This window comes from Achroia grisella, unplaced genomic scaffold (assembly GCF_030625045.1).
Source record: "Achroia grisella isolate CSIRO2021 unplaced genomic scaffold, CSIRO_AGI_Agris_v1 utg4223, whole genome shotgun sequence".
In the NCBI taxonomy this organism is placed as follows: domain Eukaryota; kingdom Metazoa; phylum Arthropoda; class Insecta; order Lepidoptera; family Pyralidae; genus Achroia; species Achroia grisella.
In genome coordinates, this window is record NW_026712852.1 from 1 (window position 1) to 57,689 (window position 57,689).

At 32.0% G+C, this 57,689-nt stretch overlaps 4 protein-coding genes and 2 pseudogenes across 4 annotated transcripts; 4 read left to right on the forward strand and 2 right to left on the reverse strand.

Moving 5' to 3' along the window:
* Window positions 1-1,639: 1,639 nt before the first annotated feature.
* On the forward strand, window positions 1,640-11,431 carry LOC131844890 (venom serine carboxypeptidase-like; annotated as a pseudogene).
* Window positions 11,432-12,114: 683 nt separating this feature from the next.
* LOC131844860 (venom serine carboxypeptidase-like) lies at window positions 12,115-14,831 on the reverse strand (annotated as a pseudogene).
* Window positions 14,832-18,958: 4,127 nt separating this feature from the next.
* LOC131844878 (venom serine carboxypeptidase-like) lies at window positions 18,959-25,526 on the forward strand. Its single transcript, XM_059193860.1, has 9 exons — window positions 18,959-19,095; window positions 19,838-20,093; window positions 20,820-20,994; window positions 21,193-21,305; window positions 21,799-21,966; window positions 22,339-22,506; window positions 23,018-23,277; window positions 23,432-23,560; window positions 23,792-25,526. Exons 1-9 carry the CDS (start codon window positions 19,070-19,072, stop codon window positions 23,985-23,987), a joined length of 1,491 nt encoding a protein of 496 aa, XP_059049843.1. The 5' UTR covers window positions 18,959-19,069; the 3' UTR covers window positions 23,988-25,526.
* A 5,897-nt stretch (window positions 25,527-31,423) lies between these two features.
* LOC131844876 (transmembrane 9 superfamily member 2) lies at window positions 31,424-39,776 on the forward strand. Its single transcript, XM_059193858.1, has 9 exons — window positions 31,424-31,743; window positions 32,141-32,536; window positions 33,232-33,387; window positions 33,959-34,288; window positions 34,588-34,680; window positions 35,135-35,340; window positions 35,809-35,968; window positions 36,957-37,118; window positions 37,474-39,776. Exons 1-9 carry the CDS (start codon window positions 31,621-31,623, stop codon window positions 37,813-37,815), a joined length of 1,968 nt encoding a protein of 655 aa, XP_059049841.1. The 5' UTR covers window positions 31,424-31,620; the 3' UTR covers window positions 37,816-39,776.
* On the reverse strand, window positions 39,777-44,720 carry LOC131844875 (DNA excision repair protein ERCC-5). Its single transcript, XM_059193857.1, has 7 exons — window positions 44,616-44,720; window positions 44,353-44,528; window positions 44,051-44,259; window positions 43,783-43,975; window positions 42,010-43,711; window positions 40,904-41,190; window positions 39,777-40,553 (listed from the first exon to the last, which is right to left on the reverse strand). The coding sequence occupies exons 1-7, from the start codon at window positions 44,701-44,703 to the stop codon at window positions 39,855-39,857; spliced, it is 3,354 nt and encodes a 1,117-aa protein (XP_059049840.1). The 5' UTR covers window positions 44,704-44,720; the 3' UTR covers window positions 39,777-39,854.
* A 974-nt stretch (window positions 44,721-45,694) lies between these two features.
* On the forward strand, window positions 45,695-55,773 carry LOC131844877 (suppressor of hairless protein). Its single transcript, XM_059193859.1, has 4 exons — window positions 45,695-46,546; window positions 50,089-50,333; window positions 51,008-51,233; window positions 53,239-55,773. Exons 1-4 carry the CDS (start codon window positions 45,695-45,697, stop codon window positions 53,425-53,427), a joined length of 1,512 nt encoding a protein of 503 aa, XP_059049842.1. The 3' UTR covers window positions 53,428-55,773.
* The last annotated feature ends 1,916 nt before the right edge of the window (window positions 55,774-57,689 follow it).

The following is a 57,689-nucleotide window of genomic DNA, read 5'->3' on the forward strand; positions in this document are numbered from 1 at the left end:
ATACACTAGACTGCATTCTGTTCCTAGTAGACTGAATATGAATGTCAGGTTTCTCTCGAAGGTGCACAGAAAATGTAAACGTGTACACTGCAATGCATTATGCGTAGTATAGTAAGTATATTTTAATTTTGCAAAAACCTACTTTTGGCTTAAAAAAATATATATTATTCGCACCCTTCACCCGGGTCAGAGCTACGTATGTCCGTAGTGGTGTGTATATCTAACCATATCTACAAGTATTTGTCTGATGATTTGTCTTTTCGACGCTTAAATGGATTGCATAAAAGGGAACTAATCGTTTATAAACACATTTTTAAATAATCTTACTACGACTACGACTGTTTTCTTTTATTTGTAATATTATGTAAGAGTATTGTAAATGTAGGTTATAATGTAGTATTAAAATTAATACAAATAAATTTTGTTTGATTTAATTAATTTATGAATAACATTAAGTAAATATATAAATACAAACTCTGTTATATTTTATTTTATAGGATCTTCCTTCCTTTTTATTTCGAAACAGGTAATGACGTGACAAAGTATTTTGTCAGCAAATTGGGCTTCATCACTATTGTTCTCGTCTTCCCTTTCTAGTAGTGATTTTTTAATGGGTGATATACAGATCAAGTTCAATGACCTACTTTAAAAGTAAAATTAGAAGCAGTTATTACTGCATAATTAAAAATGACGTGGACTACTGTAAAAGCGGATGTCAATCAATCAATTTTAGGCACAGACATTTTAAGCCCTCACAAGTCGCTGTTTGCAGTATGATTGCTTACGTGGACTAATATCTTCTGAGAACTTATTCATCGGTTGACCAATCGAGATGTTCATGGATCTATGCTCAATTATTGAGAAGCTTTCATTAAAACAATCGTTATCATGAATAATAATGTCATATCTGCACAGGACTACTCACATGAAGACTACGTGAACCCATAAAAATATATAAGTATCTATTTAATTTAAATAAGCAATATCATATTTACAACTCTAATTTAAATTGACAATCTGTTTGTTGTTTGTTACAGATACGTTTTAAATTTAACAAAATCTTGTCGTTTGTTAAATTTGAAATGAAAAAATTTATGTGTGAAATATACTGGTTTTAAAACTGAATTAAATAGTTATGAAATTAAACAAATTTTTTCAGTTCTTGTTGAAAACTAATTTAGTCTTAGATAGGTACCTAGTGATGGGTGAGTGGGTGGGTGATCACTCCTTTCTGTCCTAGCTAACGTCCAAGTGACGGTAAATTTCATGTGGAGCGACATGGGATACTACAAAATAGTTGTAGTGTAATGTCCGATGTATTTGTTATGTATTGCCATTTCTGAGAACTAATGATTTGTACGCCGTGTTGAGCGCCAATCGAACCTGCGACCTTCAGAATGTGAGAAAGTGGATTAAGTCTCTGTAGTTTAGTGGTCTTCAAATTGTGGGTGTTCAGACGGGCAATTGTCTACTCAAATATAACTTTAAGAGAATGGACATGTTCTTGTCATATTTTTGATAGGCTAAAGCATAGGTTATAAGGATAAGTTACATACAAATGCTATGACGTAACCAGTGAACTGAGTCAGAGGTGGCGACGGGTTGCCATGATCGTGCATTCCAACGCAATTCACTTTAGTACGCTGTGCGAACACGACCCCAGACGGCGCGTGGTCGTGTTTACAACACTTGTACTTTTAAATACTCCAACAATATTGACAATGAATCTACAAGCTAACTTTCTATAAACAGCGTCGTTGGTCAGGAACTTTATCCGCATCGTTGTGAAGTGACCAGGTTGTAATTTATACATAGAAAGTACGTAGTTATAAAGTTGTTTATGTTACTACACCGGCGATTTCAATTCAAAGAAAATGGATATATTTGGAGCCACATTTTTCCTATGGTTTAGGTACGTATGCCATATGTTATTGAACAGTTAATTCCGTAACAGAACATAACATAAACAGATTTTTGCTGATATGAAAATATCATAGGTTATTTTTTTATGTGCAATATTGCATATAAAAAATACCTACCTACATGTAACAACTATACCTAAAACGATAAAGCATAACACTTACTTACCAACACATACTATTATAATATAGTTATATAGAAATAGGAAAATTCTTATTTTCCTATATCTCGCTAATAAGTATAACAACATAACATAACGTCACGACTGTTATTCGAGATGGAATAATCAGAGGCATTGTCAATTGTTAAAGTTATATTGAACACAACATATGTTCGCTCGGTAAGTATACCTAGTTTGAATCGTATATTAGTAGTACAAATATTGTTATGTATTAAGATGTAGGTACAAAATAATATTCATACTTATCTATACTTAAGAAAATAGAGAAAATCAAAATATGTTCAATAGTTACGCTATAAAAAGTACTAGATTCAAACTTATTTACCTGTTTAGCGACCTTGGTTTTATAGCGGTTTAACACGTTACTGTTTTTCTTTAGGTATAGGCCTTTAAGTAAAAAGGGATACAATAAAATTAATAATAATTCAAATAAACTAGATATGAGCACTTTTAGAACCATGTGGAGATCGACCTAATATGGTTGTGTTACCAGTTAACTGCCTGGTATTGTCCAAATATATATATCTGCCAAAATACCCCTAAAACTTCAGGTTTTGTGGAAAATTCATTCTTATTGGAATATTTCTTTTTTAAGATATCTATACTTTGACGACCCACTTTTAGGCCGCTTAATTTGCAGCAGTTCTATTTAATTTATAGGAGTTTGAGAAAAATGGTGTTTTAACCAAGAAAAGGCTTTTACGTTCATATTTTTAGAGTTTGTAAAAGTACCTTACACTACCTTTAACTGCCTAATGTTTTTTACACAGCCCCGCACACCTTTGTTCACCCAAAGTTTCCTTATCACGGTAAGGCAATTTGAGGGGAAATCCTGGAGTAGCAATTGGGTCAAATTTCCTAATACAAATAATACCTTCCACACTACTAATACATGGTGTATAGTAAAAGGAATTTAATACAATACTAATATATCAATAGATGCTATAATCACATCAGTCGATCACGCTAGATAGTCTTCTCTTTTTTATAAAAATTAAATGACGTTTGTTAATCTTGCTAAAACTCGAGAACGGCCGGTCCGTACTGGTTAATTTTGGATTTGAAATATTTGTAGAACTCCAACGAAGGTTTACGTGGTGAGAAAATATTAAGAAATTGCATGGAAAGTAGTAATAAGAATTATTTTATTTTGCCATGCCATTTAGTCAAAGAATATTATTCAATTCTGAGGCGGAACGAAGTTCGCGGGGCAGCCAATATTTATATATATACTTGTGTGTTCTATTACACAAGTCAATGATCCACTTAAAAGTACTTGAGTTATCATTTCAATATTTAATCTGAAAATTAATTAATATAATGAGTACAATGGACAATTTGATGCATGCAAATTTCACAATCACACTCCTCCCGCCCTCCGCTTGTAATTCGCTGTCGCTTATAATTCTCATAATGCTTTGATATGCACAAATAGAAACAGATGTAAACAGGAAACTCATGAATATTTGCAGATATATGAACGGCACGTTAACTAGTTGTCTTTGCACTAATTAAGTATTATGCATCTCTGAAAATCATTGAATTATATTTGGCTGTGAAATAAATATTTCATGGCACGTTGCGAATCACAAATCTAATATTATGTTATCTGTGCTAATATTATACGTCTGTGCTAATATATACTATACGTTCTACTGTGTTTCTTATGTTTATTTTAATTCTAATTCTTGACTAAACCGCTGAATAGGTAAAACCTAATTAAAGAGCTAAAGGTAAATTATATTATGAGGACGAACATAGCCTATCTTTTATCTGAATAAAGTAAGATGAAGTCGATGGTAACGGTTAATATTAAAAGTGACAAAATGCCCCTGTCTGTTACCTTATCACGACTAAATGGCTGAACGTCTTAATGGATTTGAAGAGATATTGTATAACGAGGATCTGGAAAGGGTGAATTCAAAGTTAAGGAAAGAGGAATCAATTATTTATCAAAGTAATGATATAAAAGTCACGTAAAAATTAAAATGACTACTGCAATTACTAATCCTAAGCACACGAAATAGCGGGTATCAGTTGAATATTAAAAAAAACGGTTACGGTGCTCTAAAGGAGCAAAATTATGTACTCAGGAGTTTGTTATCTAATCATTATGTAGAATCTGACACCATGCCTATAAATTCACAATGGCTCCGTTGATGTAACGATATCCTTAATTTACAGATAAGGGAATATTACACATTTAAATCTTTATCTAACGAATGGTAAGTACCTAGTTATATGCCTATTTTTGTATATAATACCTTAAAATGCACGTGACGCTGTGTAACTTAGATAACTATTAAAGCAATAAAAATTGTACTAGCAGCTCATATTTTTTTAAACTGATTAAGTTTCGCTGAAGAACGAAAAACATATTGTATTTTTTTACCTGAAATGGCCGTAAAGTTTTTCAGTGGCTCAAATTCTCCCTTTCCCTTCGCTAATGCACACAAGTTTGAGCAATACAGTAGGTACTGACGACTTCTTTAAAGCGAGATCGACTTTATAAAAAGCATAGGTACTTCTGTCTTACTTATTTCTGAAACCAAGCATCGGGAATTATATCATAACATGATGTCCGTGGTATTGTCCATGAATATAGGCGACGCTTACCAGTTACTTTGCCTTTAAGTTTCGTAAAAGAATAGAATATATAATACAACTTTACACACACACACATTGATAGTTAGGACTCATACTAACTTTCAACTTTTATGATAATACAACATAAGACTAAAAAAATTTAAGAAAAGCAGACACAAATCAGATGATGAATAAGATCAGCTGTTTATCCAAATTAATTGCAAATATTCTATATGGCCAATAATGTCAATTATTTTTTTTCGTTTTGTGTAAAATAAAAGTACCTGGATGTAATTCTCAGCTTTGTCAACGGATATGAAATTATAATAAAAAATAAGGAATATTAATCATTATTAAAATTTGAGAATAATATAGGATAGATATAATTTATACAGGATAGATGTTGGACTTTGTTGTTGTTGGATTAGATTGTTGTTACAGGATGATGACCAGTCTCGTAATCTCACTAAATGAATTGCTGATGAACACTAATCTTTGTACTTGTTGTGCGGGGATTGAACCCGTGATTATAGAAAGACTAGACAAACCATTAAATCTACACCACAAAAATAATTATATAATTAAAATTACTAGAATGCAAACTGTTCTGAATTCTTAGCGAAATAATGAGATATGAACTGTATAATAATGAGGAAATTCGCCATTTACTTAGGTATAAGGTTATCAGTAACGCCAGATTGATACGGCCGCAAGTTTACATGAGTAAACTTACGGCCTTATCAATCTGGCATTATTCTATTTCGAGATGGTTTATGCATTATAATGGGATAGGTACCTACTTATTGCATTCTAGTTGATAAACTTGTGGAATATCAATAAACACGGTATAGTTCTCATTACGACTGTGTCTATGTATTATTTTATTAAATACATGAGTAACGTGATTTCCTTGTCAATTCTGGATCATTCAATGCAATCAATATTCAAGTTTACCTACTCCTGTCAGAAAATAAATATAAAATAATATTTTTTTATATTTATTGTTTTCATTTTACGTGGATAAATTTTATAACATTTTTATAAATAATTGGTTGTACCATTAATGTTGTCTGTAATAAAAAGATTATCTATCTACCTAGAAAATGTAGATTTTTTTTATAGAGTAGATATACTCAAGATACTATAGTTTTTACACTATAGATTTTGATAAAACTTTACAGTAATATAGTTTATATATATATATATATAACACATAGGCTACATATTTCATGTTGGTGAAATTGAGAGCACAGCTAGTTAATCATAAACGGTTAAAACGCATAAATTATTGGAAAAATAACAAATATTAAGCAGGAAACATTGTAAGATTCACTTTAATAATATCAATTCATATTATTATACAATATTAAATTTGTACTTTCAGCGTAGCAGTAAATACAGTGATTGTAATCGCCGCTGAATCTCCTGCATTAATACTTACTCCTTACATCAAGAGAAACGAAACAGAAAAAGCTAGAAATTTGTCAGAAGTTGATAAGAGTCTATTTCTGAACGTGTCCAGTTATTCAGGCTTTGTAACGGTAGACGAGCGGTATAACTCCAACATGTTTTTCTGGTACTTTCCTGTAGCAGAAGGAAATGTAACTGAAAGTCCTTGGATAATATGGCTTCAAGGTGGACCTGGGGCCACCAGCCTGGCTGGTGTATTTGACGAGATCGGGCCGTTTGAATACAATAAAGAATTGAAATGTAAGTACCATATTTTATTAGAAATTAATTATATATTTTTGTTGATTATTAAATTAATGATCGGCTCCAGCTTTCTTGGTTGTTTCGAACTTACTTATATGATTAAGTATGTTCTATGTAAGTATCCAAAAATATATAGACTATGATTATGGAAATAGTATGACTAATAAATGGCTACTTATAATACAAATGCCTTGACGATATCTGTATACTCTCAGAGTAAGTATATTATTTTATCCACGGTTCTTTAATATTAATAAAATTTATATGCATGTATGCATTCATATGCATAATAAAGTTTATATGCATACCTATATAGTATACTTATAATGCACAACCTTATTTTCTTTTAATAAAAAAATATGTGAAACTACGATGTTGTGTATTATTTGTTTCGGACTTAGGGACTTCATTGAGAGACTGTCTCCTTTTTTAAGGCAGTAGAAAAACAATAAAATAAAAATATAATCGAATATCCATACAGGTATATAATTTCAGTGCGTGACGCGTCGTGGGGGAAAGGCAATTCTCTTCTATTCATCGATAATCCGGTTGGAACTGGGTTCAGTTTTACCAATAGTGATGACGGTTTCATCAGAGATATGAATAAGGTAAACAAATGGCTTTTAATTTAATTAATATATTTTTTTCATATATAAAAAACAGCAACTCAAAACATTAATTCTAAATATGATTTATCAGTCGTAACACGAATAATTTTAAAGTAAAGTTTTGACTTATTATTTTATACTTTTTCTTGCAGTGCGCAGAGGATTTGTACAGTCTTTTACAACAATTTTTGACTGTATTTCCGGAGTTACGCAAGGCGCCACTATATATTGCAGGAGAATCTTACGCCGGCCGATATGCGCCCGCGTTCGCCTACAAAATATTACAGACTAACAACTTGCAGCGGGACGAACCTGTTAATTTACAGGTATCTATGAAAAAAGTATATACTCGTATACAATGAGATTTAAGTAGGGAAAGAACTTTCATTCATAATTTAAGAGACACGATTTTCCATCAATCTCTTTAGTAGTCGAAATTACACGACTCCAACTTTTCCTTGATCTGCTTGATGCTGTGTCTTGATTTTCCCCTTCCTCTCTTTCCTTCTACTATTCATAAGTTCGTCATGCGGTAACGAGTGCTCCAACATTTTTCTCCGCCTATTATCAATAATTTTAATATCCAAGAAATTCTTACCATCCTTCTCTAATACTACATTTAAAATTCCAGTTTGCCCGTTTCCTTTTGAGTCAATGTCCACGTCTTACAGGTTCACATCTATACTCCGATCCAGGTCTTGATAAGAAACCTAATATATATAAAATAAATCTCAAGTAGATTTGGGTCATTAGAGAAGTTACTCTTACTTACTCTTACTACTTACTACAAACCACTTCACCTCAAAAATAATGTTTCGATCGACTGATCGATATAATACAGATATTTTATAAAAAAAATTGGTATACTGAAATTATTACATTATAATTGTATTTATTCATTAAAACGTATGTAAGTAGTGATTTATTTAAGAGAGATACAGTATCCATAAGTCATACCAATATTTTATTCATATTTATTACACATGATATAAAAATACTTATATAAGTATTATTTCAAATTGACTTACCAGTATCACAGTTAAGATATGCTTGTATTGATATGCACCTATATCTGCGACGACTGCAATGTTGAATATGGCAAGGTGGTTGATATAAATTTTATAAATTTCAGGGTCTGATGTTGGGGAACCCAGTGTTCAATCATAAAGACATAGCCGATTACACCAAATATATTATGAATGGGGTTTGATTGATTCAAACGGTGTTCAAATTGTTAAACCTTTACAAGATGCTTATTTGAAAGCTATAACAGACAACAATTATAAATTAGCAAGCAGTGTAAGTATTATAGTATTATTTTTAGTCATACAATCTTATGAAGGGTAAATTTACGAAATAATGTACTCATAGAATAGACTATATATATTAATATTTAGATATAGACTATAGACTATGTGGAAATAGAACTCAACACACAACACAATAGACTACAATACCTTTAAATTAATGTGACAAATTATTACAAAAGTAATACATAGTTGTTAGCGTCTGAAGGAGAAGTTAGCGTATGAGGAGTGCAAAAAAGTCACTAATCGAGTTTTTTTTGTACTCCAGTCCGATATGGTAGCAAAATGTCTACAAGGTTTATGTACATAAGAAAAATATGTGGCTGTTGGCACTAGTTTACTTCAGTGTTTATACTATTATTATTAACGAAGTTTAATTATTATAATGAAGTAACTTTGATAACATATAAGAAAATATTTTAATTTATGTATGTAATATATATATTTACTATCTATATATTAATTTCAGTTACGTGAGCAGTTGTTGAACGAATTGGAAAATATAACTTTGCAAAAACAAAGTTACAATATTTTGAAAGATGCAATAAATGTGGATCAATTTATATCTTTTGTCGACCGAAACGAAATAAAACAAGCCATACATGTCGGCACCATTAAATTTGCATTTTCAAATGAAACTGTGTTTGAAAAATTAATATCCGATTTCCTAAGCAATAATACGTTAGAAATGGAAACTCTATTGGAGAATTACAGGATTTTAATATACTGGTATGTTGAAGTTTTTAATAATATAAACTAGTAATAGGAGGCCTGGGTAGAATCTGAAAGCGACCGATATAACCTGAAGAGTGACGGGTCTGAAGTAGCAGCGGACGTGCAATAAATAAAGTATTTAAGTCAAAGTATTTTAAGCCCTTTGCAATTTATTTATGGGGTAATAACATGAAATATTACTTTTTGAATGAACAGTCATAAATATATCACATACAAATATAGAGTCAGTATCAAACAGAGGAGTAGGGACTAATCAACTGAAATAAATATACTTATATAAAATAGTCTAATATGAGCAGTCACGCTATATTACGAGTATAACACAAACCCACATACATAATTGCAGTGGTCAGTTGGATGCTGTTGCCCCTTGTGTTCTGAATGCTGAAGGACGCCGTCGCTCATGGGCTTGGAGTCAGCGCGACAAATTCATGAATGCACCGAGAACGCCGGTGTTGTATAACGACAGTGTGGCTGGGTAAGATATATGACATTCACGATCTTTAATCGTATGCTAGAAGCATATAAAGTACCATCGTAATATAAGAAAAAGACAGGATAAAGGCAATAGTTAAAGCAAATCGCCGAATTACAACATGTAAGATCGGTAAGAGGTTAAATTTATCGAATTCAATTGTTTATGATCACTTGAAAGGCCTGGTTTATTCATTTATAATAAATATTTTGACATTCATTTCCGAAATAAAAATGTGTTATTTTCCGAACAAACCAATATATCAAATATCACTTCAAATGACACACAGTCCTTTTCATCTCCAATTCTTTTCCATCTACTTGTTGTAAGAGACCAGAAACGCACTTAGCATCAAAAACGCGAAATAGTGCCAAGTGAACGTGCCCAGTAGCGGGACGACAGTGGGTTGTTGTATTTATCTAATAATGATCTTACAGAGCTTTAGAGTAGAGTATAGCTTAACAATAATAGAGGTAAATTCTACTTATATAATATAATACTTTTAAACATATTCCAAGACAGTAATGAAGGTAGAATTTCGCTGCTATAATAGTTGTGCCTACATGAACTTGTAATATTGTTTACGCTATAGCGGTGAGGGACCTATCACGCTACTTAATAATAAGGGAACAGAGTAACAATGTAAGATAATAACTGTTATCCCTTCTATAATTTATAATTAAAATATATACAATTGATTGGGATATATAAATGTATATTTCTTTTATTACATTGTTTTTAAGTCTATTGGGCTCATAGAATAAAATGCGATATTACAATATTATTGAAACCTTCAAGAAGAGAGCTCAAATGTTCCTAAAATATAGACAATACCTGCAATATTTTGGTTGTAGCAGGTGCCGTAACTTATTGTGACAAACATTTACAATCAGGACTGCATGCTTAATCGCCCTACTTTAGAAAAATTCTTTTATATTATGTTGTGCTATTTATTTTGATAGATAGATATAATCGAAAATGTATGTATAATAATTTACAACTTATTTTGTTTTTATAGTTACGTCAAGAGTGGTGGAGGCTTAACTGAAGTGTTGGTGCGCGGCGCAGGACACCTTGTACCAATTGATAAACCTGAACAAACCCAGAAATTGATTTCCTACTTTGTTAGAAATTTCAATTTGCCTATACCACAAAATTACAATGTTTATAATAGTACATCTACAAAATTACAATCTGGTGAAGTAATAAGTAACGTATCAGACATAAAAACAAATGAAACAGTTACATATGGAAACGCGGCCTTGATAGTCAGTGTTATAATTAATGCCATATTAATGTTGATAATTGCTGGTGGTGTGATATACATTTTGCGATTCAAAAGACGAAGTACATCATATTTTTATGAGGTTGTAGATGATAATTCCTCTATTTCTGATGGCGTACTAACAATGACATAGTATTTACTACGAATCATACATGGAGAAAAATATTGGTAGACTAATTTAAATAGGTGCATATACCAAATAATCTTTTAATAAGTACAATCCCAGTTAGTGTTTTAAGGATAGAAAGAGAGATAATAATACATAACTTTGGACATATCACATAGCGCCGTCTATTTCCAAATTAAGTAGAACTTATAGTCACTCTGAAATATAGTAGATATCAGAAATATAGTATTTTCGAAATATAATATTGTGTGTAACGTGTTTCGTGCTCTGCTTTTTAACTAGTTTTGAAACTGAAGAATTTGGAATAAATCAATATTATAGGCAACAACCATTAGATGGTATGTAAGTACAAACCATAATAGAGTTACTGCACAAACTAGTCATTGGACATCAAAATCCATTACTTCCTAATTTAAATCAAAAATAAAGTAAGAAGTAAGTAATTTTTATAAATATTTTTTTTTGTAATTGAATTGAATAAAGGTCCACAAAAAATATCTCTAGCTCCGAACAAAAAATATTTGAAATATTAAATTGTTGTATGACTTCTAAAGATGTCAATGAAGATTTTCGAAGTTTGGGTTGCTGAAAATCAACGTATTCTAAATTAAACGCAAATCTCATAATAATTATATAAAAATTGATGATATAAATTGTGATAAAATAAACTTGTATTTTTTATAACTATATAAAAATTCGAGGCTTACAATAGAAACTAAGTGTATAACAAAAATACAGGTGTCTTTGTAAATCATAAATGTTTTTTAATAAAAAAAAAAAATAGGTATATTTATTTTTTTTTTCATTGTTTGCATACAGAAGAGCTGACCTATCTATTAACACTCCCAATCAGCTTTTGTTCTGGTTTAAGACAGTATATGACAGTGAAATATCAGATTTCGCAGATAGAACACTTTAATCCCTGAGAATGGCAATGCAAACGGTACTTCGGGCGTCACAATTTTGTTTGTGACGTTCATATTACAGTGTGCTTTATAAGGTTACCACTTTCCATCAGGTGGGATATCAGTATGATAGCTATTCAAGTTTCATAAAAAAAGCAATACCTCCACCGTTATTCTCTATATTTGTATAACGTAGAAAAATATGATAAAAAAAATATTTAATGTAAAATTTTATTTCAATGTAAAATTTTCATTCAATTAAAATGCAACAATTAAGATGTGAATTGACTAATGAAACTGTCCATGATGAATTTCAGAACATCCGGTTGTTCAAGAGGCACCATGTGGCCGGCTCCCCGTATTAGTATTTCCATAAAATTTCCACCGTACTTTTTAAACCTAAAACAATGTATCAATTTGAAATAAATCTAGTTGTAAAATTACATTCATAATATTGTTTCCCCAACTGCAAAAAACAACTTCAATAATCAGAATTTTAATGATATAATAAATCATAATGTTAAATTAATATGCAGTTCCAACAGAGTATAGAATAATATAAATAGAAATATTCTCTATTAATAAAAAAGCATTTCAGAATTGGCGAAGTGGTATCTTCATGTAAAGTAATTAAAAAATAATAATAACAAAATACGGTAGATCTGACGAAGTTTAGGGAAAGATTCCTCAAAAATGTATTTTGTTATTATTCAAAGTTAGTAAAAATGAGTTAAACAGTTTTCCTATCATATTTACCCCACGAGTGCTTGACTCGGGTATTGGCGAAGTCGCTTCCTTGGTGCACTCCTGTATTCTTCTTGGCGAGACCAACTCAGCTCTTGATACGTATATTTAGACAAGCTGTACGGCAAAAGCAAGTCGAGCTGACCACTGTTAAAGAAAAGTATTCTGTACAATAAAACTTTATATATATATACAGGATTTAAATCATTTTATCCGCCATATCTAAATGTTTACAAACGAGACAATTCGCCTTTTTATAGAGCGTATATCGTTAATTAAAGTTAGATTCATAAATAAGATGTGTATATCAATCCTCTATATAGGTTTATATATATATGTCTAGGTATATCTTTTTAAATAAATTTTATCTGGGAACATCAAATCTAAATGTTCTACAAACGAGACAATTCGCCTTGCCTTCGCAGTAGAAGGTAGAGCGAATAAATTTATATCGTTAATTAACATTTACGTACAATTTTGGTACAAACTTTAATACTTCTCAACAGGTGGGAATGAATTAGTAATGGATTAAATAACAACAATAAACTGTTGACAGTACTTCAATACAAGAAAAATATAACAAGTTTCACCTGTAACACAGGAATCCATAGTGTTCCAACAATTCTTCCACGAATGGTTTAGTGCTATTCATAATATCAGGTAACATCTTTTGGTAGACTATTTCATTATTTAGATTATACGTGGCGTTTCCAACATGAATCCAATTCCTAACGTCAGCCCTATTAACGAATCTCTCAAATTGTGTAGTGTTTACATCAGGCTCTTTAAGAAAGTTGTATATATTTACAGCACTCTGTTTCTTGATGTATTCTATAGTTTCGTTAAATTTCTGTAAAGTATGGAAAAGTTATGAATAGTCATTTCGACTATGAATTAGATAGATTAGTAGTTAAAAAAGTTTTGCCATATAAAGACATAATAAAGTTTACATACTTACATTAGAAGCATTAACAATTTTATTTTCATCTATCAACTTTACTATACTTGTTTCCAATTCTTTTACTTTATTGAGTTGTACTGTATCTAGGATACCTAATGCTTTGCATAAGTCACTGTAATGCATCATACTCCGTGGATCTATTAAACCATTACCAACAGCCATACCCTAAAATATAGTTGCATTAGTTACTAGAAGCATAATTCACAAAAGAAATAGATTTCTATATGCATAGCATAAATACATTATAAGTATATATAGCAATTCGGAGAGGTAATGCGGTCTGCGTGCGTTAGAAAATAACAACTATCCATAAAGTTGAAATTTACTTATTTTAGTATACAAATGGTTGGTACTTAATAAAAAAAATACTTATAATTACCCTTAAATTAATGTGATGGTTTTTTTCACGGTGTCTGTGAATTTGTATTCCTAATGCTGGAATGTACTTTCCTGCATACGATTCTCCCGCAATAAACAGTGGTGCATCGTGAAGCTCAGGGAATACTTGGACAAACTGTTGGAGAAACTCGTAAAGTTGCTCCCCAATCTAAAATTATTATATAATTTTAATATTAAATTATTATATATTATTAAACATTTATAGAAAAATTCAGTTAAGTAGTGTAAAATGTAAAGTACTCACAGCATCTTCATCGGAGATATAACCACGATAGTCAGTAGTAAAACTGAAGCCGGCTCCAACTGGGTTATCGATAAATAATAAAGAGTAGTCATTTGCCCAAGTTATATTTCTCAACTGAACTGCAATGTTTATGAAATTCTTTAAATTAATATAATTTTGTTGGATATTGATGTTTCATTCAATCAAACTTTACAAGTGGAGTACCTTTGTCATGTTTTAAGTGTATAGGACCAATAAGAATAAAAAGTCCGAATAAAGATGAGTAACCAGGACCTCCTTGTAGCCAAATGATCCATGGTGTTTCTTTCGATTGTTCAGGATGAGGAAAATACCAGAAAACATGTTCGAATTGTACTGTTCTTTTACGGTAATGAATCCTGAATAACTTACGACTCCTTTAAAATTGTCAGAGTTCACTTGCGATAAATTTCTAGCCAGCTCGACACTGCCGTTCTTTATTAGAGCCGTTAATATGAGACAATTATCACATGTGCTTTCAGCATTTACAATAATATTGTATTGGGATAAACTGTAAAAATTAATAATTTAAAATATATATTTTAAAGATTATTCGTAAAAAATGTAATAATAGACCCCCCGATCGGTATCCCCATTTGGGGCAAGTCTACTGACTTCCCCATATGGGATGTTATGGCGGGGCACCAGTGGAGGATGAAAAGGTGAACAAGAGGTCATGTGAACCCATCGTGACAAATTCAACAGGAATTTATCGTATTATGATGGTTACCAGGGGGCATTGGCGTGGAGATCAACCTGACATGGTACATCGCTAGCAATGGGGTTATATAAGTCCACATTACTAACAATCCATGAGTCTATCCACATTGCGTTGAGTTTAAATATAACGTGACAGAATCTTAAAATCGTGGCAACGACGTATGCCGCTGAGTCTTGTATTACTGGAGCATCATTCAGTCTCGATTTTTCAGTCAGCTTCGAAGCCGTTTTATTATCCACTTCCCAATCTTGGAGCACATAGTAGTCTGGTCTCCGAACGTATACAAATTCACTGGTCGCACATGATTATACTTCGAGAAATCTGTGAAAACCAGCAAGCTTCCGCACTTCTGAGAGGAGCTACATTAGTCTCCGTTCTATACGCATAACGGTCTAAATGCGGAAATAGGAGTCTTTTATACATTCATATTTACTCTGTAGATAAAAACACTGACCATAAATAAAAAAATATGAGTTCGAACAGTTTCAACATGGTTTCCAAAGCTAGCAGATACACTATATGTATCTATACAAAAGTGTTAACAAATGTACAACAGAACAGTAAGTACAAATGCATTTATAACGCGTAACATAATTGGTGTTCGAATAGGTAAATCATTTAACACTACATAATTCTCGCGTTACGTAATTTTGAAAACCTTTTTAACTTTATGCGATAGGTAATTTTGAAATCTGACTCAAATTATATCCCGCATTTCTGTATATATATTATATATCTATGTAAGTACATATGTATATATACAAGGTCATCTTAAATGTACATTGTTAAATAGGAAATCCTAGTTAAACAATGTGTCAACCTATTTGAAACATTGTCATAATTTGTTCTGAACTATAACTATAATAACAAATTACAATAATAATTTCGATAGTGATCTGCGTATACTTGCAGTTTATTATAGTTTAAAGCAAATAATCCTAAATAGTTAATATTATTATAATTTATTGACTAAGAACAGGATTGGGAAAATATCCTTATTGAACTTAAATATACAAGTTCCATCGAGAAATACAATTCAAATAAAGGTGGAGTATATTATTTTATTAGTAATTAGAATCATATACCTAATTAAACGTAATAAGCAAAATAGTTTTACAAGACGGAAGGCTGTGTTAATGCTTAGAAGTCGACCTGACAACCGACTGGCAGAACCGAGCAGCCAAAATCATTGGTAATCAACGTCATGTGACAGACTCGACTCGGCTTTGCGGCGAGATATTGCATCTCTGTACATTTCCTACCATACGGTAGGGGTACCTATATCACGGGGAGTGTTCTGAGGAATTGTTCGGATTAAAACCAGCTGCTGAGTTTCACCACCGTACCACCCGCCAGAAACTGAAATACCATCCTGATCATCTGGATGAATGACGGTCCTCCACAGTGCGGTTTTCTAGAAACTTTTTGCCACGCACAACCACATTGTGGAATCACCTTCCAGCAATGGTATTTCCGAACCGATACGATATGGAAACCTTCAAGAAAAGAGCTTATTCCTTTTTAAAAGGCCGACAACGTACTTGCAATTCCCTTGGTGTTGCTCATGGGCGGCGATAATCACTTACCACCAACTGAGCCGCATGCTCGTTTCTCTTGTCTCGTGTTATATATATAAAAAAAGCTAAAACGTCAGTAGCAATTTTCTTTATGTTTGTTAAAAAAAACGAGAAATTGAGAGACGGAATTCTATGTTGTCGTATGCGCAATACACACTAAACTAGGTTTTTAAAACAAAATCCACCGCGTCAAATTTAAATTAGAGCGGAAAGATTCACTGATATACAGAGAATACCATTTCACGTAAACTTCATAGTATATACATATGGTCATTGTAGTATTATGTGTTTTTTAAAGATAATAAATTACAACATGTTAGCATATGACAACCGTGATACCAGCCACGCGTTACCATTCCAGAGACATAATTCTAAGTTTGAGCTTGAATTGTGAACCGATGCACACGTTAGAAAGTAAGTTACTTCGCTTCTGAAATAGGCAAGATTGAGGTAGGTTTACAGTCTAACTGTGATAAACAACTTGAGCCTGTTTTCTTTTTTTATTTCATGGTGGTATAATGCATACATGAACATGTATGAACATGTGACCCTCATACATTTCTCATGCGTTGCCATATCGATCATGCCTCCGTAACCTGTAATTTGAATGCTGAACATCAACCTTCAACTGAAACGTATCTTACAAAGCAAGAATTTTGCCAGCAGAAGAGGATAGACAATAGTACTCATAAATATAATATTATTGTGTTGACACTATACAATTCAGAAATAAATTAAAAGTGTATTTGTGAAACGTTTCCATAATTATTTGTCGGTTTCCGGAAACTTTCTAACATTTCCAACATAAAACGGTAAACCCGTTATTGAAATACTTCACGTGGACACCTGTTTAGATGCACTCGTTATAACAGGCTATAAATTAATCTGATCATCAAATATAGGATATAAAGTAATTTTAAAGTACAAAAAATAATAAAATACTTATTAATATGCAAATGTCATGGAACTCGTTCAATTTAAATAGATATTATAGAAAATATATTTAATTAATCCAAGGGTGTTGAACTCTGCTGTGGAATACCTAAGTCACACTTATCAACTGCCACCGAATTTGGCAAATGGTCATATATTTTTCAATTGATCAAATATATAGCAAATTGCCGCTTTGCACGAAACATAATATATTCTTTTTTTGTAAACAAGCCCCCAAGATAGCATCATGGCCTAGTAATCAAACATCGTGAGTTGCCATTCCGGAGTACTGACGTGTCATATATAAGGAAATATCTTTAGAGTATAATTTTACTGTTATAACATCTCACAATTTATAATGGAATCTGTTTGGCGGCTGAAATAGTTGAGACAGACAGGTAAATATGCCCAAAACCAAAACAAAAAAAAATAGAATATTTCTATAGTTAACTCTCCAGTGGAAATACCAATAATAATATTATTAGAATATGACAATCTTAAAAAATCAGATAGGTGCTACTGAAATCGTTGTTCATGGTAGGTACGAGGACTCTACGACCCATTGACTCTATAGTCACTATTCCCTACAGTACGTGATTAAATTAATAAATATTGTTCCAAAACCTTTTTATTTTTTCGAAATATTTTATCTTTTGGAGAAAATATTTCAGTTTCATAACTTAGCCTGTAGCTTTTTAGTAAAATTTGCTGAATAGGTATTTTTACGTGATGTCAAAATAGCTCGTTATTAATTTGCTGAATTAAATTATTTTTTCTAGGAGGTATTAAAAATATAAGATCACTGGATAAACCCATCCGAATTGAACCGTGGGAAATTTTGATGTCATTTGATTCACGTGAGTCCTTCGATAGCTGCTTGGTTAACTCTTTCACGTACCAACTGTATCGCATTGATGTTTACCTACAACAAATATCCTAAATATAGAGCAAATCACATTTGAGAGCGTGCAAGAATCTATCGTGAATGTCGGAGCGTGGGAGCAGGATTATGTTAAACAGGTCATTGGTACCCCATACCTGTTCGCTGCGTATATACAGGCTGATTCTCTAGTGCAGTTTATTTCTATAATATCTCAACTATTGCAACTTGCTATTAAACGACGGAACTATGCTTATGACACCGTAAAAATCGCTCCATTGTTGTATATTATGTAATTATAATATGTTCAATGTATGACACGTAATTTTAGTCCATAGCAGTTACTGAATGCAGAAGTAATATTTTATTTATTATCTACTATGTAATATTTTATGTACCGGTTATTTTATTTTTTCAACAAAAATCATCGAGTTAATAATACGACAAAAATGCTAGACTTTGCTTAATTGTTATCAACAGCATGTCATTTTGGCGGCTTTATATCACATCTAACTTGACAAACATATACGGGATTATATATATGGGATATTTACATAATATCAAAACAGAAAGCAGTGAAGTTTTAAGAACAGCCTGTATATAAGATCGAGATAAATTCAAGTTCAAGGCGCAAGTGCAAACGAGAGCCGACGTAGTATAGAAGGTTCCTGGCTAGGACCTCGGCATCATTCCGTCTTAGGGGTCCAGGAGAACAGGTTGGCCAACTAGTTTCGCAAGTCGCGTCACAAGATGTTACTGTGGTGGATGCTGCTCATGTAAGTTGTTTTTCATTTGTAACTATATATTTATTCAAATGTAATAATACCTATAAGGAAAATTATCTGTTTATTAATAAGTTTACAAAAAAAATCTATCTATATTATTTAAAAAATAAGCGATATGACAGCGAATTATAACATATTGCTCCGATTATTTTATATTATTTCCGCTTATTTAAACAGTTAAAGTTTATATACAGAAGGAGTGCAGAAAATTAATACTGTATAAAAAAATAATATACACACTACCACACGTTTGACACACAAATAATTCATTTAAATTTATTTTCCTATTTAATTTAAATGAATTAGGTGTGATCGAATTGCGACCATTCGACTTCCATTAGTTTTATTAAATATAAAAGAAAAATAGTTTTAACTTACCTTGAAAGCATTATTTTGAACAATCCTTGTCATTCGATATCAAAAATATTATCACCCATCGTGATGAAAACAATCTTTTACTATATTATAATGTTGAGTAAAACATAAACAGTTCTGTAAATGGTGTGAATCTGTTAATTATGTTATTACAAATCAGATTATATGTATAATAACATTAATACATTTAGAATTACTTTTCTTAATTGATAAGGCGCTGGATTTTAATTTTAAATGAGATTGTGCTTGATTAAATTGATGCAGTAACTAGTTTTAATTTAATCTTTAAATAAAATAATTTCTTTAGTGGCGTTAATCTTTAAATCTGATGAATGATATAATATTTTGCTTCAAACAGATGCGTCCATTTAGTGTCGGGAACTGGCAAAAGTGCCCCACCAGAGCTGCCATATGATGAGGCTCCAGACCCAGTTCTTTCTTTTATGGAACGGACATACACGACTGGTAGAGCTAGAGCTGCCTTCGAAGCCGGGTCGCCATTACTTCTCACGCCCTTCATTGAGGAGAAGAAACTGAAAGAAGCCAGAGAAGCAGCTTATGTTGATCCCGACTACTTACTCCCTGATATGGACAGCTATGCTGGATACTTGACAGTAAGCTATTATGTTTTTTCGAACTCTGGACAATTAACACAAAGCCACGTAGTCCCACAATAAGCAGAGCATGTGTTATGGGTACTCAACAGCTGATGTAAATACTTAGATATTTTTTTGTAAATACATAATATACATTGATAACATCCAGACCGATACAAACAATCATAGTCAAGAATACCAAAATTTGCACCGTGCGAGCAATAAAACCTGCGACCATTGGTAAGTAAACTGTGTGCTAAACCGTGAGATCACCGAGGCCGCTATTAATTTAAATTACTTTTTATGAAACTTTGAACGATAAACAAGTTGACCAAAATAAACTGGTTTATTAATAACCAATAAAATTAATATTTTATTTCACAGTAATTTATTTCTGTTTACAAAAATTATACCTTCACTATTATGTGACTTCAACAGACAAATGTACAATACAACAGTAATACAATTTCCGTTCCGCTACACTGAAATAGGGGCTTAATTCCGAAATGAGATCACAGGTATTTTTGTAATTTAAACAGATTGAAATTTATATTTCAATGATTTGACAATTGCAAATAGATAGTAAGTCAATGTTTACAACGGTCAACGGACAAACAAACATTCTTCAGTATTTTTAATAGAAATAGGAAGCTTACAGTTCAGTACAATGATATCTGTAAATAGAAATAGGATTCGAATATGTAAGTACACAAGGGGTGCAATTAACGATGGATAAAATTACAGGTCAATAAGGAGTACAATGCAAACCTCTGGTTCTGGTACTTCCCAGTGTCGGACAATCCAGTAGAAGAAACTCCGCTGATCCTATGGCTACAGGGTGGTCCTGGCGCGTCCTCATTATACGGACTATTCACAGAAATAGGACCTTTTGTAGTGACTGATGATCACAATTTAGAAGGTAGCAAGAATATATTGTTTTTATATTTTTTTAATGTAATTGTACGAGAAACAAGCTTACGATACATCTATAATAGAAAGTATTAACGATCACTACCTTAGAAAATCAGTTCTTAGATATGGGACCACGTGAGGTTTACGTGTCGGGAAAAATAATTCTGAAATTGTTGTGAAATATATGAATTTGTTTTGTTTTCAGAAATCAAATATTCCTGGGGCAAGAACCATTCGCTTTTGTTTATTGACAACCCGGTGGGTACCGGATTTAGTTTTACAGACGACGACCGCGGATACGCCACTAATCAAACTACGGTAATTACTAATGTCCAATTCTTTTATATTACATAGGTAAGGGTTAATTTAATATATATACCTACGTAAAGTTTAAGCGTTGCAAATTTCATCTTCGCTAAAGTAGTAGTAAGTTAGTAAATACGCATAATACAAAGAGACTCTTGACTCCAAATGTCGAGTTCCAGTCTAACCAGCATGTACTGACTCATATCAGGTCTGCATGCGGTTTACTTTGAAAACCAAAGTAACATGATATAAGGATAATAAGTAAATGATACGTATTATCCTCCACTTTTAGCCCGCCAGAGTAAACCGTTACATTTTTAGGACACTATTTAATATTAATTATATTACAAAAACATCTACCCTGCAATGAAACTTTAGATAAATTTAGTACAATAAAATATTTTTAATAACAAGGTCACCATTATAAGTTACATGTTAAACTATCAAGATCTTTACAACATTATTTTAATTTAATTTTTTGTAACGAATATTATTTCATTATCAGGTCGGCGAGAACCTCTACGCAGGATTGCAGCAGTTCATGACGATATTTCCGGAATTGCGTAAAGTGCCACTGATAATAGCCGGCGAATCTTATGCAGGGAAACACATACCCTCATTGGGAGTACAAATATTATGGCATAGGGACGAAGATGAGCCCATAAATCTTCAGGTTCGTATAATAGATAGGTAGATACAAAATTATATAGAGAATCTCTGTGTTAAGTAGTCTATGTAGGTAGAAATCTTTGTCTTAGTCGTTTATCTACCATCAAGAAGCTGTATTTTAAAGTCTATTTTTTCTGTTTAAGTGCAGTGAGAGATTGTAAAGAAATTACTGAAGGAAAATAACTTTCTTTGTTGATCAGATGTGTCGAAAATTTATTTGTCTATTAACACATAAAAAAAGATTACAATCAGAACAAAAGCATTTTATATGAGCGCGTAATTGATACAAAACCGGATTGTAACCCAACACTATGTTTGCCTAGGCGAGGCAATGTAGTTTCAAATGTAAAAATACCTAACTATATTTTTTCATTAGGGTCTTGCAATTGGAAACGGCTTCAATGATCCCCTGTCACTGCAGAGGTACAGTTATTTCGCGCGGGAGGTAGGATTAGTGGATGATAGAGTTGCTGACACAATGAAGGACCTAGAAGCAGCTGTCACCCAGTTCATCAAGGAGGGAGAGATGGTGAAAGCTTATGCGGTGAGTATGAAAAATAATGACAAAATTATAAAGTAGGGTAATTGAATTTGTCTGTTTATTTATAGATATTAACTACTTATGTAAGTACGTATGTACGTACCTAATGATTTAAAAATTAAATTCGGTATTTATGAAATTAATTGCCGTATCTCTCTCAATGTCCGTAACATTATACTAGTATTATTTATTTATTTCGTTCGTTTTGGCTACTAATGGTCCATAATCTAAATACCGTATTGACTAACATACCTACATATAATAATGAAATATATGTCTCTGTGGTCATGGCACTGACGACAGCAATCTGCTACGGTAGGCTGCTGTATGTAGCGCGGTAGGTGCCATATCACTCCTTTCGGCCAGTAGTCCTCCTCCATAAAGATAGACAGCACGGATTCGTTAGCAGATTGATTATTAATAACATGCTCATAATGTTGCCTAATATATATTTAGGTAATAATTACTAATAATAATATTACTAATTTTAACAAATATTTGCTTTTACTTTCAGTACTACAATTACTTACTGCAAGTCTTCCTATCAGAATCTCGTCTCTCTAACTTATATAATTATCTCGATGACGATATAAGTTTGGAGGGGGCTTACATGGACTACCTGCAGACAGCAGACGTTCGTCGTGCATTGCACGTAGGCAACACAAACTTCACCTCTATAGGTGTTGTCTATAGAAAGCTTGTACCTGATTTCATGAGAAGCGCTAAGATGTGGCTCGAAGAACTCCTTGAAAATTATAGGGTTATGCTTTACAAGTATGTACTATGTGATATTATTGTTTTTCGATTAGGCATTAGTTTTTTCTTTATTAAATTGGCATTCCTATTTGCATACACATATACCTAAGACTAGAGGTTCACATTTTCACTTCATTAAAATACAACTGATAGAATTTTTGTGTTGTTTCAGTGGCCATTTGGATATAATTGTTGCATATCATCCGTCGGTTAATTCTTACAATTCACTCGAGTTCTCTGGTACATCTGATTTTAAAGCAGCAAAGCGGTTGCCTTGGTATCATGACAAGAAAGTTGCAGGGTAAGTTTTTATGAAAATAGTTCCGTTGTCATCATTTTCCTTTCCTTGTCCCGCATCATGTGGAGTGGGCGTAATATATTTTACCTATATTCATTTCAGCATTTACTTTTCAGTAGCATATCATTCAGTTTATCAATATCTACCGAACTACATTATCAATCATGGCTGGCTCTAAATATGATAATATCTTCGATATTTTTTTATGTATTACATGAAATGTTTCTGAAACAGGTATTATAAAGTGGCGGGCAACTTGACAGAAGTAATGGTCCGTGGTGCTGGCCATATGGTGCCCGCTAACCAACCCGCAGCCAGTCTGGGACTGATCACTGCCTTCGCGCGCGGTATCACTCTGGAAGAGGACACCGGGTCGCTGGTTAACGTGGAAAAAAAGTCGCTGCGACGTCGTCAATTGCAATTAAAATAGTTAAATTGTCCTTTGTAATAACATATTATTATATATTTGTGCAATTTTTCTTACGATAAACTATTTTTTGTACCTAATTAGGAATAAAGTATCTACCTATTTCCTAAAATAAGATTATTATTTAACATTATAAACAGATAGGTACCTAGATTATGTTAGCTAATTTTAGGGACAGGAGGAGTTTTTAGCGAAAAGGTGTTTTTAATTTCTTTTTGTTGTAAATACAATACTTTATAGATATTATATATGCTTCTCAAGTTATAATAAACAGCTTAAATGAAAGGGTAGAATTACCTCAGTGCTAATAGTGTAATACATCAGATCGATCCCCTGATGGGCTAACTGACCAACTTCCCTGGTTCAAACTTTTTCAAATGCAAACAGACAGTAAGTTCGCGTCATGTGATCGTGAAGTGCGGATTTTCGTTTACGGCCATACTGATTTCATAAGTGCATAAGTAAGTGTTTTATGGCGCTAAGTCTAAAATTTTAACGCTTATTTAATTATTAAGTATACTTTTCTAATAATAAAACTATTCTATTTTATGGTAATGCAATTAATTTTTAACAATTGCGCATGATTCTTTTTAATTTCTAATTAATTACAAAACAACCGGTTGGGGGTTATACCGCTCACCTGAGCGCCATTACCCCTTTGTCGTATTTTTTTTATTGTTATATTAACAATAAAAAAAATAAGTCACAAAGAGGTAATGGCTCTCAGATGAGCTGATGCTAAGAAAACATCAAAGGATCGCCGCTAAAGTTGTTAGACCGAAAAGACCGAAAAAGACCTTCAATCTGCTAAAACTATGATTAAAATAAGTTTGTCCAAAAGAAAGAAATAAAAACATGATACAAAAATCTTTAAAGAAAAATTTACATGAAAATTCTTCAGATAGTGAAGATAAAGAGCACCTTTGCGACGATGACAGTGAAGACAAAAAGAATGTGGATGACATAAATTATAGTAAATGTATTATTTAACAGGAATTTGGAAAAAATATGAATTCTGGTATCGCTGCACCATCTGCGGACTATGGGCTCATGCTACATGTTCAGGGTGGGATTCGCAGATAGATACATATCTATGTGATTTATGTATGCAAGGATAAAATATTTTTATTTCTAATTTATCTTACCTCTAATATTTATTATTATTTTATATTATATTACAATAATTGAAGTATATTTGACATCTAAGCCTGTACTATATTTATTCAATTGAAAAAGGCAAATTTTACGTAGAAATCGGAATTGGGGATTGTAGATTTTACTTTTATTATACAAGATTGATCTTATGAATATTTCTTTAATGATTATATTTTACTGGTTATTAGACATTACCCCGTACCTATCTTGAGCGGCATTACCCATAGTCAGGGGCAATGCCGCTAAAACATGTTTTTTTAAATAATGTCTTCCTACTACTAGTAGAATAAAGTTACATGCTTTTGTTGTTAAATTGTTGGTTACTCGATAATTAAAGACTTTGTTACTTTTCTTAATTTTGATTTGCAATAAATAATTTATAAAATACACCATGTTTTCGTTAAATGAACGCCATTCACCCTTCTTCCCTATACCGTTGAGTGCATTATTCCATTCATTATGATCCATAAAAAAATATTGGGACTTGCCGATTGAATATTACCATGGATTATTAGGTATCTATACCATAGAATAGATTGAAATAGAAAGAATGGAGAAAAATACTAAGACTCTTGTCATTTTTTAAGACTATATAATAGACACTTCTGAATAGTCAATTTTTTTATTCTACCACTTATTCGATTTTCCTTCATGCTTAATTTCCGGTGATTTTATTAATTACCTAATATTATAAATTCGAATGGATGTTGGGATCGGTGAAATGTAGTTATTAGTTTTTTTTTTTTCCCATATTCGTCCATCTCCTTTTCAGTGATGGAACAGGCAAAGATCCTTAGACCGTACAGCCTAGTCTACTTTTAAACTTCTTCATATTTGAACAAGTGATGAGGCCAAAGGCCAATTCTTATGTATGTTTATTTATTATGTCTTCATTCGTGTTCAAAATTTAAGTCTTATCCGTAGTCCATATCCTTGTATCAATTATTTAAAGTTTTATCGATATCGAGGTAACGTATAAATATATAGGTATATATGTTTCAAAATTAGTTAGCATGTCTTGGATGTCGCGCGGGATTTTTTCCGGTTTCTTGTAAATGTTCAGTAAATTATCAATAAAGACCAAGCGTTGAATATTATAAGCGGAACATTCGAAAAATATGTGATTTAGGGTCTGACTGCTGTTATTGCACTCTTGACATGCATTTGAATCAATTATTTTCATTCGGCACAAATGACTATTGAATCTAGCGTGACCAAAACGAAGTCGTATAAGGAGTGTGTAAAATTTCCGATTTTTATAAACTCTAGATTTAGTGAACCAGGGTGAGGAATTAATATTTTTGTTAATGGAGTAAAACCAATTACCCTTGGTCTTTAGCGAAAGTTGCCACTGTTCAACCCATTTTTGACGAAAACTCTTGTAAACTATAGAAAGAATGTCGGAATAAGGTATGGCAACATCCTTGACAACGCCAATGTCATTGTTGGTGATAGTTCTTGCCAGGAAATCTGCGTTTTCATTGCCAAAAACACCAATATGTGATGGTGTCCATAATAAAATAATATCATAACACTCCAATGAAAGCTCATATAATAATTGCTTAATGCTATCTATGATATAATTGGTTTTATAATGTAGTTTGTTACTTTGAAGAGCAGTTAAAACGCTCATACTGTCTGTGACAATTAACCATTTTTTGCAATTGCCCCTATCATCTTTTATATAACAAAGTGCATTTAAAATAGCCAAAGATTCTGCTGAAAAAATACTAAATTCTTTATGTATTCTAGTTCCATGACCGGTTCTGATACTTGGTAAGTATAGAGCAAAGGATGTTCTCGATTCGTTTTTAGAACCGTCTGTAAATATGGATTGATGAGTTGAAAATGTAGACAACTTGTTATAAACTTCTTGTTTGGTCCTTAACTCAGAGTCAATTACAATATTAATATTTGGAAATTTACTTTCAAATGGTCCATGGTAACAATTCCAAAATCTATTGCTTTTGTGAATTTTGTATTGCTGATCAATATTGATTGAGTCAGAGAAATCATGAAGTATATAGGGAACTGTTTTAGAATTAGAAAGGGGAAATAAAGAAGTAATATGTTTGAGCTTTTGTAAGAGTGGGTCTTCAGAAAAGGATAATAATTTTAGGATGAATCTTTGTTTTAAGTACCAGAATCTCAGGTTTAATGGTGGTATACAGCACTCTACTTGTAAGGAATTTATAGGGGTTGTTTTCATTGCACCAGTTATGTATCTTAAATTATTATTCTGAAGTACTTCAAGTTTATGAAGCTTGTTTTGGTCAGAACCAAAACATAGATAGCCATATTCAAAGTGGCTGCGAACCAAGGATTTGTACAGCATTAAAAGGATCTTAGGATCACATTTATATAGAGCTTTGATAATATTAAATGCTTTGGAAGCTTTACCTAGTAAATAATCAACATATTTGTTCCAAGACAAATTGCTACAAAAAATAACACCTAAAAATCTAACTTCAGCAGTAATAGGTAGTTGTGAATTATTATATAATATTTTAATGTTTTTGTAGGATTTATTAGTTTTAGAAAATATTACTACTTTAGATTTGTCAGGGCTTACATCTAAATTGAGGTATTTAAAGTAATCTGTTAATCTTAACAATGAGTTACTTATTTTTTCTGTTACTTTATTAATGTCTGGGCCTGAAAAGTATATAACAAGGTCATCTGCAAATTGAAGATTCCTGACATGTGGTCCTAAAATTAAATTAAGTTTGTGTATGTAGAGGATAAAGAGTAGTGGACTAAGTATTCCACCTTGACACACACCTTTATAAGAAAGACGAGGTCCTATTAACTGCTTGTTAACTTTAACAAAAACTTCTCTACCATTTAAAAAGTTATAGACCCAGTTTATAATTTTTCCAGGTATACCAATAGAAACAAGTTCCAGAGTAAGAATGTGATGATTGACATTATTGAATGCACCGATAATATCAAAGAATACCCCAACCAAAACTTCATTGCATTTAAGTGCTTTAAATATATCAATATGGAGATGAGTAACACTCTCAGAGGCAGATTTACCTCTACGAAAACCAAACTGGTTTGCTGGTAATAAACAATTACTCTCTATGTAGAATTCTAATCTTTGTTTTAATAATTGCTCAAATATTTTTCCCATGCAGGAGGTCAGGGTTATGGGTCTATAGGAATCTATTTCATTTGCATTTTTGTTTGGTTTTAAAATTGGAATAATACAATCTTTTTTCCAATCGGAAGGAATATCTGACTCTTTCCACAGTGCATTATAAATACATAGAACAATATTTTTAGAGGTATAAGAGAGGTTTTTTAATAATTTATATGGTATGCCATCGAGACCAAATGCTGTATCTCTTCGGGTAGATATGGCTGCATTGAATTCAGAAAAAGTGAAGGGTTTATTTAAATAATTTAATTTGTTACTATTTTCATTAATGTGTGATTTAAATTGGGTCTCGACAGTGTCAGGAGTATATTTCTTAAGAAAATCTGAAATCCAGTTATTTTTATTTGAAATCTGACTATATACATAAGTTTTATTGAATTTTTTAACAGTATTCCAAATTTTGGAAATGGGTGTGGTGCGATTAAAATTTTCACAAAAATTATTCCAGCTAATTGATTGTTCTTTTTTAAGTATTAACTTTTTTTTGGCTTGTAACCTTTTAAATGTAATATAATTTGCCTCTGATGGGTTGTTTTTAAAATGAACATATGCCTGTTTAGAGTTATCTACTGCAAGTGTACATTTTTCATTCCACCAAGGTAATGGAATCCTTTTATTTTTAAAAGGAATATCAGTTGTAGAGTTTATGGGTTTTGATTTTGATATACAACTTTTGTCTAGAGCTAAATTGAAAATATCAATTAATTTAGTATAACACTGCAGGGGTGAATTACTATAAGTGTAAAGTGTAAAATCTTGTAACAAACTATCTGTGATCTTCTTATACATGGTCCAATCTATAAGATTGTAATTATGAAATTTGGGATAATCTGAGGATACTGGTAATCTAGTGCAATTGCTATTAATTACTATTTTTGTTATTACAGGTAAATGGTAGCTACCTAAGGGATCATTATGTACCATCCAATTTGAAGCAAGAGATAAGCAAGGGGATGCAATAGTAAGGTCAAGTGCATTACTCTGCCATCTGTGTGATCCTACTGTAGTCGGTGTACCATCATTTAAGATGACCAAGTTGTTACCATCAATACATTCAAGAATGTCACGACCACGAGCATTAATAGACGAGCAACCCCATGCTGTGTGATGAGCATTAAAATCACCAGCAACCAACATGGGTTCTGGAATACTATTAAGAAGATTACTGAATTTATTTTTGTTAAAACGTGGACTACAATTATTTGGGCTATAAAAACTAACAACTGACATTTCTGTGTTTTTATATTTTAATCGTACCGCAATATTCTGTAAGGAATCATCACTATATGTATCAATTTTACTGAATTCTATACTTTTATGAACTAAAATTGCAACACCGTTATGGTCATTGCCTGAGTCTAATCTAACAATGTTAAAGCTTTTAATATTTAATTTATAGTAGGCTTTTAGCCAGGTTTCTGATATCAGAGCAATATGAATATTGTTCTCCAATAGAAAATGTGTAAAGATTTGTTGATTACTTACTAAACTTTGTGCATTCCACTGGACTATTACTATATGGTCCATAAAGAAAAAAAAATTAAAGAAACTATTAATCTGGGTTTTTTTTATTCTGTAATGTCTCTAGGAGAACTTGTTTTATATTTTCTGTACATATTGTTTTGTCATTGGTTCTATTCAATGTTATAATTTTAACAATTGATTCTAATAGGGTATTTAAAATTTGGTCAGAATTAAGTAGGGATATAAATTGTGCCGAAGGTGAAGTTTTGGTACTGCCTAATTGAGGAAATGATTTCTCTCTAACAATATCAGCATACCTTTGTACTTTATTTTTATTCTCCTCTATTTTCTTTTTCTTAATAGAACACTGTGATGAAATGGCTATATGATTACCATTGCAGTGACAACATTTGGCTTCGTTAATATTTGCGAACAGTTTCTGAAATTATGATTATTTCCGCATACTGAGCATCTTTAGCGTTCTTACAAAACTTAGCGATGTGACCATACCTTAAACATTTAAGACACTGCTTTACAGGAGGTATATAAGGCCTCACCACAAAGCGCCAGCTATTCAGGTCGACGGTGTCAGGAAGTACAGGACAGGAAAATGTGATGGAGACGGTTTTAGTTGGCTGCATTGTAAAGGTGTTATCATCACCTTTAATACGCCTCATGAATCTGCGTACACAAACAATATTTTTTGAGCCGGTTATATTAGAGTATATTTGTTCGTTCGATAGATGCGTAGGAACATGCTGAACTACTCCAGTTACTTCCGTGGCTGAAGCTGGTATACTTGCCTTTAATTTAAATCCGTCTAGAAATTTTTTATTAACTAAGGCTGCATTAGCTAAACCTGGGCGTTCAAAAATGACGCCGATCTTAAATTTATTCATCCTTAATAATTGCTTAACTCCTTTATTGTATTTTTTCAAATTAGTAGCTAAGGACATCATATCCCTATCACCGATTGGCTTATTACTATCTGTACTCTCCATAAATACAATGTATTCAAAGTTTCCACCATCCTCAGGATAGTACCGAACATAATCTGGTATTTGAAATGCCTTATACTTATCCACATCCTCAGGTGCCGATTCCGAGTCAGACCCTAGAAAATTAATATCATCGGATGTATCATCCGATATTTCCTCTTTCTTTTTTCGCTTCTTCCCGCTCCTCTTCGTCATCTTTACTGGTTTTGACTAAAAAAAACTCAATAAAATATAATTTTGCAAAACTAGCGCGAAAAAATACGTGTAGTCGCTTTGAAAGTTCCCGCGCTTTTTTTCTGTAATTATTAGTAAAAGTTTCGATGTAAAGTTGTAGTAACGTAGCATATGGCATAAGAATAACACATAGAGTATAATTTAAATTTATAGTTTCTAAATTAGGCGTGATTAAGTGACACGGAAGTCCAGAAAAGTTCTAATAATTAAGAAAGTAATTTAACAACTACAGTGGTGTGCTCTAGATAAACAATTAAAGTTGAAAGAAAAATGCATGGTGTGATTATTTCACTTAAATAATTTTTAAAAAAGTTGGAAAAATACCTGATCTATGTTTGATGTTTCTAGTGCCGAACAAAATATATAAAAAAAAAACATTCCTTAAAAAGTAAATAATTGTCTATGACTTTATTTGACGGCGATCATAGCGATGACGTTTTCGACGGCGACAAATTAATGGTCAATTGTAAATTGTTGAATAGTTACTAAATCAACTACCGGTATTTGTTTGTGCTCGGTTCTTATTATTATGACGTCTACATTTTCTTGTGTATACATCTTATGATAGGATAGTGTTCACTTAAAGGTATATTGTGGAAATTGTATTTTGGAACATCACATCATGTCTGTCATCTGTGCGGTTTGCGCATTTTTCCTATTGACTTCTGTAAGAGCCTTTTATTTACCCGGCTTGGCTCCAGTGAATTACTGTCGAGTCGGAGAAGATAATGGGAAATCGTGCAAGGTAAGTCCTATATCCTATACATTATAAAATGTAACCGTAAGTCAACAACATGTATTTCAGGCTTTAAGTTCAAACTGTATTACTAAAAACTGCCTCATTATTGATAACAGAATCAGATAATTATTACTCATAAAGTTATATCTACTTACCTGCTACTTGGAAATATACTTAGCTGTAATTAAAAGGTAATTGTCTATAATTTAAATTAAGTTTATAGGGGTTGTAGAGAATGTAATCCTCATTAATTTAAATCCATAGTCATATTAAAACATTAATATGATAATTACTTCTCATGAATCGCCATTCTGGTGGACTAACATGTCTCTATACTCTATTATATTTCACATAGATAACTTTGCCTTGGTGATTAAACTAAAATATCAAATACTAATTCCAGAATGAAATACCACTGTATGTGAACAGATTAAATACTGAAGAATCTGTAATCCCATTTGAATACCATCACTTTGATTTCTGCCTTTCTGATGAGACTCAATCACCTGTTGAGAACCTTGGTCAAGTGGTCTTTGGTGAGAGAATACGTCCAAGCCCATATAAAATCAATTTCCTTGATAATGTTGGCTGTAGAGCTCTATGTCAAAGGACATACAAGGCATCAGATCCGGAGTCTATCAAGAAACTTAATTTGCTCAAAATGGGAATGGCCCTGTACTACCAGCATCACTGGATCTTAGATAACATGCCCGTGACTTGGTGTTATTTAGTGAATGATGGAGGCAAGACTTACTGCAGTACTGGTTTCCCAATGGGTTGTCAAATTCGTAGGGATATGGTAAGTAATACATTTTATATTTACAATATATGTGAGTTAGAATATTTCACTCATCTCATCCCATCATTTGGTTATTTTGAAACTATCTTAAGAAACAGTATTTGACAGTATTAGTGATAAATAATAACTTCAAAATACTATCACAACATAGATATTTATTTATCTATATATAGTTAATATAAATTAAAGCAAAAGCACTTAGCACACTTATACTTATTACTGGTACTGTTTTCTGCTAATACATATATATATAGTAGGTTAATAAAAACGACTTAAATGTGTAAAATTTAAACTGTAATAAAATATTAGATTATGAAGATTCAGCATATTTTATCTTATATTTAAGTTATATATGTCTTAATATTTAAGTCTTTGGACTTGATTCTGAAAAGTAAAATTCTCAAATAAAAATTTTCTATACTTTAAATAGCCTGGAATCAGTTATAAATTCAGTCATACACAAAATAATTATTTTGCTATGGTATTGAATATTTACATTCATTTGAAATTTATTGGAAATGTAATCAAATGGGTCATCAAATTTTGTTCACTGGTTGTAGTTATCAACAATAATTGATTTAAGGAATTATTTGTTATATTTCCAATAAATCAATAAGTATTTATCTATAATTTTAACCAATGTTAAATTATCAATTTTAACATTGATAATTTTTATCAAATTTTTTTTTTATCAGGACACGTGTGCACCAATTGTCAATACAAAACCTTACAAAGTGGGCACTTATTTCTTATTCAACCATGTGGATTTGGAAATCACATATCATAGTGGTAGGGAGGAGGAGTGGGGAGTTGGATTTGGGGAAAATGGTGGTCGAATCATTTCTGCAAAGGTATGTATATTAATTATTATTATCAATTTTGCTAACACGAAATTAACTCACATTATAAAAGAATATTGTATATTAGTATAGTATATATAGGTATAACTAGTAAATTGCTACAAATAGAAATAGTTTTTCTTTTTCCCTATATATTCAGTAGATGCCAATAAATTTATGTTTATAAATGTATTTTATGAAAATAAATAAATAATAATTATTACTAAATGCTTCTGTTCATATCTTTTTTTGATATCTTTATTCTATCCATAATATAAAAAATAATAATTTAGTAATTATTATTTTTTACATAAAATCATGTACTGTCGCCTATGACAACCTCGATGGTCTAATAGTGTACACTGCATTTCATTTGATGGTTGTGGATGCTTTAAAAGAACATATATTCAGACATTTCTATCAGTTGTCTAGTATCCATGATACAAGATCTGCATAACTTTGGACTAGATGGCGCTATTAGAATTGTTGAGGGTTATTAATATTATTATGTTCAGTAATGTAAATAAAACACTACAAAAGCTTTAATTTTATAAAACAATCTACTAAGAAAATACTATTGCAGGTAAAACCGGCCAGCATTGATCATCAGAAAGCAGGGAAATTGGATTGCAACTTCCAAACACCATTAGAAATACCAAACACACTCACAGATGATATTGTTGTTACCTACTCATACAGTGTAACCTTCAATCCTAATAATTCCATTAAATGGTCATCAAGATGGGATTACATTCTGGAGTCAATGCCCCAAACAAATATACAATGGTTCTCTATATTGAATTCACTTGTAATTGTATTGTTCCTCAGTGGAATGGTTGCTATGATACTTTTACGTACTCTACACAAAGATATAGCGAGGTACAATCAGATGGAATGCGGGGAAGATGCTCAGGTATTTAATTTACTAACTTTAATGTTTATTCATGTTATTAATATGGCAATATTTGTGGATGCAATCAACTTGCAACCACTGACAGTAATGAAACATTAACCTTTAATGTACATTATAAACTACAGGCACAATGGAGAGAGGCTAATTGCGTAGAATAGAGTCCAAAATGTTCAAAATTTATTTCAATTCTCTTGTTTTTCATTAACATATAGTTTTTCATATAGGTATACTGTGTTTCAGATTAGTCTATTATCATTAACTGTAGATACAATAGTTTTAACTAAAATTTGTCTCATCAGGAGGAGTTTGGCTGGAAATTGGTACACGGTGACGTGTTCCGTCCGCCGCGTCGTGGCATGCTGCTTGCTGTGTTCCTTGGTTCAGGATCTCAAGTAAATATACTCTTCATACTTCTGTCTATAATTTTAAAAACTCTGTAGAAATTGATATAAAAAATAAGGACATATTTAATAGTTACATTAGCTCCTCCCCAACCAATGATCCCAACTTATTTTCACCAATTTCTTTTTAACAAAGTCCTAGTTTTTGTTAGTAACTTAAATGACAAATAGGCAAGGAGTCAATCCATACCCTGGGCTACTTAAGGGCTGGTATGGCCTTACTATCAAACAGAAACACCATTTCCAAGGTAAGAGATATGAGATAGAGGTATTCACAAAGACAATTTTGTGCAAACTCCAAGTAACTCATGTATGAAATACAGTAACATTTTAGAAACACCCATGAGCACAGATTATGCATGGATAAAGCCACCTAATTTCATGTATTTTAGCATAATATAACATTATTATCCACCACCACTTTAGTTAGAGTTTCTTTTTTTAGGTATTTGGCATGACATTGGTGACTCTTGCATTTGCCTGCCTCGGTTTCCTATCGCCCGCGAACCGAGGAGCTCTCATGACATGCGCGCTGGTGGCATGGGTATTGTTGGGTGCAGCTGCTGGCTATGTCAGTGCCAGGATATATAAGAGTTTCGGCGGTAGAAGGTGGAAGAGTAACATACTGCTGACGTCGATGGTTTGTCCCGGGTAAGGTTCTAATATTAGAAATTTTATAATAATCTCTTATTTGGCAACATTTTGCTACATGCAATTTGAAACATTAATATTCTCTTTTTTAAAAACATCTTGGGACATTAGTCCGCATTTGGAGTGGGATATTTGATAAACCCATACTTATATTGTAATCTAAGTTACATTCTCAGGACTAAATCACAAAATGGATCTTAATGTAATTTGACATGATGTTACAAGGAAGACGTAGACTATCTTTTATCAAAAGAAAAAAAGCATATTTCAAGGACAGGACACAATTATTTTGAGTCCAGCATTATTCATATTCTAGTGTATGTTAGATAATGAAATGGAAAACTTGAATATAAATTGAAAGTTTTGGACACAACATCTTCGAAGTTAAAATATCTCTATTTAAATTTGGAACAAGAATAATTGCTAGTAATTTTATATATATTCAAATGTTTCATTTCCGTGTTGCAGTGTGGTGTTCTCTCTATTCTTTATCATGAACTTGGTGCTGTGGGGGAAGGGTTCTTCAGCAGCGATACCATTTTCGACACTGGTGGCGCTGCTAGCACTCTGGTTTGGAGTATCTGTGCCACTCACCTTCATTGGTGCTTACTTCGGATTTAGGAAGAGGGTAAATTTACATTATTGTTTATGATCAACCATATAGGAAAAAAATCAAAAAAATAAGTGTCTTGTCTATGAGTTTTCATTTCGGTATCTTATCTAATATTATAAATGAGAAAAAGTGTAACTGTCTGTTTGTTACTTTTTCAAAATTTCAAATCAAAATTAAATCGACGTATCACAAGAACAAACAGGTAATGCTTTATATCAACAAAAGCTGGCGAATTCGCGAGTGAAATCTACAATTTATTTTAGCCGGGTGTTCCATCCATTAACTGTGTTTGCGAATACATTTTGCACTTGTACACACAATGTAATATGGTGTAGAAATTTACTACAGCAAAATTTGCATTGATAACGATTTGTATATGAAACTCCATATTCTAAGTAGTTTATTTAATTTTGTTTTTCTTTTAAACTATGTTTTACATCTTTAGCAAATAAGTTACGTTATTCCTGTTAAAACACTCCTGTTTGAAACATTTTTAGATTCATTTATGATTTACTACTTCGAATTTGCACAGATATTCTGAATTATGAATATCTGGGTGCAATATTTCTTTGTATTAGAAATGTTGGACAGAATTTCAGTCGCCCATAAGTTTTGAATTTATTTTATTTCGTATCGTTATTTTATTTCGTAAATACGACATCACACCGCCGCCTTTTGTTATATGTATAGTATTAGTGGAGGAGTTAGTGAATACATATGACTTGCATAAATGCCCGAAATTGTGTAAAATGTAATATGTAGTTATTGTTAGATTTACACATTGTCCTCACTATTAGCTATGCCATACTGTCGATTAAACAGGAAGATATCTCTTTAAGAAATAAGTACAGCTTTGCTCACATTGTTTCTAATTAGTTTTATCACTATCTAAAAGTGCAGTAAAGAATATTTAATAATAATTTTCGACTTTGGATAGACTTTAAAAACTTTAGATATGCTTAAGTACTAAAAGCCGTTTCATAATAGATCTATCTGTTTTCAGATACTGGATCATCCTGTGCGCACAAACCAGATACCACGCCAAATACCCGAGCAATCGCTGTACACTCAGCCCATCCCCGGGATAGTGATGGGTGGCGTACTTCCGTTCGGATGCATCTTTATACAGTTGTTCTTTATTCTCAACTCTCTATGGTCCAGTCAGGTATGATGAAATTTATGAAACCCTACTTAGTTTCATTAATGTTTCCAACCTATATTGTTTATCTTTAGATAAAATTATCTATTTATGAAAACTTGTCAGTAGCTTAGTTTGTATAACCCTAGATTTCTTATAATAAATAACTTAGGATATAAACTATTTTTCTAAAAATATAATATCTAATTGCATTTTTTTTAATATATGTTACCAACAACAAAACTTTTTCTATGTGGAATGGTTTTGATGTTTTGTTTCGTGGTTTAAACGCAAAATTAAAATAATCTTTTGTGAAAGAATCGGTACTATATGTTTGATGATTTGACAGTTCTAAAATTATTACAATTTTATTTATTTCCAGATGTACTATATGTTCGGTTTCCTGTTCCTCGTGTTTGTGATTCTTGTGATCACATGTTCCGAGACAACGATTCTTCTCTGCTACTTCCACCTTTGCGCCGAGGACTACCACTGGTGGTGGCGGGCTTTTCTGAGTTCCGGATCTACAGCTGGCTATCTCTTTATCTACTGCTGTCACTATTTCGTCACTAAACTAAATATCGAGGATGCGGCCTCAACTTTCCTCTACTTTGGATACACCTTCATAATGGTATTCCTGTTCTTCTTGCTAACCGGCACCATTGGATTCATGGCGTGCTTCTGGTTCGTAAGGAAAATCTATAGCGTTGTTAAAGTCGACTAATTCAATGTGGTATTAAATTTAAGGAACAGAAGCGTTAGTACAGTGGTAATGAAAGTTTTCTTTCATCATTCATTCATAAAATTGCACACAATGATTGTTTCTGAATCCTTGAAGAGCATGTTAATGATCAATCAAAACTTTCATCTTTGATGTTGGGGACACATTTGCATCTGAACAGATACAGGTAAAGTGATTGGCTATGTTAGAGTTGATATGATCAATTAACTTCATATTCTGTAAGTTAACATATCACTAAGTTTTTATACTATTGGCCATACTTAAAATTAATGTCATACGATGCAAATGTGGCTGGAGCATTAGATTCAAATTTACAATATGTATATTTGATTCTGCGAAGGATATAAATTTATGGTAGTTACAAAGGCAGTGACGTCCGCTAATGGCAATAGTGATGTCGGTAGGGCTATCATTATTATGTGAGACTGCTGTACACGATGTGTTTAAATGTAAAAAAATTAAAGTTTATATCGAAATTAAATCGATAAGTCACGTAAATTTTTTTAGTTATCAATTTGTTTTCATATTTATCTGTTAGTTGTTAGATGTAAATAAGTTTATGTAAAAGAAACTCTTATTCGAATTATTTATTGTTCATCCTTGACTCGTCTGCACAATGCATATTTAATAAAGCTGATGAGGCGATGGATCCATAGCTACGAATGTTAATAATTGTCAGAAAGATCGTACTTAAAGTTGTCATCAGTTCAGTAAAAAAAAAATTATTTCCGACAAGTAACATGATCTCGGAATATCCGAGTGGTTTCACCTTAGTCCATACCTTATGTTTTATCTGGGAATGAGTCGGCTGCTGGCTACTATACTTTCCATAATGCCAAAGATCGACAAAGATGAATAAATAATAAATCAGAGATAATGTGCTTATGAATGTACGTAAATATCTAAAAGTTACATGAGTACAAGAAAATTCTCCTCCACCGAGGTGAATTGAAGAACTCAATTGTAGCACAAATAAACTGCTTGCACATGGTACATGAGTTTTGTAAAATGAATTATCGATTTAACATTATTTAGAACATAAATATGATTTGTGAACATATATTTGTTACTAATTAATGGACCACGAGGCAGCCCGAATCATACTAAAAGTATATAAAAATAATAACTAGACTATTCCAAACACCAGTTGTACAAATATTAGAAATATGTAAATAAAAATCAATCACATTTTTGTAACAGATTTTGAATTTGTTTCGTTAATATTATATTTTACGTTACTAATAGTTGCTAATTAAAAGACGAAGAATACCAACACCAAGCTTCTATTGAGGGAAGAGCATAATTGCAATAACCATATATAGAACCACATAGCAATGACGTTTTGTTCAAATTAAATAAAAAAATAATATAGCAAAAGAATTTGTGTTAATGAATTTAAAAAAATGCGTAGACAATAATTTGGCAACACATATTTACCTATTTATATTCCATCTACTTCATATGCGATACTCTATAGTAGCAGGTACCTGCTAGATACGTCAAGTTCAATGTGGTGCAATTTCAGCTACATTTTCTTAAGGATTCTGTCAGTATTTATAAATCATAACAGGTTCTTAGTTCCATGGGAATTCAAATGTGAATGATTCCTTGATGTTAGATTTTGTTACATCATGTCACTCGTTTTTATTAGGAAAAAAATAGTATAACTGTGTACTATTATTATAATTATTTCTGTCTGGCAGCCCTTTTGTTTTATTTTTTATATATATATCTATATACTGCAGTGCATTTTGTTGGGAAAAATAAAACAATTCATTGGCTGTCTATGACATTCCTATCAAATTGGTATCACATATTAGGGACTAGGTCTGTCCATTTATCATTTAAGTACGTTATGTGTGTATTTATTACGAGATTTAATTTTAAACTAATATTATGTTAAAAATTATGCTTAACTGGAACAGTTGAATGTAAACAATAAATTGACTATTTTATATTAATAGTATTTTTATTTAACAAAAATATAAAAAATAAATAATATAGATTTTAGGGTGCATGCATTATACACTATCACTATCTTCAGAAAGGTTGGCTTTTTCTTTTGGTAAAATAATTCTCTTTTTTGTAACTTTGCTTTTTCTATCGAGTTTTGTTGTTCTAAATATTTCAATTGCTTTCAATTTATTTTGTAGAAGACATTGTTTCTCTTTCTCTCTTTGAGGTATTACTTCTTGGACCCTGTCTAATTTTGGGATGTTTATTTCTATAGTTGATTTACCATCATCTTGAATTTTTGATACAACTTTTATACCAAGATTTTTAAGTACTTTCTCTTCATCATTTTTCTTTTGTTTGGCTTTTGATGGGACATTAATGCTTGTTTGATCTTGTACATTACTTGTGCTAGCTTCAGTGTTATTTGGTTTCCTTTTTCTTATTTTCTTTTTTTCCTCAGTTACTACTGTGTCTTCTAAAGGAGCCTCTGGTCCCATTTTTCTTATGGCAGCTTTAACTCTCTTACTCATACGATCCTCTAATGATTGATATTCTACTTTCTTTTTAAAATAGTTATGAATATTTTTTTGTTTTTTCCGATCTAACATTCTACTTAAAACTGGATTGATAATTTCATCTAATTTGCTTTGTGACCAACCGAATTTAGCTTTAGCATAATCTCGCAATATTGTTATATCTATTTCTCCCCATGTAAATTTTTCTTTGCTTTTTTCTACATTCGGGTCCAGGTATGCTTGAACAACCTAAAAGATAGAGTAATCTTTAATTGCTATGTTGTTGAGTTGTTACTTGTATGAAGACATGTTAGAACAGTGAACTGAGTTTACACAACTAATAGTGTGATAAAAAATATTATATCGAGAATCATTATCGCGCTTTTGTTTTAATAGTAGTTAATTTTTCAATAGTCGTTATGCTGTTTTTTTTAAATGTTTAAACAAGCCAAGATTTTTGTCTAAGAACAAAATATATACAACAAAAATCTACAAAATCCTGATATCAATATAAAATAGGAATTGATATTTGAGGATAACTTTTAGTAACATTAAGTTTTTTATTATTTCTAATTTAAGAAGTAAAATTAACAACTCACCCGAATACTAGGAAAATCATCAGTAACATTTACATTTTTCAGCTTTTTCTTTAGGGTTATATTATCCGTTCTTTTACCAGCCCGTACCCAACTCTTGAATTCTTGTAATCCAGTTACAACTTGCTGGTACCGACCCTGTTCAGTAGACTCATTGATGAATAGCCGTTTGTTGAATGGAAATGATGCTAATATTTCTAAAGCAGTCACTGGTCCAACACCAGTTAAACCTGTGGTGTAATCACTACCTACTAGTAAAGCTAGCAGTACTAATTGTTCTCTAGAAAGATCTGAAAAAAAGGGTCCAATGTTAATAAACTTAAGGAATAATTAGCTGTGCCCTCATTAATAAAAAATAATATAGAAATAAGAATAATTTAATAATAATTCGTGTGTTTCTATAATTGTTTTATTAATAATGAGATGTGCCAGCTGTTTTACCCGCGTGAAATGTATAGGCCGTATTATTTTGATGTATAAGCTATATTACTGTAAAGTTTCATCATAATCAGTTAAGTAGTTTTTGCGTGAAAGAGTAATAAACATCCATCATCCAACCATCCATATTCACAAACAAAAAAAAATCTAATTAGGAAAGTAGGTATGTATTTTTTGTTTGTTACCTTTTCACAATCAAAGAATAGTTCACACGAAAATTTGTAAAAAGTAGATTGTAATAAATGTGATAAGATGCAACTACTTTTGTGATTATATTTTGCTTAAATTGGACCCATAAAACGTTTTTTTAACATTATATAGGCAGGTTAATTTCATTATTGGCTTTATCATTAGTTTCGTGTGGCGAATTAAAATATAGCGGCTAGCAGTACTTTGACTTTAATACATTTCTAAAATCCAGCGTCCATTCTTACTATTCTATGTATGAAAGATGATGATAGAATTACGCTTATGCTAATGATATATGTACGCTGGCAAGGCACCAGTGAGGCTTAAAAAGATGACCATGAAATCAGATCAGACTTCATGACTATATGCTATACACTACACTTACAGAAGCTAAGTTCAAAGAATGCTAGAAATAGACTACATTAAGAGAAGGAGTAAGATGAGATTAAAATTGTTATAATAGATAGTGTATATATACTTACTAAACGATTTTTCAATTCGACCAGATAAAAATTGAATGACATGTTTTTTTTGATTAAAGAAGTTTTTGTAAACAGTTTTTCCGCCAAACAACCAAATATCACTGTCATCAGTTATAGTACCATCTGTTAAGTTAACATTTTCTAGAAATGCACATTGAGCCTCCGCCTCCATTGGCGCGACAATGTAAGGAATTCCAAATATTTGTAAAAGCTCTTGTGCTTCTTTGGTCATCTGTTCTGTAATGTTTCTCCCAATTCTATCTAATTTTCCCTTTTCGTGTAGCAACTGTCGCTCCTCAGTTTCTATTTCCTCTACAATAGAATTAAGATTTTCACTTGGAAAATTCTTCGATATTGTTTCGTTTGATATTTCATTCTCACTATTGACATTATTTGTTTTGTCTGTGTCTTTGGTTTTATCTTCAATAGGAGCAGGTGTTACTATATCAGAATCAGTTTTCAGAGACACATCTTTATTAGAGTAGAATGAATCAGATAAACATCTATCTTTAGTTTTAATTGCATCAACACTATTTTCATACATCTGTTCATTTGGTTTCTTGTTAACTAAATTTAATTTAGGCGTTTCTGTTATTGATTTCTTCATTGTATGTGTTTTCTCATTTAAAGTGATATTTTCTGTGGACTGGCCTAAAATGGGCTTAACAATTTCATCATTTTTTAAATTTGCTATTTTGGTTGTAAAAACATCTGCGAATATATCATCGTCGAACATCTTATCCGTTTTCAATGTCAATTCTACAACAGCTTTGTTTGCTACACTATCCACATCAGGAACATCTTCAAAATCTTCACTATCACTAGAGTCACTTTCTTTCTTATTTTTTATATTTATATTCAGATTTTGTTCAGTATCATCTTCAGTGCTAGAATCAACAGTAATAACATTTTCCAAAGATTTTTCAATGCACACTACAGATAATTGTGTAGTGTTATTTATGTCCTCAATTCCCTCATCATCAGAAGGTGTTGCCTTAATTTCCTCTTTGACTTTTTTTGAACTTTCAATAATAAATTCTTCATCACTAGACACATCTATCTTGTCAATAATGATAGATTTCTCTTTACTAAGTTCCTCTAAAACAATGTCAACATTCTGTGCTTTTGATTTGTGTTTATTTTTTGAAGTTACCATATCATCTATAACTTTATGTGTAAAGTCACTATATTGCATTATATAAGCTTTAGCTGAAGTCATATCAGGCTGATCAAATCCATCCTCTTCTTCTGAATCATTATATGAATCAGAGTCTGTAAGGACAGATGTCCAAGAATCATCTGTTTTAGAAGTACAAGCACTGTTATCAGGATCTTCTACACATTCTAACGACATCTTTATTGCTCTTTGTAAATCATCTTCTAATTCATCTCTGTTAGACGATTTTTCTTCATTTCCATCACTCTTTTCTTTTACATTTGTACACATTTGTTTTGAGTTACTTTCAGCTTCTTTCTTCTTTTTAGCTTCTGATAATGCTTTTTTTACATCATTGATAAGCACAAATCGAGTAGTATTATTGGAAGCAATGCGTCGTGTATGTAAGGTATCAATTTTTGTATCTATTCCTTCTTCATTTAACAAAGATTCCAATTCATTTAGGGACATACCAGTATCACCCATCTCTTTCTCTGTCTCTTGTAAGCATTCTTGCACCTTTCTCCTCTTTAATAATCTTTGCATCTATAATAATAAAACTAAATAAATTAGCTATTTTGTAATTAATAATAAATTTGTAAATAAAATCAACTTACTTGGAAATCAGAAAAATTATCACTTTTCTTTGGTAACTCATGAATTTTTCCCCAAGAGTTCATTTTTCTTGTTTCCTTTAATTCAATGAGCAAGTCATACTTTTCTTTAACAGGTAATGATTTAAAGTTTTCAGACTCTACATCTACTGAGTGTAAATCTACAATTGAACCACTTGAAGTTTCATCTTCTGATCTAAAAAATTATTAGAATTTGTTATTAAAGCAAGTTTAAACATTTTATATTTCAGCTTAGTTAGAAAATGCTTACTCTGATTCACTGTCTTCTTGTCTTGCCGGCAGTGCCGGTAATTTAAATAAATCATCTTGTGCAGCTACATCAGAGGAATCTCTCCTTGGTGATATTTGTTTCCCCAATAGGCTACTTATTGCTGTCTTCTTACTCAATAATAAAGTAAGTTCACGCTTAATCCTTTCTGATTCAGAATTATATTTAGATTTGTTATCTTGTCTCTTAGCCTACAAAAAGAATGTTTTATCTTTATCTAATCATAATAATGATGTCACTGATAGAGAGGTACTATTTCATAACAAATAAAACAAAAAACATACAATAGTTTCTTTTTTCAAATCAGGGAAGCCTCCATCAAATACAAATACTGGCTTAACTCTGAAATAGAGCAGTTTGCAAACACGTTGGAACAATCCCATCAGGTGGGCGTTTGGTAGTGGTGCACCTTTGGCATCCTGGTAACCTTTTACCATTTGATGCAACCATATCGAAATATCTGTTGATAAAAAATTATCAATTGTCTAGGTGTACGCATTTACAAATATAATAAAATTCGAACTAGGTACGAGGATAGGAATCTCACCAACAGCTAAGACCTTATTTTCTAATGTTTCAACAGGTACGGGCATGCCGGCTGGCTCTATTAGTCTCCACAGTCCAGTAACTCCCATTGCGTGCGATTAAATTCCAGAACAGATTTTTTGTTTACACTAATTTAAATATCAGTGTACATAACAGAGGTCGTTTCCCACGAGATCTTCGGTCAATCGTCGCGCGTTCGGTCTCTTCCTCACACATCGCAACCTTTTCGCTCCATGAGTTCGACGTATTTATAACACACACACCCACAATATGAAACACTGCTACTGGCGCACTACGTTCATAAATATGTGTTCGGTTCACTACAACATATCAAATGTTTTACTACGCCGCGACGCCCACTCTTTCCCACACTTTATTTTCTCACGCCCCATGCGTAACCCCACATCCTATGACCGGCTGTCAGTCGCAGTATCGCCGAGCCACCAAACTTGTAACACTCGCAATATTCGATTGTGTTCGCGCGCGTGTAGTCGACAACACGCTTGCACTTTGCTTGTATTAATTGTCTATGGTCTGAATTTGACAGTTCATTCATCTAGCGTTGTCGTTTTGTATTTATTTTACGAATAAACATAGTTTTTAGGCTATTTATTAGATGCTTAAGTTTAAATTTGGTTATTCTAATGTTTAAAATAATAAATTCTTAAGTTTTTGTGTAAATTGTTAATAGCAATCCGTGGAATGTTGGTTAGACTGTCTGAAAATTCTGTCGTCGAACAGGTGTTTTTGAATGAAATGTGTGCAAAGGTTCCCACCGTAATTAATTTATAGTGTCGTCAATAATACAAAAGTGTATCGATCGCATGAAAATAGCTTGGGGAAGCCGGCTCGCGATACTTTTATATACGTATTGTTTTTATTCAGTGCATTAAAATTCGAATAAAGTCAAAGGACGCCGCTTTATACCCTGGAGTTATTTCATATCAGTGCAAAATGTTCTGCAGCAGTAAATGGATAGACAGCTCGAGATAGGGATACGGCAAGGGCAACATGGTGGGCCCATTTACCAGACCATACATTATGAAGTGTAGTACATGGTGAAGTGGAGCCGTGGCGAGCATGCCGCACCAATACGGCGCGGGCGCGGGCGGCATGGCACAGGGGCCGCCGTCGCCTCCGCCGCAGCACGGAGCGCTTTATCCGCGCTATGCCAACGCCGCAGGACCCGGTGCCGGAGCGTACCGTCCCGAAGAACGCCGGCTGACACGCGAGGCCATGGAACGGTATCTGCGCGATCGATCAGACATGGTGGTTGTAATTTTGCATGCTAAAGTAGCACAAAAATCGTACGGTAATGAAAAGCGTTTCTTTTGCCCTCCCCCTTGTATTTATTTGTTTGGGGATGGATGGCGACTGCGACGCGAGCGCATGTTGCGCGAGGGCGAGACTGAGCAGGCAGCACAACTCTGCGCCTTTATTGGTATAGGCAATTCAGACCAAGATATGCAGCAGCTTGATTTAAATAATGGAAAACAATATTGTGCCGCTAAAACTTTGTATATATCAGATTCAGATAAACGTAAACATTTCATGCTGTCAGTGAAAATGTTCTATGGAAATGGTCATGATATAGGTATTTTCAATAGCAAAAGAATAAAAGTGATATCAAAACCCTCTAAAAAGAAACAATCTCTGAAAAATGCAGATTTGTGCATTGCCAGTGGAACAAAAGTAGCTCTCTTCAATAGACTCAGGTCACAGACAGTGTCAACTAGATACCTTCATGTAGAAAATGGTAACTTCCATGCATCATCTACGCAGTGGGGGGCATTTACTATCCACTTACTGGATGATAATGAAAGTGAATCTGAGGAGTTTGCAGTGAGAGATGGATATGTCCACTATGGATCCACAGTGAAACTGGTCTGTTCAGTCACAGGCATGGCACTACCTCGACTCATTATAAGAAAGGTAAATTCATCAGTTATCCTGATTCTTACTTCATTAGCTATCCTACTGTAATATGAATGGATACCTTTATGACTGTAATAAAAGTAACGTGAAGGTGTTGTTGTTAATCACAAATATCATCAATGAGCCTTTCTGGGTATGAAATGATTACATCAAATTGACATAGCAATGATTGTCGACAGTTAAAAAATATAAAGATTATAAAAATGAATAAAATTGTTTAAATTGAAATATATAATACTGCAAGTTATGTTATAAATACAAGAAATATAATATAACAAATTGCAAAATATCATAAGAAAATGTTCAACCTAAATCTCTACAGTAGAAATACTTTTTTGATACTTTTTTTTATAATATTAAGCAGATTTTAGAATTGATGTCTCATCTGCTTCCATACTAAATTATCACAATGTTTAAATTGCAGTATTATATACACATATGCTACTAAAATAAACAGGACAAATTATAACATTTTAAGTAATTAAGTACTTTAATAAAAAGTATATATTCTGTTAGTATTTACTTACATAATGAATAAATTTTGTTCAGTATTTTACTTTGGATATGAAATATACAGTTATAGTATATAAATACAAAAATATAAATATATATAAACAACTTTTTTGGTGTTTATAAGAATAGAAGTTGAATTACATTTATATAATTAGACTAGCTACTCGCCCTGGCTTCACCCGGGTGTACGTGTCTTAGAAACCTTCCTCTAGAATCACTCTATCTATTAAAATAATCATTACAAAATACTGTTGCATAGTTTTAAAGATTTAAGCATACATAGGGACAGACGATGACAATGACTTTATTTTATAACATTTATGATAAAATAACATAGGACTATTTATTACTTAGTTATTATTATCATACAATAGCAATACACATTAATTTTATCAAACAAAAAAATAGTTTTCAAAAATAAATCAGTAGTTTTATATGGTATACATAATACTTACTTACAGATAACCATGTGGGAAATGAAAAATTTAGTACACTTATACCATGATATATTAAAGATATTTAAAATTTAATAACATTCATCAATCAAAAGCATTAAGTATATAATTACAAATATAAATTATAAATAAGTATATATACCTTGTATCTTTTAAACTTAACTTAACTTTTAAATAAACTGGAACTTTGAATAAATTTATTATATAATTTACATTCAACGGATTTAAAAAAGAAGGAATTTCTCTCTTTTCAATATATTTTAGTGTTAAAAAGTTTAGTCATGGTACCTTAATATTATATTATTAAAATATACTATACAATTACTTACATATACTGAATTTACAAAATTAATTATAAAATTAAGTACTAACTTAAATTATTACTAACCAGACCTTTGTCGACTAAATATAGCATAATGGGATCATTATCTACTTAATAACAATTTCTTAGCAAAGCTGTATCTAAATCAATTTCAAATCAGCTCTAATCCAAATTAAATTATCAAACTTTGCTGAGCAAACTGAAATAGCAGCTAGAAAATTACACAGTCTCTCAAACCATAATAATATTGACAAATTCACTGGTATCGGTTCAGTGAATTTGTCAATATTATTATGGTTTGTAAGCCATTTAAAATTAAGAAGAATAAGAATCAGTTCTAAAATATTAATATAATTTAATAAAAATTAATATTATCAGTAATTGATGGAACAGTCATGACTGGAATATTTCGAAAAAATATAATACTAAATCAACGAATCTTCAAATATTCTAAAAAATCAATGCAAAACCCTAATTTTAGTCCTAAGTATATCCTATTCTATTAGGTGATATACCTATATTTCCTATCCTTTAATATAAAAGATACATTTAAAGTCATTAATGTCTCATGTTATAATTGTACAAATAATATAGCTTGTCCTCTTCTTAGGACGGAACGAGTTGTTAAAACCACTTTCATCTCTATTATTATCCAAGCACTGTCCTTGTTTTAATAAAAAAATAACAGACCTTGTAGTATACCGCGGCGTTTCCCGCATGCAATACAGCTATGTTAGTATAATCAACAGTTTATCCATTACAAACAAACATACAAAATATTACATATTTTCTTTTTATAATGTAACTAGTGACCCGTCCGGGCTTCGCACTGATGCGTTACAAATCTTTGTATTTCTCGGCTTGTATTTGAATAAATGAATAGTCAGCGGCGGCGACTTTCTTGTATTTAAAACTTCTGATTCCTTTTAAGTTTCACGCAACATTTAGAGCTTTATTTCTGTTTTGGAAACAAAACCAACTAGAACTAAAATAGAAATGTTGTAATCATTAAGTATTTATGATGATTGATTACAAGCTGTTCTCGCGATATCGTCCGCGCGGAATTTAACTTTATTTATTTCTAAAATAAAAGAATTTTTGTAAATTAAAAGTAGTCTAAATTACCCCTTATTACATCAGCTACCTGCCAAAGAAGTCTCGTTAAAATCGGTCCAGCCATTTCAGAGATTAGCCGGAACAAACAGACAGACCGATAAAAATTGTAAAAAATGTTATTTTGGTGTATGTACCGTATTTACATTCATATGCATCTAGTAAAAAACGGTTATTTCATTATTACAAACACACACTCCAATTTTATTTATATGTATGGATTAAAGGCACTTGAATGGTCATATGAAACGGTGTAATGAGTTCAAGTCTGGCTGACTTAAAAAAACTGTGTCAATTCATATTTCGGACTGACTCCTGTGAAGGCAACACTGATAACAAACCAAAAATTTACCAGAAATACTGCAGCAGATTCTTGCCCGCTGCTATGTTATTAATACAACTTTTACACTACTTCTAACTATCACGCGTCTGATAACAGTCATACCGGTATTTAATTTAATTTCACATTCCTGAACGATTACGGTGGAAACTAATATCTTAAATAGAACCTGGAGTTTAATTTTGTAGCATTTTTACTATAGTGTTTTATTGTAAACAAATTTAAATTGGAACTTTTGGAAATACATACTTACATATTGACTATTTTAGAGTGCACATATTGCTAATATTTAATCGTGAAATCTGTAATTTTATTAAATATAATATCACACATAATCGGTATTTTTCCCTTTATCTCCTATCTGCAACCGTTCTTTGAACTACATATAAGCATGTCTTATGAGTTTGTGAACTGCTAATAGTGTCCACCCCAGTGAAACGATCTACTCCTTAGATTACTGTGAAATTATACAGTATAATATCGAATTTTAGGTGCTTATGGTAATGCTATTCTAATAATTGGTAAAATAAGGAAATTTTTAATTTCACTGAATTTAAATATTGTGAAAATTGTAAAATTTTGCAATTATACCTTCTCCGGGATTTGATAAGCAAGGTTATCTGGTCCACTTTTTTATATATGTGTATATAAAAATGAATCCCTATTTCCCTTGGTGACGCGAGAGTAAGTTTCTTATGAATGAAAAACTAAAAGGCGGAATATTTGTTATTAATTATACCAAAGCAAATTCAATATAATAGACAGGGCCCGATATTAAGAATAAAACATTTTTTAGGTGGACAAACAAATGGCGCTTTTAGAAGCCGACGATCCTGTCTCGCAATTACACAAGTGTGCTTTCTACATGAAGGACACGGAGCGGATGTACCTCTGTCTGTCCCAAGAGCGAATCATACAGTTTCAGGCGACGCCATGCCCGAAAGAGCCCAATAAGGAAATGATCAATGATGGCGCGTGTTGGACGATCATATCGACTGATAAAGCTGAATACCAGTTCTACGAAGGCATGGGACCTGTCAGGTAACTAAAATAATAATTATTAGGTCCTCATTCCTCCGTTCAGTATTATCTGAAATAAAAATAATGTTTATTTAGAAGAGCAACAGTTAAGTCAAACAATCTAAAAATAAAAAGTATTTAACAATAACAAGATGACTATTGTTTATAAAATTTGTGTCCAATTTTGAAAGAATCCAATATTTTTAAAAAGATGCGTACCGTCAGCAAGTAATATTGTTTATTATCCTGTTAGTTATAAGTCATGTCTTTAATTGCTGAGTCAAGAAATGTTTATTGTTATGCTTATTGGTCAGATTCACTAATTAAATTCGTAATACCAATGTAGATGTTTCTATGGTGCAAGAATTGAACCCGCAACCATCAAAAGAAACTTAGTGTGCTAAACACCATTAAAAAGCTGTAATTATTAAATTGGGATTGTATGTAGCTTTAGTTTTTTTATATTACAGTGGTTACATTGACCCAATTGAATTTAAAATAGAATCTGAATTTTGAAATCATATATAAACTCATTTGAAAAAAACCCGTATTCTTTTCCAGTTTCTTCTCAGTTCTTTGCTCGAAAGCACTCCGAACTGGCGGTTGACTTGACATATCATAAGTCTGTAATAGACTTGCATGAATAAATATTTGATTCATGGATCAGTGTTTATATATATGATTTTTTTTACCAGGTCACCAGTGACACCAGTTCCTCTCGTACACTCATTGAACCTGAACGGCGGCGGAGATGTGGCTATGCTGGAACTTGCCGGTGATAACTTTACGCCTTCATTGCAAGTGTGGTTCGGCGATGTCGAAGCGGAGACGATGTACAGATGTGCTGAGTCTATGCTGTGTGTGGTCCCGGACATTTCACAGTTTCGCGGTCAATGGCTGTGGGTGCGACAGCCTACACAGGTATCAGTTAAACCCTATTAATATTTAATATAGGTTTTATGTTGGTTCTTACAGGCCTAATCTTTGTTAATGTGTATTTATTCAGAACAACATTTATTTAAAATAGGAGGTACACACGCAACTGCTATATCATTTCGCATGTGATGGTTCTACGTTCCGAATGAGTGGTTGAATCGAAAAATATGACTATTCAAAAGTGCTTATATTAAATTTATTTGAATAAAGATTATTTCTATTTCTATTATTACCAGCTGTTTTACCGATTTTGTTGGGATGAAACTTATTTTCATCTGAAATACTAAGTGCACTTCAATTTTGTAACGATTGCAATTAGTGTGGAAAATAAATAGTTACTATTAAAATTAACATAATGTTACCATCATACCATTGAATAGATTTATTTTGATATACCAGCTATTGGTAATGCTTATTCATACAAGAAGAAAAGTAAAGAGTCTTGCTGTTTTTTGAATATTAAAAAACTTAACATGTTAATTAACATTTCGTGAATACAGACTATTTACTATATTATATATATTCAAGCTGTTATATATATAACTATAATTTTGAATTTTCATGGACTGATAGACGATCTTAAATTCACATTATATTAGTATTAGGGATATTGACATTTTAGTGACGACCTCACAATTATCTTTTACACGGTCCTCGAATATAAATAAAAAAATTGAGTCATGTCATTAGACGTAAATATACGCACTATTACGTTTCATGGGAATAGAGCCGTTTGCCAATTTAACTACAATGTAAACTTAGACGACCTCTTTAAATTGGTACAATTATGTCTACCACTGCTTCTTTGTTTAGTTTACTATTATATTGTACAATAACCAAATTAATGACCAAACCACAAATTATTACTTACATTACAGCAATATGATTAATATTTATTTCATATTTTTGTTACTAACATATTTTTATATAAGAATCTAATCAAATTAAAATTTAAATCTTAACACATAAGACGCAATTTTAATAACCGATGACTTTTGTTGTTAATGTATACATTATAGTTTGCGGTTCTGTCGTGATTGGTGTTAAAAATAGGTACATCTCGGAATGTCTGCATTTACCAGAATTATCAATATTTTCAAATGATTACTTCAAAAGAGCCCTTGCAGCGAACTAAAACATTTCTAATACAACAAAATTCTCATTATAATGTCACTAAAATGTACATAATAATAATAAAAAGTTCTTATAATATTTGTATGAATCGTAGCATTTCTCAATCCATTATCGTGTGAAGTTATAGATTTATGTGTCTATAATTATGCATCTAACGCTGCACCCGCTTATGTTGACGCTGACAGAGCAACAACATGATAAGATGAGCGTAAGGTTAGGTCAGTTAGCCCCTCGTGACAAACCCCAACAATGATTTTCAAAGGGGACTGCGTGGAGGTCCAGCTGACATTGTTAGGATTGGTCGCTTGTAGATATTCAATAACTATTAGTATCAAAAATATTTTGTTTATATAAATATTACAATGATAATGACGGCCTCAGTGGTCTAGCGGTTTAGCATACTAATTTACTTCCGATGGTCACAGGTTCTATTTCTCGCATCATAGGAACATTTGTATTCAAGAGTGTGATTGTATTCCGGGTGTTTTCTATGTATAATATGTATGAAAATTTTAAAAAATCTATGTATTTGTATCAGCTGTCTAGTACCCATAACACAAAGTCTGCTTAGCTTGTGACTAAATGGCGTTGTGTATTCACACAGTACAATTTTGTACTGAGTGAATATTATATCGTATTGTACTAGCGATAAGTTCCGCCTTCGCACGGATTACAAATCTATGAATTTCTCGCCTTTTCTGTACTATTATATGTATATGTTATATATATACTCTATTTATTCCTGAAAACTGCATTAAAATCCGTTGCGTAATTTAAAACATATAAGCGAACAGACAGTGGCGGCGACTGTTTTATACTATTTAAATATTATAACACGACTCAATTACATCTTCAGGTTCCAGTGTCATTAGTGAGGAATGATGGCATCATATACGCCACGGGGCTCACTTTCACATATACCCCGGAGCCCGGGCCGCGGCCCGTATGTCCGCCTGTGGATGACGTAATGCGGCCCGACCAGGCAGCCGGCTGGCACCACGACGCGCATAACAGCCATCGGCTCACCGACACCAGCCTCCAATAGCCTATGGACTGCAGGCTGGAGGAGGACAGCCTGCAGTAAAATGTCACAATTGCATAGACTTTCACAAGTGTTTTCGAATAGTGTTTGGTTCATAATGAACGCCAGTATATGGACTTTTGGTGAGTGATTTCACGATGTAATTACGTAATTATATTATAGTGCCTAATCTCTATTTATTGTGACACGGTTGATGGGTGTATAATGCGGGAATAAACGACGGCACGTGTTTTAAGGGGGTTGATACAGTTCAACTTGAATATGAATATATTTGTTTCTGATTTCCAATATCCTACAGCTATGCACACTAATAAACGATAAATAAACTAATTAAATTTCTTTTTACTTGCAAAGTGTACAAACTTTAGTAATTATATTATATGTGAATAATAAATAATGGTAAGTAATCAGAAATTTCAAATTATGACACTGCATTATAAACCAATTTTTCGGGATACAAATCTACAGTACATATATCTTGTTTTGTAATATTTATACTGTACAGACATATTCTTTATTTTTATTTAAAAAAAATGGACCACGATGTTGTTGCTACTTAGCTAAACTAAAGTAGCAAGCCGATCTGAACGGTTAGGATAATTATAAAAAATGTGACGTGCACAAAAGGCCGAGCGGTCCAATGTAAATAAATAAAATTATTTGACTTTAATCCTTGCACATTAACTTAAAACTGCCTTATATGAACCACAGATTGTACAAGAGTGTACTGAGATATAATAAATCGTGTCATAATGAATAGATTATTGAAAGCTTTATTATGTTAAGATTCCCAAATGCGAGTGAGTTTACTTGCGAAATAGGACTCATAGCAGTACACTGTGAAATTAAATAGTTGTGTACTTGTCTATGTGTACTTTTAAGTTCACGTTTTGTTGTGTAACACCAAAATGTATATATGGTAAATGTAACTTTATAAACATACGAATATTGAAATTACGTTTCTTCAGTGATAGGTTACCGTTTTAATTCCTAAGAATATCAAAATGGTTTTCTATCGGATAATTATGATTGTCCTTTTAGTCCTTTTATTTATTTATTAAACAGGGTTTTTATATATATTGATCCCCATTTTGTTTAACAAATATTGTGTAATTTGCTACATCCGAACGCCTAGTGCTATACTGTGAATATATCATGCACACATGAGGCAATATATCTGAAGATAAATTATACCTTACGCATGTGATATTGTGTTGGAATAGATTCTTTTTATGAAATAGAAAAATAATAGTTATAAATTAGCTGTAATTATTTCGTGCTTCTTTTTATACATACAAATATTATGAAGCAATTTATACCAATGTATCGAGCTCGTTCTCTCGCAGTATAACACTTGCGGTCAGACTGTACTCATAATGTTTACTTACGGAAGTAATCCATTATTGTCACCGATCTCTCTCTCTCTGCTCTTAGATTCGTTTCTTTGGGGCCAAATAGCTGTAGTATCCATGACAGTCATTGCTATACATTATCACTATTTCAGTTAATATTAAGACTATTTTAATGGTTTGGTTGAGTAATTTTGATACGACGAAGAGATTGTTTTAGGCGTGATTTTGAATTATATGTGATGTGTTTGTACATTATTTAGATTAAATATAATTACGAGTAAGACAAAAGCCAAATAAGTTCTGTTGGGTTATTGTATTTCTTAAAAATAGTTTAAAGAATTTCAACTGTTATTATTTAACTGTTACAAATATATCTTATATTTGTAACAGTGTTTAGCCACTGCTTTGATAAATAAAAGCGAGTCAAATATTAATAACCCAACGCATACCAATAAAGTTAATTGGTGATCACTTACTTCATGAACTGTCACTAAATGTATGTATATTTATGTCGAGATTCGAACAAGTTAGGTATCTTAGCTAGCTTTAGTCCATAGTACGATAAATTATCATTTTTATAAATTCTGAATTTGAAATTCTATTTATTTTATGTGAGTAATTTTTATGAAGGATTTATAGTGTTGGATTGTGAAGTGTATGTATTAGTGTAAAAATATGAAACGTGTGATTTTAAACATTCCACATGGAAATTGTAATAAGAAGTACAAAAAATTTACAATATTTTTGTAGCAAAACATTGAATAAATTTACGGAATTGAATACAGTATTACGAGATTAGAATTAAAATCAATTTAATTGGTGTGAAGCTGTACACACATTAATGTCAGTGTGAACTGTCATATCACATGGCAATACTGAATCAAATCCTGCGTCTAATTTTTTTACATGTTTCTACATTTTGGAAACGGCCACTTTATATAAGAGGACTATGCGAGAGGAAAAAAGTCAATTTGAAATATGAATATTTTTAATAAAACTGAATAAATAATATCTATGTTTTTTATTCAAATCTCCAACCACATACTTTAAAATATCTAGCTTCTACATCAAATTAATATTTTTTTAGTCACGGCTTCGGCACGGTAGTCATAATTCTATAGCAATTAAGTAAAATTCTCACAGTGGATTTGCGCAAAGCGGATCTCATTTTGGTTTAATTCACATTGTTTAATTAAAACGGAGGGTCAAGTGTAATTAACTAATTATGAATCAGTGTTAATCGAAGAATCAGTGCTCGGAGTGTGGGAACGTCTTCAAAAAGTCTTCACATGATAATAACAAGTGTCTTCCCCCTACATACCGTTCCGCACCGCTTGGTTTGACCTCAGATAATTATCACAAGTTTATAGTCATACAGCTATTGTTCGCGGCAGAGATTCAGAATAAACAGCAGGGGTTGATACATATGATGTATCTATTGAGAACTATATCTTTTAAATCTATTTGGAAATATATTTTAAACATTTTTAACTGTTTACATACTATTTAGAATGTTAGTACATGAACTTGGAAACTGTTTGTTCTTATTGAACTAAATAGTTACTTTTGCAATATATTAAAATAGGGGGAAGGGAATTGTTAGTAATGTAATGTAATGAACTAATGTAAACTAATAAACCATGTCAGGTTTACCTCCACACGGTTGCCTCTGGAAATCATCATGGTAAACTCCCATGTGCGAATAAGAACATAATTGACCTAACTTCATGCTAAACATACATTTAGAACTATAATATGATATCGTAATTACTAACGATAACAAATACATATTCTGGAATCTTAATTTTAAAATTTTTACTATACAAAATAACACTTCTTGTTTGTTTGTATTGTTATATCAATGCAAATAAGTAATTACAAAAGTTGAAAATTAGTTAATTGTTAGTAATATGATTTATATTGATTGTAATTAATTGGGCCAGTTGATGATTATGGAAGTCTATATCTGACATCTAACACGATGAGTAACATGATTCCTATATAAATTGTATAATCATCGTGCATGCAATGAATGACGCGTGGTAATAAGTGTGGTATTAATAATGGGCACATGAATAGCGTGTAACTGCTAAAGTCGCATTAATATCAATTTTGATATCTATGACCAGACGATATAATCTAGGCAGAGATGATTAGCATCGGACTTCCCCACATCCTGGTACTTACGTTTTTATATAACTAATCACAGAAATAAGGCTATAAAAAGAGATCAATTATATAGCATAGAAAACCTACTTAAAACTGTTTTTCTAGAATCCATAAAACTGAATATCTTTGGAAAATTACTAATTATATAAACAACTCTCAAAATTATTATCATTAGCCCATTATTGTTCATTAAGGATGTAGGATGTCTCCCAAGGCACGATCTTGACCCCTTCTCGTCCAATTATTACTCGCAACATATCCACTCCAGTCATCGCTCCACCTAGCTGCAGGGCGTCCCACGTTATGTATGCCATGTTGCAGTCTTCACTCTAGAACACTCCACTCTAGCAAAAACAAAAACCGATGGATATCACCAGTCCACTGACGCTTCAACCAGCGAGCTCGTAGTGTTATATCGGTGACCTAAGTTTTCTGGCATAATTCTTCGTTTCGGATTTGATACCTTAGAGAAAGTCTTTTGCAAAATACATAGTTTTTATTACTTATAATCGTAAGTCAGTTATTTGTAATCCCAATAATAATTACCTACTAATTTAAATGACTTACTAATACAATACAAGTATTCTAACCCTATTACTAATAATGTACCATGTCATGTGAACTTCCACGCGGTCTCCCCTGACAACCATTGTAGTTAATATCTAGTGAATTCATCATGACAACTGACCTGTCTTCAGTCTTATTCTAACATCCTCCACTGCAGTGTATACTTATATATTATTA

Coding starts and splice junctions, on each gene's coding strand:
- LOC131844878 (XM_059193860.1), top strand. CDS start 19,070: ATGTTACTGTGGTGGATGCTGCTCAT. Junction 19,096..19,837: donor CTGTGGTGGATGCTGCTCAT/GTAAGTTGTTTT, acceptor TGCTTCAAACAG/ATGCGTCCATTTAGTGTCGG. Junction 21,306..21,798: donor ACGCCACTAATCAAACTACG/GTAATTACTAAT, acceptor TTTCATTATCAG/GTCGGCGAGAACCTCTACGC.
- LOC131844876 (XM_059193858.1), top strand. CDS start 31,621: ATGTCTGTCATCTGTGCGGTTTGCGCATTTTTCCTATTGACTTCTGTA. Junction 33,388..33,958: donor GTCGAATCATTTCTGCAAAG/GTATGTATATTA, acceptor ATACTATTGCAG/GTAAAACCGGCCAGCATTGA. Junction 35,969..36,956: donor ACTTCGGATTTAGGAAGAGG/GTAAATTTACAT, acceptor ATCTGTTTTCAG/ATACTGGATCATCCTGTGCG.
- LOC131844875 (XM_059193857.1), bottom strand. CDS start 44,703: ATGGGAGTTACTGGACTGTGGAGACTAATAGAGCCAGCCGGCATGCCC. Junction 44,260..44,352: donor ATTTGAAAAAAGAAACTATT/GTATGTTTTTTG, acceptor TTCTTTTTGTAG/GCTAAGAGACAAGATAACAA. Junction 41,191..42,009: donor TCGAATTGAAAAATCGTTTA/GTAAGTATATAT, acceptor CCTTTTTTTCAG/ATCTTTCTAGAGAACAATTA.
- LOC131844877 (XM_059193859.1), top strand. CDS start 45,695: ATGCCGCACCAATACGGCGCGGGCGCGGGCGGCATGGCACAGGGGCCG. Junction 50,334..51,007: donor GAAGGCATGGGACCTGTCAG/GTAACTAAAATA, acceptor TTTTTTTACCAG/GTCACCAGTGACACCAGTTC. Junction 51,234..53,238: donor GGGTGCGACAGCCTACACAG/GTATCAGTTAAA, acceptor TTACATCTTCAG/GTTCCAGTGTCATTAGTGAG.